The 72,089-nt window shown below is 43.2% G+C and overlaps 1 protein-coding gene across 4 annotated transcripts; it reads left to right on the forward strand.

Annotated features, from left to right (window-relative positions):
• The first annotated feature begins 1,325 nt into the window (after window positions 1–1,325).
• Window positions 1,326–39,065, forward strand: LOC121560549 (ankyrin repeat and SOCS box protein 2). 4 transcript variants are annotated; one of them, XM_041873488.2, is made up of 10 exons: window positions 1,326–1,443; window positions 8,145–8,447; window positions 21,365–21,534; window positions 22,363–22,518; window positions 24,610–24,855; window positions 25,013–25,184; window positions 28,674–28,721; window positions 36,599–37,172; window positions 37,530–37,683; window positions 37,908–39,065. In XM_041873488.2, the coding sequence occupies exons 2-10, from the start codon at window positions 8,152–8,154 to the stop codon at window positions 38,033–38,035; spliced, it is 1,944 nt and encodes a 647-aa protein (XP_041729422.1). In that variant the 5' UTR covers window positions 1,326–1,443; window positions 8,145–8,151; the 3' UTR covers window positions 38,036–39,065. The 4 variants fall into 4 exon arrangements, with proteins under 4 accessions (XP_041729422.1, XP_041729423.1, XP_041729425.1 ...); XM_041873489.2 differs by lacking the exon at window positions 28,674–28,721; XM_041873491.2 differs by lacking the exon at window positions 8,145–8,447.
• Window positions 39,066–72,089: the final 33,024 nt, after the last annotated feature.

A 72,089-nucleotide genomic window follows, 5' to 3' on the forward strand; every position in this document is an offset into this window, starting at 1 on the left:
TCTTGAATGGGATTTGTCCCACAAATGCTAAAACATTAGGCGAAGGAACCTCAGCCAAAGCATGGCTTGCTGTCATACCTTGTCCATAGACTGCTTACAGGGTAAGGAAACCAATATCATTTTGTAATGGTAACACTTATATTTCCACTTTGATACAGTAGGTAAAACTGGGCAACAGGTAGCCTAGTGGTTAAGAGCGTTGGGCCAGTAACTGAACAGATGCTGGTTCAAATCCCAGAACTGACTAGATGAAAAATCTGTCAATGTGCCTTTGAGAAAGGCACTAAACCCTAATTGCTCCTGTAAGTCGCTCTGGATAAGAGCATGTGCTAAATGAAAAAATTAATATAAATTGTGTTTCCTGTCAATGACAGGCTTCCTGCAACAGCCTTTAATTTCTTGTTCTGCACCACAACAAGCAAGTACTTTACTAACCCCTAACCCTAGTACTGAGGTTAGTACTGAACTAACCCCTAAGCTCTACACTCAACAGGGTATTAAAAGACTTACTATTGACACGACGGTAACTCTAGTGGCTGGTATTCTGGAATCCAGCCTGTGGAGTATCTGTGACCTTTCCCTCATACGAAAAGAAATGTAAAGTGTACTAGGTTCAGAATTAAACTAACACATGATGCAGATTGGCCTGCCAACACAACGGGAAGAAGGTTACCTTGTCAATAAACGTAACACTTTTTTCATGCATTTGATTGTCTAAAAATAAGTAACAGGCATCCACAATGAATTTGAACACCTCTTTGCATTGCATTGATTGTAACATAAGACAATACCAGACTACTCAACATAAGGAACAAGTCACACCAACTCGCCACAACAAAACCTGACCCAGACACAGCAGGTGATTGACCTAGCACAGGAGGACTACAAGCCCAAACTGTACTTGGGAATATTCACACCTGTTGGTTTCCATTGAACACAGACAATATCACTCAATTGTAATATGTACGAATTGGATTATTGTCACATTAGCTGACGAAGATACTCACATTATTATTATTATTATTAGACAAAAGATGGTGGCCGTTTTGCTAGCTCCTCAACTTTGCTATTTTGTGTGCGTAAGGATCTCCCTGGACCATTTACACTCGCTGTGTCCTGTGCACGTGACAAATACACTTTTAAAAAATGTATTACTCCAAGCGTTCCAGCTATTTGTTTTGTTGTACAGTGCCATCGGTCGCTCTTCCAAAAAAAACTGGGCCAGCTCCCCCTCAGGAGCATTCTGAGCTATGAAGGAGGTAGACGAAAAGTTGACCCCCCCCACCCCTCTCACCCTATCATATGAAGCCTCCAGAAATATCCCAGACTGCTGGATCAGAAGCCCAGTCTCAGAAACCTCCACTGACAGAGGAGTGGAGAAGTCTTAGTGGGGGAGACTAACCAAAGAGGAAAACCTGGACACTTTTTTTGGGGGGGAAAAAGGTAAGACATATTTTTATTTTTAATTGTTATTTGGCAACCTTGGTGCACTCTTTTTTTTTTTTTTTTATCTACATGGACCTGATGGTAATGAGCATTTTAGAATAATTATTATAAGTAGTACACTCCATGAGTTATTTCAGAAATCACTTAAATTATTTGAATTTAAGATGTAACACTTTTTCAAGGGGAGCATATCATCATTTCATTGTCCAATCCCAACATAATCCCAGCATTATCCAACCTAAATACAACCTTCAATTTTGTTCTTCAAATCTATCGATTTGCATGACATGCTTGTGTTCGCCTTAATTTACAAGCCCACTTGTACATATGTTCCTTTACTTTGCACTTGCAGTTTCTGCCTGCCTGCCACGGTTCAGCAGTGAGTACATTAATACACATGCACATGAGAGTCCTGTGCTATAGACCAATGGGAATTTGGTTTGCTGGTCTATTTATAAACTGTATCTACACTGCATGCAGGGCGATATGTGCTAATGGGATACTGTAGCTGTCTTATGACTTGAAAAACACGTCTTATATGGAGCAAATGATATGTTGCCCTTCAACTTGTATGTAGGGCAACTTTTTAGGCAGTAGGGTGTGTTGAAGACTATGCCTGATGATGTTTGTTATGAATGAGCAGTACGTGACAGGACAACTTATGGAACAGTCTTTTTTTTTTCATTTGTAAAAATATATTTTTCACTTCAAATGCTGAGTCGTGTGCATTTCCTAATTCCTTACTTGAGATAGTGGTGTCCGAAATGACTGACATCCTTGATAAAGATGAGCAATAATGACTGTATAAATAATTCAAATACTGAGCTACAGTATACTGTATGCAAAAAATATTGTTTGTTTAACAAGTAACACATTGATATTTGACCCTCTAACTTTCTTACTTATCATTATTCACGATTCATTCAGGATTATCCGTAATCACGGTAGTATCCACATTAATGGAGAAGTGTTTAGACACATTCTTATTGGTAATAAGTGACTTCAGAATGATACAATACATTATTTTCCATTCATTTCTATTGGGCACAAAATAATCTAAAATGAACGGCAAATCCATCCAACAAGTTTGTAGTGTCACAAGCTCTCATTGCGTGCTAGGAATATGGGACCAAATACTAAGCTTTTGACTACTTTTTAAAATAAGAATCTTTAGGGGTGTCAATTTTTACCCGTACCTTTTCGAGAAAAATGTTTTTAACACGTAATACAGTGGGGGAAAAAAGTATTTAGTCAGCCACCAATTGTGCAGGTTCTCCCACTTAAAAAGATGAGAGAGGCCTGTAATTTTCATCATAGGTACACGTCAACTATGACAGACAAAATGAGAATTTTCTTTCTCCAGAAAATCACATTGTAGGATTTTTAATGAATTTATTTGCAAATTATGGTGGAAAATAAGTATTTGGTCAACAAAAGTTTCTCAATACTTTGTTATATACCCTTTGTTGGCAATGACACAGGTCAAACGTTTTCTGTAAGTCTTCACAAGGTTTTCACACACTGTTGCTGGTATTTTGGCCCATTCCTCCATGCAGATCTCCTCTAGAGCAGTGATGTTTTGGGGCTGTCACTGGGCAACACGGACTTTCAACTCCCTCCAAAGATATTCTATGGGGTTGAGATCTGGAGACTGGCTAGGCCACTCCAGGACCTTGAAATGCTTCTTACGAAGCCACTCCTTCGTTGCCCGGGCGGTGTGTTTGGGATCATTGTCATGCTGAAAGACCCAGCCACGTTTCATCTTCAATGCCCTTGCTGATGGAAGGAGGTTTTCACTCAAAATCTCACGATACATGGCCCCATTCATTCTTTCCTTTCACGGATCAGTCGTCCTGGTCCCTTTGCAGAAAAACAGCCCCAAAGCATGATGTTTCCACCCCCATGCTTCACAGTAGGTATGGTGTTCTTTGGATGCAACTCAGCATTCTTTGTCCTCCAAACACGACGAGGTTGAGTTTTTACCAAAAAGTTCTATTTTGGTTTCATCTGACCATATGACATTCTCCCAATCCTCTTCTGGATCATCCAAATGCACTCTAGCAAACTTCAGACGGGCCTGGACATGTACTGGCTTAAGCAGGGGGACACGTCTTGCACTGCAGGATTTGAGTCCCTGGCGGCGTAGTGTGTTACTAATGGTAGGCTTTGTTACTTTGGTCCCAGCTCTCTGCAGGTCATTCACTAGGTCCCCCCGTGTGGTTCTGGGATTTTTACTCACCGTTCTTGTGATCATTTTGACCCCACGGGGTGAGATCTTGCGTGGAGCCCCAGATCGAGGGAGATTATCAGTGATCTTGTATGTCTTCCATTTCCTAATAATTGCTCCCACAGTTGATTTCTTCAAACCAAGCTGCTTACCTATTGCAGATTCAGTCTTCCCAGCCTGGTGCAGGTCTACAATTTTGTTTCTGGTGTCCTTTGACAGCTCTTTGGTCTTGGCCATAGTGGAGTTTGGAGTGTGACTGTTTGAGGTTGTGGACAGGTGTCTTTTATACTGATAACAAGTTCAAACAGGTGTCATTAATACAGGTAACGAGTGGAGGACAGAGGAGCCTCTTAAAGAAGAAGTTACAGGTCTGTGAGAGCCAGAAATCTTGCTTGTTTGTAGGTGACCAAATACTTATTTTCCACAATAATTTGCAAATAAATTCATTAAAGATCCTACAATGTGATTTTCTGGATTTTTTTTTCTCAATTTGTCTGTCATAGTTGACGTGTACCTATGATGAAAATTACAGGCCTCTCTCATCTTTTTAAGTGGGAGAACATGCACAATTGGTGGCTGACTAAATACTTTTTTTCCCCACTGTATAAATCGTTCTCTGAGCAACTGTAAAAGTGTAAAATCATATAATTTCCCAAATATTTTGGAGCATACAATATTTGCAAAGGACTGTAAAGGTTTGTTTGAATATGATGATATACAGTATATTTGGAATGTATTCATTTACATCATTTAGCAGACGCTCTTATCCAGACCCCTTCCCTTTTTCCCACATATTTTTACGTTAGTCTTATTCTAAAATTGATTAAATAAAAATGTTTCCTCATCAATCTACACACTACCCCATAATGACAAAGCAAAAACAGGTTTTTAGAAATAGTTGAAAATGTATTACAAATAAAAAACTCGAAATTGAGCTCAGGTGCATCTTGTTTCCATTGATCATCCTTGAGCTGTTTCTACAACTTGAGTAGAGTCCACCTGTGGTAAATTCAATTGATAGGACATGATTTGGAAAGGCACACCTGTCTATATGTGACTCGTTTCAGGAAACTAGGCATATGTCGCGCATCACTACTTCACAGGATAGCCATTTGAACGTAAACTTTTAAAATTTTTATCAAAATTTGTTTATTTGCAGAAATACCTTCTGGAACGTGAACTTTCATATGCCTTAATAACCACCTGTAAATACGAATAAAATTGTTAAATTACGAGCCTAGTTGGTTAAGCAACCTTCCCACTAGCCATGACTGGCTGAGATAATGAGTGGGCTGGACATGCCGAGAGAGGAGTTCGGATTGGTCTGCCATATAGCACGCTTCTGTCTATTTGAGCTGGTCAGTATGTGTAGGTAATCCTGTCTAACGCGGCTTTAAAAAAAAATGTATTGTAGTGGAGCTGCATAAGTGTTGCTCTCCACTTTCTGGAGGATCGAGTTTTGAAATCAGTGGCATTAGAGTATGATAGCTAAAGAGATGGAGAAAACACCTGTCTCCAGATTACATCTTCAAACTAAGGGCAACCATGGCATCCGTGACAGGGAGACGCATCCATCATGCATGATGTATACAAGTAAGATAGTCTAGCTAGCTACATTTTCAGATATTACACGTTTCTAATTTTGACAAAGTGGTTTCATTTCAAGTTAAAGTGTACTGTTCGCTAGCTAGCTAACATTAGCTGGCTAGCTAACATTACTTGTATGATCTTTTTATTCGTATCTCAGCGTCATTTGCTTGCTAACATTGCACCTGGTTGGTTAGCTACCTTCAGATTCATGCAGGGTAGTAAAGTCATTTGTTGGGATTATGGTTCATTGTGTACCTAGCTAGCTACATGTCTTAACAAAAGACTCCACTATGCAAGTAACCATTTCAGGTGTGTTAGTAAATTCAGTCTGAGTATGCCAGAGTGCAGAATAACTGATGAATTTACGAACGCACAACACCTGTTGAATATGGCCGGTGTCAGTAAACGTTGGCAAAAAAGTGTCATTAAATTGTTGCCAGCAGCACAGTTAGTCACCAACGCTCTGGATAACATGAAAACAGCCTAACCAGCTCTGCTAGGGTGAGTAAAATGGTCAGTGGGTTGTTCTCTCATTAATAAGCTGGTTAGGCTGTTTTCATGTTATCAAGAGCATTGGTGACTAACTGTGCTGCTGGCAAGAATTTGATTAAATGAGAGAACACCCCACTGACCATTTTACTCGCCCTAGCAGAGCTGGTTAGGCTGTTTTCATGTTATCCAGAGGTAAACATTTCTGCAGCATTGAAGGTCCCCAAGAACACAGTGGCCTCCATCATTCTTAAATGGAAGAAGTTTGGTACCACCAAGACTCTTCCTAAAGCTGGACACCTGGCCAAACTGAGCAATCGGGGGAGAAGGGCCTTGATCAGGGAGGTGGAGATGGTCACACTTCCAGAGTTCCTCTGTGGAGATGGGAGAACCTTCCAGAAGGACAACCATCTCTGCAGCACTCCACCAATCAGGCCTTTATGGTAGAGAGGCCAGATGGAAGCCACACCTCAGTAAAGGGCACATAACAGCCCGCTTGGAGTTTTCCAAAAGGCACCTAAAGGACTCAGACCATGAGAAACAAGAATCTCTGGTCTGACGAAACCAAGATTGAACTCTTTGGCCTGAATGCCAAGCGTCAAGTCTGGAAGAAACCTGGAACCATCCCTACGGTGAAGCATGGTGGTGGCAGCATCATGCTGGGGGGATGTTTTTCAGTGGCAGGGACTGGGAGACTAGTCAGGATCGAGGGAAAGATGAACGGAGCAAAGTACAGAGAGGTCTTTAATGAAAACCTGCTCCAGAGCACTCAGGACCTCAGACTGGGGCGAGGGTTCACCTTCCAGCAGGACAATGACCCTAAGCACACAGCCAATACAATGCAGGAGGGGCTTCGGGACAAGTCTCTCAACGTCCTTGAGTGACCCAGCCAGAACCCGATCTAACATCTCTGGAGAGACCTGCAAATAGCTGTGCAGCGACGCTCCCCATCCAACCTGACAGAGCTTGAGAGGATCTGCAGAGAAGAATGGGAGAAACTCCCAGAATACAGGTGTGCGAAGCTTGTAGCGTCATACCCAAGAAGAATCGAGGCTGTAATCGCTGCCAAAGGTGCTTCAACAAAGTACTGAGTAAAGGGTCTGAATACTTATGTAAATGTAATATTTCAGTTTCTTTATACATTTGCTAAAATTTCTAAAAAATAGTTTTTGCTTTGTCATTATGGGGTATTGTGTGTTGATTGAGGGGGGGGGGGAACAATTTAATTTTAGAATAAGGCTATAACGTAACAAAATGTGAAAAAAGTCAAGGGGTCTGAATACTTTCCGAATGCACTGTACAGTATTGTACAGAAACTCATAGAATTGCGTTGGTGTCACAAGCCTTGTGTCACAAGCAAAGTGCAGTCTATGCTGCAGGTGCTCAAGTAGTCATTAATTAAACCACCTCATCCTGCCAATGACATTGGTGTGCAGCTTTGCCTCCTTAAGCAACAGGGCCAATAAACATTGAGTCATGACCCACCTGTCTATGGTATCTAGACTTCATTCAGTCCAACAAGTTCTGACCTTAAAGTCCAAGTTTTAAGGTTAAAGGGTTGTGTTTTCTGCTTATACAGCACTGAATGTTTTCTAAAGGGGTAAACATCTGTTTTTGATGTACTCTAGTTACAGCAGTGCAATCAAGGTGTATGCTTACTGAGGTACATTAATACCTTCCATTGCAATGTTCAAGCAGTGACTTTACTCCCAGCACACACATGCGACTTATTCTTAAAACTGCATCTCCCTGTGAGGGGAGTCTACACGGTAGGAGTAAGTTTTTACAGTACTCAAAACCATTCTATAATTTGATGACCGTGGAGCTGCTGCGTAAATGCTGCATTGCAGTTTCAATTGAATCAATCCCATAGTCTCTGGCTACGTCCCATTTATTTGTCATTCCTCAAGTGTCCACTTGTTCACTTCCCTCTACTGATTTGAAAGGAAATGACTGGCGTAAAGAAATATGGTGGAAACTCCCTCTAGCCAATGCCTCCATCAATCCAATGCTTTTAAATGTGTGGGAAGTAGTGAACGAGTGTACACTTCAGGAGAAAGGAGATATTGGGACGCACCCCATGTAAAATGTGGCCATCCCAGGACAAAATTACATATTGATATCCCTACCCTGTAAGCAGGATGGACAGGTTAGCCAGCAATCCATGCTTTAGTTGTATTTACCTGGCCAAGTTTTTTTTGCAATATCCCATTTTCGCATGTCCAAGTCATCTTAAATTAATTAAACTACACAATCAAAACGAATGTCATTTTGTAATTTGGGTAAAATATCCTTTTGACTTGTGTAGGTGCTTAAGAATGGGTCTCTCAAGATCCAACATGGTGGACATAATACGTAACTGATACACTGCATGCCCTCTTTTTCTCTCCAGATCCAACATGGCAGTTGCCAGCATGGCCATGCCTGGCCCCACAGCGGGCCCCATGCTGGGTTTTGATGACTACAGTCTGTACAGCAACCTATCAGATGATGAGCTGATGCAGCTTGCTATCGAACGCAGCCTCTGTGAGACCCACAATGCCACTGCACCGGGTGAAGCCAGCAACATCCCCACAGCTCTAGGCAGAAGAACAGTCCAGTATATGGCAAATCCACCCCCAACCAGGCTGAACCCACCAAATCCACCAAGTCAGGAACCAAGCCATAGGCCGCCTACTGCCAACCCAACTGACGCGTATGTGCCAGCTGAAAAGCGCCTTCATTGTTTTTCATTATCCACTTTGGGTCATTGTGAAAGTATGAAAAAAGTGTATGCACTCACTAACTGTAAGTCGCTCTGGATAAGAGTGTCTGCTAAATGACTAAAATGTAAATTTGGACACCCTTTACATTAAGTTGTAGGCTACAGATAGTTACATGCACTTCTAATTTCTTGACATAATGACATGTTATTTGCAGATGTATGCATGAGTGACTGTTTTCTTAAATAAATGACTTAACGTGACTAAACTATTGACCTGCTAATACTGTTAGCCGGCAAACCAAGAGGCCCCTAGTATCGGTTGTTGACATACGACACCTCGTTAACATGCTGGCCTCATTGCTTCCCGCTGGGCCACGTGCAAAACACCTGTCCTATTGCATCTCATGGCACTGGCCTCTTACCCAACAGGCATTTTAGGAATAGATCCAAGTAGCACAGTCTGAAGTTCACATGCCACCATGGAGGAAAATAGCAACACTGACGAAAACAAATCTTTGTGCAGAGTTGGACGTACTGTTACAGGCTCTAAAAAGTGATCTATGTCACGTTACGGTCTTGGCAGGACAATTTCTGGATTGTGTGTGCAACTTGGCGTTCTAACATATCCTAGCGAAATTAAAAAATATATATAGTAATTGTGCCCTCCAATTGTACATGTTGTATATTAACATACTGTGCACGTCTAATGCCTACCCCTTAGAAAAGCATTCAGAGGAACACTTGAAGGGAGATATGAACTAGAATTGTGATATTGAACAGGTATTTTAGATGTAATACAGAGCAATGAGAATAGATTAAGGAATCAAACATTTCACTTTTGAAGAAACACACATTATCTATTGAGCTTAGGGTCCTCCATATTAGTTTAGTTAATTTAATGTACACATTTGCAGCAGTCAGCTGTATTACTGTCAACTGACTATACAGTGCCAATCATAAGTATTCACCCCCCTTGGATTTTTGCACATTTTGTTGCGTTACAAAGTAGGATTGAAATTGATTTAATTGTGATTTGTTTTGAGGGGGGGTTATTGATATACCCAATACTCATTTTTATATACACTGAACAAAAATATGAACGCAACATGTAAAGTGTTGGTCCCATGTTTCATGAGCTGAAATAAAAAAATACAGAAATGTTCCATACGCACAAAAAGCTTATTTCTCTAAAATGTTGTACACAAATTTGTTTACATCCCTGTTATTTCTCCTTTGCCAAGATAATCCATCCACCTGACAGGTGTGGCATATCAAGAAGCTAATTAAACAGCATGATCATTACACAGGCGGACCTTGTGCTGGGGACAATAAAAGGCCACTTTAAAATGTGCAGTTTTGTCACACAACACAATGTCACAGATGTCTCAAGTTTTGAGGGAGCGTGCAATTGGACTGCTGACTACAGGAATGTCCGCCAGGGCCTGGCTGGGTGGGCCTGGCTGCCAAGTGGGTGGGCCTATGGCCTCCCGGGCCTCCCCATTGCTGCACCCCTGCCCAGTCGTGATTAGGGCCTAATTTATTTATTTCAATTGACTGATTTCCTTATGAACTGTAACTCAGTAAAATATTAGAATTTGTTGCATATTTTTGTTCAGTATAGTTGTTGTATAAGTATTCACCCGCTTTGTTTTGGCAAGCCTAAATTAGTTTAGGAGTCAAATTTGGCTTAACAAATCACATGATAAGTTACATTTCACTCTGTGTGAAATAATAGGGGTTAACATGATTTTTGAATGACTACCCCTTCCTCTGTCCAGACTGTTCCCCATGCATACAACATCTGTACAGTCCCTCAGTCAAGTAGTGAATTTCAAGCACAAATTCAACGACAAAGACTAGAGAGCTTTTTGAAAGCTTCATAAAGAATGGCAGTGATTGGTAGATGGGTAACAATAACAAATCAGACACTGAATATATCTTTAACCAAGGTCAAGTTAGTAAGACTGTGGATGATGTATCAAACCACCCAGACACAACAAAAATACAGTTGTCCTTCTGAACTGAGCTGCAGGACAGGAAGGAAACTGCCCAGGGAGGTCACCATGAGGCCAATAGTGATTTTTAAACAGTTCAATGGCTATGATGGGAGAACTGAGGATGGATCAACAACAGTCTAATTGCTCCACAATAATGACCTAAATGACAGAGTGATTTAACTCATTGTTTTATTCAAATAAAAAAAATGCAATTTTCGGCCATTAATGGCCTTCATCAGAACAATGACACAAACGGAATGGACAAGAACATATACTGTAGGTCATGGGGAAGACTCTTACCTAGCTACTTTATAATGTCTTACCTATAATCTACAGGTAACTGCCAAAATAAAGGAAACACCAACATAAATTGTCTTAATAGGGCGTTGGGCCACCACGAGTCAGAACAGCTTCAATGCACCTTGGTATAGATTCTGTTGAAGGGATGTGACACCAATCTTCCACGAGAAATTCCATAATTTTGTGTTTTGTTGATGGTGGTGGAAAACGCAGTCTCAGTTGCCGCTCCAGAATCTCCCAGAAGTGTTCAATTCATCCTCAAAAGGTTCTACAGCTGCACCGTTGAAAGCATCTTGACTGGCTGCATCACCACTTGGTACTGCAACTGCAAGGCAGCCGACCAGAAGGCGCTAGCTACAGAGGGTGGTGAGTACGGCCCAGCACATCACTGGGGCCAAGCTCCCTGCCATCCAGGCCCCCAAAAATGTCCAAGACTCCAGCCACCCAAGCCAGAGTCTGTTCTCTCTGCTACCGCACGGCAAGCGGTACCAGTGCACTGGGTCTGGAACCAACAGGACCCTGAACAGCTTCTACCCCCAAGCCATAAGACTGCTAAATAGCTTATCAAATTGCTATATGGACTATATGCATTGACCCTTTTTTGCACAAACTCTCTTGCACTGACTCTATGCGCGCACACACACTGGACTCTACCCACACACTCACACATACTTACACTGACATCCCAACACACACATACACACTTACTACATATGCCCACACGCACACACATGCATCCCCCCCCACACACACACATTCACACTCACCACATATGCTGCTGCTACTGCCTTATCTATCCTGATACCTAGTCACTTTACCCTATATGTAGATAGCTACCACAATTACTTCATACCCCTGCACATCGACTCGGTACTGGTACTCCCTGTATACAGCACCTTCGGATAGTATTCAGACCCGTTGACTTTCACCACATTTTGTTACGTTACAGCCTTATTCTCAAATAGATTAAATTGATTTTTTCCTCATCAATCTTCACACAGTACCCCATAAGACAAAGCAAAAACAGGTATTTATATATTTTTGCAAATGTATAAAAAATAAAAAACCCAAAATATTACATTTACATCAGTACTTTGTTGAAACACCTTTGGCAGTGATTACAGCATCGAGTCTACTTTGGCATGATGCTACAAGCTTGGCACACCTGTATTTGGGGAGTTTCTCCCATTCTTCTCTGCAGATTCTCTCAAGCTCTGTCAGGTTGGATGGGGAGCGTTGCTGCACAGCTATTTTCAGGTCTCTCCAGAGATGTTTGATCGGTTTCAAGTCCAGATTCTAGCTGGGCCACTCAAGGACATTCAGAGACTTGTCCCGAAGCCACTCCTGGGTTGTCTTGGCTGTGTGCTTAGGGTCGTTGTCCTGTTGGAAGGTGAACCTTCACCCCAGTCTGAGGTCCTGAGCACTCTGGAGCAGGTTTTCATCAAGGATCTCTCTGTACTTTGCTCCATTCATCTTTGTGTGGATCCTGACTAATCTCCCAGTCCCTGCCGCTGAAAAACATCCCCCCAGCATGATGCTGCCACCACCATGCTTCACCGTAGGGATGGTGCCAGGTTTCCCCCAGACGTGTTGCTTGGCATTCAGACCAAAGAGTTCAATCTTGGTTTCATCAGACCAGTGTCACAGTTCCCTCAGCCAGAACCCAAAAGCAGACCAGGACAAGGAGAGTTGAACGAAAGTGAGGGTTTATTCGGATACAAACAAAAGGTGCAGAATATTCCAGGGACAGAGCGGGCGGCGTGGATGAGTAGTTGGGGGTGCAGTGCAAGGTCCAGTGATGGCTCGGCAGCCGCCGACCATCAGGCAGAGGTGGGGTGAAGGTTCCGGACGTGTGACTGCAGGTGAAACAAAAACGGAGGTAAGGACACAAAACTCAACAAAGTACAAAACAACAAAAACTCACGCTAGATACTCTAACTGATACGCAGATACACCTACTGTTCATGGCTAACGATCCGGCAGGAACTGGATGTTGGGCCAGAGCCAAGAAAGGTGCTGATTAGGCCCAGGTGTGCAGATTGCTAATGGGAAGCAGGTGCGGAAACCAGAGCGCTCCCGGAGCGTTCCCGAACCCTCGGGAAACTGGAGATTACGACCAGGACCCGACTCAGACAGCCGGGATCGTTACAGTACCCCCCTCCGACGAACGCCACCGGGCGGACTCCCCGGAGCGCCAGGATGGAGGCGGTAAAAGTCCCTGATGAGATCCGCATCTAGGACCTGTCGCCGCGGAATCCAACTCCTCTCTTCAGGACCATACCCCTCCCAGTCCACGAGATACTGGAAACCCCGGCCCCGCCGTCTGGAATCCATAATGCGACGCACCGTGTAGGCAGGACCACCTCCGATCATCCGAGGAGGAGGAGGAGGAGGCGGAGGAGGCAACAGAGGACTGAGGAAGACAGGCTTGAGGCAGGAGACATGAAAGGTGGGATGGACTCTGAGCGTCCTCGGTAGTTTGAGTCGCACTGCCACTGGATTGATCACCTTCTCCACCACAAACGGACCAATAAACTTCGGTAACAACTTCCTAGACTCAGTCCGTAACGGAAGATCCCGTGTGGCCAACCAAACCCTATCTCCGATGGTATAGGTGGGAGCGGGGGTCCGGCGACGATTCGCCTGGAGCTGATACCGGTCCGAACCTCTAAGGAGTGCCTTTCTGGCCCGATGCCAGATCCGGTGGCAACGATCGAATATGGGCCTGAACAGAAGGCACAGAGAGCTCCTTCTCCTGAGAAGGGAACAGGGGGAGGTTGGTAGCCATACAGGCACTGGAAGGGAGACATCCCAGTGGCAGATGTAGGGAGAGTATTGTGGGCATACTCAACCCAAGGCAACTGAGAGGCCCAGGAGGTGGGGTTGGAAGAGACCAGACAGCGTAGCGTGGATTCCATCTTCTGGTTGGCTCTCTCCGCCTGACCATTGGATTGGGGGTGAAAACCAGATGTGAGACTGACTGTAGCTCCAATGGCCAAACAGAAGGACTTCCAGACAGCAGAGGTAAACTGAGGACCACGGTCGGAAACGATATCACTGGGCAAACCGTGGACCCTGAAAACCTCCCCTGACCAGGATCTCGGACGTCTCCGAGGCAGAGGGAAGCTTGGCAATAGGCACAAAGTGGGCGAACTTGCTGAACCTGTCCACGATAGTCAGAACGACCGTGTTCCCCTCAGAAGCGGGCAACCCCGTGACGAAGTCCAGGGCCAGATGCGACCATGGACGCCGGGGAATAGGAAGGGGGTGAAGTAGTCCAGAGCTGGGCCGATTGGTACTCTTATTCTGCGCACACACTGGACAGGCAGCAACAAAACCCCGAGTATCCTCGGCCATGGCAGGCCACCAAAACGCGTCTGCGAAGAAACGCTATTGTCCGAGCCACGCCAGGGTGACAAGCCATCTTACTGGCGTGGGACCATTTGAGAACAGCAGGACGAACCGACTCAGGCACAAACAACCGACCGGGTGGACCGTTACCGGGACCGGGCTGAGTCCGAAGGGCCGCCAGCACCTCCTCCTCAATCCTCCACATAACTGCTCCCACGACGCAGTTCCGGGGGAGAATTGTCTCGGTCTTGGACCCACTCTCCTCCGTCTTGGAGAACATCCGGGACAAGGCGTCCGCCTTGCCGTTCTTAGATCCAGGTCGGAACGTCAGGACAAACTTGAATCGTCCGAAAAACAACGCCCACCTGGCCTGACGGGGAGTTGAGACGTTTAGCCCGATTGCACGTAAGCAAGATTCTTGTGGTCAGTCCAGACAATAAACGGTTGCTCCGCCCCCCCTCCAACCAGTGGCGCCACTCCTCCAAGGCAAGTTTCACCGCGAGAAGCTCCCGGTTACCCACATCGTAATTCCTCTCCGCAGGCGAAAGGCGACGAGAGTAGTAGGCGCAGGGATGGAGTTTACTGTCCGTGGAGCATCGCTGCGACAGGATGGCGCCAACTCCCACATCAGACGCGGCCCACTTCAACGACGAACTGACGGGCCGTGTCCGGTTGAGAGAGAATCGGTGCGTTGGTGAATCGCCTCTTCAAATCCAGAAACGCTCGATCCGCCTCCGGATTCCACTTGAAGGTCCTGATGCTGGAAGTCAAGGCAGTTAATGGAGCGGCCACACGGCTGTAATCCCGAATGAATCTGCGGTAGAAATTCGCAAACCCCAAAAATCTCTGGAGCTGCAATCTCGTACCGGGCTGGGCCCATTCCAGAACCGCTCTAACCTTCTCCTGGTCCATCCTAATCTCACCCCTGGAGATGATGTACCCGAGAAAGGATGTCGTGTGGGCGTGAAACTCGCACTTCTCGGCCTTCACGAACAGGCGATTCTCCAATAATCGCTGCAGAACCTGCCGGACATGCTGGACGTGGTCGGAAGGTTCCTTCGAGAAGATCAGAATGTCATCCAGGTAAACAAACACGAAGAGACCGATCATATCTCTCAGGACGTCGTTCACCATACTCTGGAATACCGCTGGAGCATTGGTCAGTCCAAACGGCATCACCTGATACTCGAAGTGCCCCATCGGTGTATTGAAACCCGTCAACCACTCGTCCCCCTCTCTGATCCGGACCAGGTGATACGCATTGCGTAGGTCTAACTTGGTGAACACCGTAGCTCCCTGTAAAGAGTCGAAGGCAGAACTCATCAAGGGCAGGGGATACTTGTTCTTGACCGTGATGTCATTCAACCCCCGATAATCAATACATGGTCGAAGAGAGCCATCCTTCTTACCCACAAAGAAGAATCCTGCCCCCCAGGGGTGATGACGAGGGACGAACGAGACCAGCAGCTAGGGACTCCTTGATGTAGGTCTCCAACGCCTCACGTTCAGGTCGGGAGATACTGTATAACCTTCCCTTGGGGTAGACAGCTCCAGGAACCAGGTTGATGGCACAATCATATGGTCGGTGGGGGGGGAGTGACAGAGCCTTCTGCTTACTGAAAACTTCCCCCAAATCGTGATATGTCTCGGGAACCAGGGACAAATCTGGAGGTTTAGCCTCAATCACCTGACTGGTAACCGAATGAGGGCAGGCAGTCTTGAGACAGTTAGCATGACAATCCAGGCTCCAACTCGTTACCTTGCCCGTCACCCAATCGAACGTGGGATTGTGTTCCTTCAGCCAGGGGTATCCAAGGACCAGAGGAACATGGGAAGACGGCAGAATGAAAAAATGAAATCATCTCAGAATGATTCCCTGACAACCGCATCTTAACCGGTTCAGTCCTCATCGTGATACGTGCCAGACTACTGCCGTTCAGAGTGGTCGCTTCAATGGCTTCCGGCAATTGCTCCTTGGAAAGCCCCAGCTGTTCCACCAACTCGGCATCAAGAAAGCTTCCATCGGCACCTGAATCGATAAGAGCGTTAAGCGCTAAGCTCTGATTCCGTTCACAAGGGTAGCCGGGAAGCGGGGTCTGACAGAGGTACTGAGAGGTTGAAACTGGCTCGCTAAAAGTCCTCCCAACTTTAGCGAGCCGGGCAGTTTGACGACCGCCGGGAGCAAGTGGAGATGTAATGTCCCGAGCGACCACAGTAGAGGCAGCAGTTGGTCCTACGTCTATGTTGACGCTCCTCCTTGGTTAACCCGTGCCGCCCCCACTTGCATGGGTTCAGAATCGGGAGAGAGGACCTCTCCACTAATCCTTTGTGGAGGAGAATGATCGACGTGTTCTGGACCACCACCCGACCCGACTGGGAACTGAGAAGCTGATCGATTGGATGGACCCCATTGCTTCTCCCTCCTTCGCTCACGGACTCGATTATCCACCCGAATAGACAAGGCTACCAAGCTGTCCAGGTCACTAGGCTCCGGATAGGAGATCAACTCATCCTTGAGCTGCTCCGACAGACCCTGGTAAAAGGCCGCTTGCAAAGACTCCTCGTTCCACCCACTCTCCACAGCCAACGTCTTGAACTCGATCACGAAGTCGGCCACGCTGCGAGTTCCTTGGTGAAGAGAAAACAGGCGCCTAGCTGCGTCCCTCCCTCGGACGGAATGGTCGAAGAGCTTCCTCATCTCGGCCGTGAACCCCTGGTATGAAGCCATGCAGGGATCCTGTCGTTCCCAAACGGCTGAAGCCCACTCTAGCGCTCGACCACGCAGCAACTCAATCACAAAGGCTATCCTAGCCTTGTCTGTGGCATAAGAGTAGGGCTGTAGATCGAACACTAATCCACACTGCATAAGGAAGGAACGGCATCCTCCCAGCTCCCCCTCATATTTATCCGGCGTCGGAACCTTGGGCTCACGGAGGGACACAACTTCAGAAGCGGCAGGCGAGATGGGTGAAACCGGTAGTGGATCCTCCACCGGACACTGGCGTTGGTTCTGGACCTCCATCAGGCCGGTAGAAAGGTTCCGAACTGACAACGCGATCTCCTGTAGTACCGTGCTATGATGGCCCAACATCTTCTCCTGCTGGGTAATGGCATGGCGAACGGAGTCCAGGTCCGCTGGGTTCATAATTGGCCGGATCGTTCTGTCACAGTTCCCTCAGCCAGAACCCAAAAGCAGACCAGGACAAGGAGAGTTGAACGAAAGTGAGGGTTTATTCGGATACAAACAAAAGGTGCAGAATATTCCAGGGACAGAGCGGGCGGCGTGGATGAGTAGTTGGGGGTGCAGTGCAAGGTCCAGTGATGGCTCGGCAGCCGCCGACCATCAGGCAGAGGTGGGGTGAAGGTTCCGGACGTGTGACTGCAGGTGAAACAAAAACGGAGGTAAGGACACAAAACTCAACAAAGTACAAAACAACAAAAACTCACGCTAGATACTCTAACTGATACGCAGATACACCTACTGTTCATGGCTAACGATCCGGCAGGAACTGGATGTTGGGCCAGAGCCTAAGAAAGGTGCTGATTAGGCCCAGGTGTGCAGATTGCTAATGGGAAGCAGGTGCGGAAACCAGAGCGCTCCCCGGAGCGTTCCCGAACCCTCGGGAAACTGGAGATTACGACCAGGACCCGACTCAGACAGCCGGGATCGTTACAACCAGAGAATCTTGTTTCTCGTGGTCTGAGTCCTTTAGGTGCCTTTTGGCAAACTCCAAGCGGGCTGTCGTGCCTTTTACTGAGGTGTGGCTTCCGTCTGGCCACTCTACCATAAAGGCCTGATTGGTGGAGTGCTGCAGATATGTTTGTCCTTCTGGAAGGTTCTCCATTCTCCACAGAGGAACTCTAGAGCTCTGTCAGTGTCCATCGGGTTCTTGTTTACCTCCCTGACCAAGGCCCTTCTCCCCTGATTGCTCAGTTTGGCCAGGCAGCCAGCTCTAGGAAGAGTCTTGGTGGTTCCAAACTTCTTCCATTTAGGAATGATGGAGGCCACTGTGTTCTTGGGGACCTTCAATGCTGCAGACATTTTTTGGGACCCTTTCCCAGATCTGTGCCTCGACACAATCCTTTCTCAGAGTTGTAAGGACAATTCCTTCGACCTCATGGTTTGGTTTACGCAAAAAAACAAATTTTGATAAAAATTAAAAAAGTTTACGTTCAAATGGCTATCCTGTGAAGTAGTGATGCGCGACATATGCCTAGTTTCCTGAAACGAGTCACATATAGACAGGTGTGCCTTTCCAAATCATGTCCAATCAATTGAATTTACCACAGGTGGACTCTAATCAAGTTGTAGAAACATCTCAAGGATGATCAATGGAAACAAGATGCAACTGAGCTCAATTTCGAGTCTCATAGCAAGGGGTCTGAATACTTATGTAAATAAGGTATTTCTGTTACATTTTTTAAAAATAGATTTGCAAACATTTCTAAAAACCTGTTTTCGCTTTGTCAATTTATTTATTTTTATTTAACCTTTATTTAACCAGGTAAGCCAGTTGAGAACAAGTTCTCATTTACAACTGCAACCTGGCCAAGATAAAGCAAAGCAGTGTGATAAAAACAACACAGAGTTACATATGGGGTAAAACGAAACAAAGTCAAAAAATACAACAGAAAATATATATACAGTGTGTGCAAATGTAGCAAGTTATGGAGGTAAGGCAATAAATAGGCTATAGTGCAAAATAATTACAATTAGTATTAACACTGGAATGATAGATGTGCAAGAGATGATGTGCAAATAGAGATACTGGGGTGCAAATGAGCAAAATAAATAACAATATAGGGATGAGGTAGTTGGGCGGGCTAATTTCAGATGGGCTGTGTACAGGTGCAGTGATCGGTAAGGTGCTCTGACAACTGATGCTTAAAGTTAGTGAGGGAGATAAGAGTCTCCAGCTTCAAAGATTTTTGCAATTCGTTCCAGTCATTGGCAGCAGAGAACTGGAAGGAATGGCGGCCAAAGGAGGTGTTGGCTTTGGGGATGACCAGTGAGATATACCTGCTGGAGCGCATACTACGGGTGGGTGTTGCTATGGTGACCAATGAGCTAAGATAAGGCGGGGATTTGCCTAGCAGTGATTTATAGATGGCCTGGAGCCAGTGGGTTTGACGACGAACATGTAATGAGGACCAGCCAACAAGAGCGTACAGGTCACAGTGGTGGGTAGTGTATGGGGCTTTGGAGACAAAACGGATGGCACTGTGATAGACTACATCCAATTTGCTGAGTAGAGTGTTGGAGGCTATTTTGTAAATGACATCACCGAAGTCAAGGATCGGTAGGATAGTCCGTTTTACGAGGGCATGTTTGGCAGCATGAGTGAAGGAGGCTTTGTTGTGAAATAGGAAGCCGATTCTGGATTTAACTTTGGATTGGAGATTCTTAATGTGAGTCTGGACGGAGAGTTTACAGTCTAACCAGACACCTAGGTATTTGTAGTTGTCCACATACTCTAGGTCAGACCCGTCGAGTAGTGATTCTAGTCGGTGGGCGGGTGCCAGCAGTGTTTGATTGAAGAGCATGCATTTAGTTTTACTAGTGTTTAAGACCAGTTGGAGGCTACTGAAGGAGTGTTGTATGGCATTGAAGCTCGTTTGGAGGTTTTTTAACACAGTGTCCAATGAAGGGCCAGATGTATACAAAATGGTGTCGTCTGCGTAGAGGTGGATCTGAGAGTCACCAGCAGCAAGAGCGACATCATTGAAATACACAGAGAAAAGAGTCGGCCCAAGAATTGAAGCCTGTGGCACCCCCATAGAGACTGCCATAGGTCCAGACAACAGGCCCTCCGATTTGACACATTGAACTCTATCTGAGAAGTAGTTGGTGAACCAGGCGAGGCAGTCATTTGAGAAACAATTTTGGCGGCTAGTTTTAGAAAGAAAGGGTCCAGATTGTCTAGCCCAGCTGATTTGTAGGGGTCCAGATTGTGCAGCTCTTTTAGAACATCAGCTGTCTGAATTTGTGTGAAGGAGAAGCGTGGTGGGTGGGGGGGGGGGGTAATTTGACATAATTTGAGTCAATTGGAGGTGTACCTGTGGATGCATTTCAAGTCCTACCTTCAAACTCAGTGCCTCTTTGCTTGACATCCATGGGAAAATCAAAATAAATCAGCCAAGACCTCAGAAACGTGCAACTGCATATAGGGACAAAGATCATACTTTTTGGAGAAATGTCCTCTGGTCTGATGAAACAAAAATATAATTGTTTGGCCATAATGACCATCGTTATGTTTGGAGGAAAAAGGGTGACGCTTGCAAGCCGAAGAACACCATCCCAACCGTGAAGCATGGGGGTGGCAGCATCATGCTGTGGGGGTGCTTTGCTGCAGGAGGGACTGGTGCACTTCACAAAATAGATGGAGTCATGAGGAAGGAAAATTATGTGGATATATTGAAGTAACATCTCAAGACATCAGTCAGGAAGTTAAAGCTTGGTCGCAAATGGGTCTTCCAAATGGACAATGACCCCAAGCATGCTTCCAAAGTTGTGGCAAAATGGCTTAAGGACAACAAAGTCAAGGTACTGGAGTGGCCATCACAAAGCCCTTATAGAAAATGTGTGTGCAGAACTGAAAAAGCATGTGCAAGCAAGGAGGCCTACAACCTGATTCATTTACACCAGCTCTGTCAGGAGGAATGGGCCAAAATTCACCCAACTTATTGTGGGAAGCTTGTGGAAGGCTACCCGACACGTTTGACCCAAGTTAAACAATTTAAAGGCAATGCTACCAAATACTAATTGAGTGTATGTAAACTTCTGACCCACTGGGAATGTGATGAAATAAATAAAAGCTGAAATAAATCATTCTCTCTACTATTATTCTGACATTTCACATTCTTAAAATAAAGTGATGCTCCTAACTGACCTGAAACAGGGCATTAAATGTCAGAAATTGTGAAAAACTGAGTTGAAATGTATTTGGCTAAGATGTAAACTTCCGACTTCAACTGTATATACACACAGTGTATATATAGTTTAGTCCCCCATATGTGGTGGATGGAGGTGGGTTCAAAATAATAACGATGATGTTGATGATGATAATTAATAAAGAACTGCACTATTTTTATCTCATTATTTTAACTACAACACTATTTTCACATACTGTATATAGACACTAGTATGGTGCTGGAGATAATGAATATGAGGTCAAGGGGTATGAATACTTTCTGAAGGCATTGTATGTGGACTAAGAGAAAAAGGGTAAGTGTATGATAGTGGTTATGTTTGCCTATTAGGGAGGAGGACACTATCGTGAAAGCCATCCTGAATGGTGATGTGACTACGGTACGAGCTATGGTTAAAGACACCGGGAATAACATACTGCGGCCTGACAAGTATGGATGGATTCCGCTGCACGAGGCTGCATATTATGGCCAAGACCAGTGTGTCAGGGTTCTTCTTGGGGGTAAGTGCAATTCAAAACTCCATAGATGTACACAGTGATGTAGTCATTGGATCATTGTTGTTGTCCTTTTTGGTGAGACTAGTATCACTTTATTTTACAGTCTCATTTCAGCTGGTACTTACCTGCTATTTAACAATGGACATTCTTCTGGGCTCACGTCAAATAATTGAACAGTTTAACACAATAGAAGTCCATACCAAATAGTACACCCATTTTAGCCCTAAAAGCGGCAACATATTTTTTTGCTTAAAAGCACCAAAAGGGGTCGTTTTGACCCCAAATTGGTATTAATTGCAAAGAAACACTGTCTGTCAAGCATTAACACTTGTCATTTATTAACCTGTTGTAACACAAGTAAATACCTATATATTTTCAGGGTACGGAGATCTACAACTGTGCCAAATGTTGTGCTTTTACAACAAATTTACTATTGAGCCCACATTTTCAGCTTAGCTGTGCACCATTAATAATACCAAACTAGCAACCTTTCGGTTACTGGCCCAACGCTCTAACCGCTACGCTACCTGCCGCCCCTCATCAGTATACAAAATAAATATACTTTTTAATTCCTCCATATTAACACAGAAATCATGAGAAATTATATTTTTTTGTCTGTAACTAGTTGGTTGGCAAAGTTCAATTTCAGTTATTCAATTTCAAGTTATTCTAATTTTACCCCTGTGGGCGCTTTTAGGGTTAACATTTAATTACCATGTATTTTACAGTTTTATCAAGTAAACTAAATAGCTGAGTTTAAAATACAGTATAAAATAAAGTAAAAACCTAGTCTCATGTTTGTCTCCCGTGTTCTTCTTTCCACTTTTCAAGCTCAACCTGGTATGATTAACAAGTGCGACCTGAAAGGCCAGACTGCTCTCATCTTGGCGGTGGGCAGGGAAAAGGTGGCCTGTGTAGAGGCACTTCTGGAGAAAGGGGCAGACACAGAACTCGCCACCAAGGAGAGAGAGACCCCCCTCTACAAAGGTAACAAATTTGCCTTAAAGACCTACTAAGACCTACAGTGAGGGAAAAAAGTATTTGATCCCCTGCTGATTTTGTACGTTTGCCCACTGACAAAGAAATTATCAGTCTATAATTTTAATGGTAGGTTTATTTGAACAGTGAGAGACAGAATAATAACAACAAAAATCCAGAAAAACGCATGTTATGTTATATTGATTTACATGTTAATGAGGGAAATAAGTATTTGACCCCCTCTCAATCGGAAAGATTTCTGGTTCCCAGGTGTCTTTTATACAGGTAACGAGCTGAGATTAGGAGCACACTCTTAAAGGGAGTGCTCCTAATCTCAGTTTGTTACCTGTATAAAAGACACCTGTCCACAGAAGTATTTAATCAATCAGATTCCAAACTCTCCACCATGGCCAAGACCAAAGAGCTCTCCAAGGATGTCAGGGACAAGATTGTAGACCTACACAAGGTTGGAATGGGCAACAAGACCATCGCCAAGCAGCTTGGTGAGAAGATGACAAGAGTTGGTGCGATTATTGGCAAATGGAAGAAACTCCCTCGGCCTGGGGCTCCATGCAAGATCTCACCTTGTGGAGTTGCATTGATCATGAGAACGGTGAGTAATCAGCCCAGAACTACACGGGAGGATCTTGTCAATGATCTCAAGGCAGCTGGGACCATAGTCACCAAGAAAACAATTGGTAACACACTACGCCGTGAAGGACTGAAATCCTGCAGCGCCCGCAAGGTCCCCCTGCTCAAGAAAGCACATATACAGGGCCATCTGAAGTTTGCCAATGAACATCTGAATGATTCAGAGGAGAACTGGGTGAAAGTGTTGTGGTCAGATGAGACCAAAATGGAGCTCTTTGGCATCAACTAAATTCGCTGTGTTTGGAGGAGGAGGAATGCTGCCTATGACCCCAAGAACACCATCCCCACTGTCAAACATGGAGGTGGAAACATTATGCTTTGGGGGTGTTTTTCTGCTAAGGGGACAGGACAACTTCACCGCATCAAAGGGACGATGGACGGGGCCATGTACCTTCAAATCTTGGGTGAGAACCTCCTTCCCTCAGCCAGGGCATTGAAAATGGGTCGTGGATGGGTATTCCAGCATGACAATGACCCAAAACACATGGCCAAGGCAACAAAGGAGTGGCTCAAGAAGAAGCACATTAAGGTCCTGGAGTGGCCTAGCCAGTCTCCAGACCTTAATCCCATAGAAAATCTGTGGAGGGAGCTGAAGGTTCGAGTTGCCAAACATCAGCCTCGAAACCTTAATGACTTGGAGAAGATCTGCAAAGAGGAGTGGGACAAAATCCCTCCTGAGATTTGTGCAAACCTGGTGGCCAACTACAAGAAACGTCTGACCTCTGTGATTGCCAACAAGGGTTTTGCCACCAAGTACTAAGTCATGTTTTGCAGAGGGGTCAAATACTTATTTCCCTCATTAAAATGCAAATCAATATATAACATTTTTGACATGCGTTTTTCTGGATTTCTGTGTTGTTATTCTGTCTCTCACTGTTCAGATAAACCTACCATTAAAATTATAGACTGATCATGTCTTTGTCAGTGGGCAAACGTACAAAATCAGCAGGGGATCAAATACTTTTTTCCCTCACTGTATATCTGCCAACGTCATTGTTATTATTCTTTTATTCTAAGCGTAGTAAGTCATAGACTACTTGACTGATAGTAAAATAACTTGTTGAGCAGCAACACCGTGAGAAAACCTTGGCTGAAAAACTTGCCGTTGGGCTTGCTGGGCTGCAAATCTGAAAGAAAATTACTGGTATAAGAAACATGGTGGTGGAAAATCCCTCCAGACCATGCCTACACCGATCTAATCTTTTTACATTTGTGGGGTTTACTAGTGAACAAGTGCACACTTCCCGAGAAAGGAGAGGTGATTGGGAGACATACAACTACACCCAAAATCTGCCATTACAGATTCACTCTCCCAGTACCTGCAAGCTGTCTTGAGTACCCTGGGAATAACCCCAAACCCTTGTTTAGGAAACACTGTCTACCATGACTAACAAAGGTTGGGAAATCTTCCATTTATCCCGTCTGTCAATCTTTGACCGTATTCCACAGCTTGTGAAAGGGAGAATGCTGAGATTGTGGCCATTCTTCTGAATCACGGTGCTGTGGTGAATAAACACTGCATCCAGGGCTGGACGGCTTTCCAGGAGGCTGTGAGCCGCAACAGCGTGGAGATCTGTGAGATGTTGGTCCAGGCTGGGGCTAAGCTCAGCCCAACCAACATGTACGGTATCACACCCCTGTTTACTGCAGCCCAGAGTGGATGCGTGGAAACACTTAAATTTCTCATTAAACACGGTACGATTTTATCTGGAAAAGCAGGTGAATTCTGTAGGCCAAATGGATTACACTTAATTGAGACAGTCCACAGACCACATAGAGCTGTTATGGAGCTCTAACCATGGATCTTTGGTTGACGTTTGTTACTGTATGTTACACTGAATATATGTTGTAGGTGCTGATATCAACAGCGAGGCAAGCGATGGGGCCACAGCTCTGTATGAGGCAGCTAAGAATGGCCATGAGGACATTGTGAAGCTTCTTCTTTCTCAGAATGCTGATGCCAACAAAGCGGGCAAGAAAGGACTTCTGCCACTACATATCGCTGCCCAACGAGGAACTGATGGGTAGGCGCAATTAGCTTAAATTACCTTAAAATATGGGAAGACATCACCGCACAGTACCCTTAAAGGGATAGTTCGCCCAAATTACAAAATTACATATTGGTTTCTTTACCGCGTGAGCAGTCTGTGTGACAAGGTATGACAGCAATCCATGCTTTGTTTACCTGGCCACTGTTTCAAAATGCTAACTTTTTTTGCATTTGTGGCACAAATCCAAGGCAAGGCAATGCTACTGATTATTAGCATTTTTCGCACTTCAAGTCCAAATCAGCTCAATGAAGTTACTTATAGATGATTTTTAAATGCTGTATGTCTCATTATATGAGATGCATAGTGCCTTCAGAAAGTATTCATACCCCTTGACTTATTCCACATTTTGTGTGTTAAAGCATGAATTAAAAATTGATTATATAAATATATATATATATATATATATATATATATATATATACAGTGGGGAAAAAAAGTATTTAGTCAGCCACCAATTGTGCATGTTCTCCCACTTAAAAAGATGAGAGAGGCCTGTAATTTTCATCATAGGTACACGTCAACTATGACAGACAAATTGAGAAAAAAAATCCTGAAAATCACATTGTAGGATTTTTAATGAATTTATTTGCAAATTATGGTGGAAAATAAGTATTTGGTCACCTACAAACAAGCAAGATTTCTGGCTCTCACAGACCTGTAACTTCTTCTTTAAGAGGCTCCTCTGTCCTCCACTCGTTACCTGTATTAATGGCACCTGTTTGAACTTGTTATCAGTATAAAAGACACCTGTCCACAACCTCAAACAGTCACACTCCAAACTCCACTATGGCCAAGACCAAATAGCTGTCAAAGGACACCAGAAACAAAATTGTAGACCTGCACCAGGCTGGGAAGACTGAATCTGCAATAGGTAAGCAGCTTGGTTTGAAGAAATCAACTGTGGGAGCAATTATTAGGAAATGGAAGACATACAAGACCACTGATAATCTCCCTTGATCTGGGGCTCCACACAAGATCTCACCCCCTGGGGTCAAAATGATCACAAGAACGGTGAGCAAAAATCCCAGAACCACACGGGGGGACCTAGTGAATGGCCTGCAGAGAGCTGGGACCAAAGTAACAAAGCCTACCATCAGTAACACACTACGCCGCCAGGGATTCAAATCCTGCAGTGCCAGACGTGTCCCCCTGCTTAAGCCAGTACATGTCCAGGCCCGTCTGAAGTTTGCTAAGAGTGCATTTGGATGATCCAGAAGAGGATTGGGAGAATGTCATATGGTCAGATGAAACCAAAATAGAACTTTTGGTAAAAACTCAACTCGTCGTGTTTGGAGGACAAAGAATGCTGAGTTGCATCCAAAGAACACCATACTTACTGTGAAGCATGGGGGGTGGAAACATCATGCTTTGGGGCTGTTTTTCTGCAAAGGGACCAGGACGACTGATCCGTGTAAAGGAAAGAATGAATGGGGCCATGTATCGTGAGATTTTGAGTGAAAACCTCCTTCCATCAGCAAGGGCATTGAAGATGAAACGTGGCTGGGTCTTTCAGCATGACAATGATCCCAAACACACCGCCCGGGCAACGAAGGAGTGGCTTCGTAAGAAGCATTTCAAGGTCCTGGAGTGGCCTAGCCAGTCTCCAGATCTCAACCCCATAGAAAATCTTTGGAGGGAGTTGAAAGTCTGTGTTGCCCAGCGACAGCCCCAAAACATCACTGCTCTAGAGGAGATCTGCATGGAGGAATGGGCCAAAATACCAGCAACAGTGTGTGAAAACCTTGTGAAGACTTACAGAAAACATTTGACCTGTGTCATTGCCAACAAAGGGTATATAACAAAGTATTGAGAAACTTTTGTTATTGACCAAATACTTATTTTCCACCATAATTTGCAAATAAATTCATTAAAAATCCTACAATGTGATTTTCTGGATTTTTTTTTCTCATTTTGTCTGTCATAGTTGACGTGTACCTATGATGAAATTTACAGGCCTCTCTCATCTTTTTAAGTGGGAGAACATGCACAATTGGTGGCTGACTAAATACTTTTTTTCCCCACTGTATATCTCACCCATCTACACGCAATACCCCATAATGAAAAAGTGAAAACATGTTTTTCGATTTTTTTGCAAATGTATTGAAAATGAAATACAAAAATATATAATTTACATAATTATTCACACCTCTGAGTCAATACTTTTTTTTCAATGGGATTCAAGTCTGGGCTTTGGTTGGGACACTCAAGGACTTTCACATTCTTGTTCTGAAGCCATTCCAGCGTTGCTTTGGCAGTATGCTTGGGGTCTTGTCCTGTTGGAACGTAAATCTTCGACCCAGTCGATGGTCATTTGCACTCTGAAACAGGTTCTCATCAAGGATTTTCCTGTATTTGGCTCCATTCATTGTTCCCTCTATCCTCAGTCTCCCAGTCCCTGCCACTGAAAAGCTTCCCCATAGCATGATGCTGACACCACCATGCTTCACGGTAGGGATGGTTTTAGATGGGTGATTAGCTGTGCCTGGTTTTCCCAAGACATAACGCTTTGCATTCAGGCCAAAGAGTTCAATTTTTGCCTTATGCTCTATCTTTCACGTGCCTTTTTGCAAATTCCAGGCTTGCTGTCATGTGCCTTTTTCTCAGAAGTGGCTTCCATCTGGCCACTCTCCCATAAAGTCCAGATTGGGGAAGTGCTGTAGAGACCGTTGTCCTTCTAGCAGGTTCTCCCATCTCAGCCAAGGAACTCTGTAGTTCTGTCAGAGTGGTCATTAGGTTCTCGTCACCTCCCTGACCAAGGTCCTTCTTGCCCGGTTGCTCAGTTTGGTCGGACGGCCAGCTCTAGGCAGAGTCTGGGTAGTTCCATATATTTTCAATATCTCAATGTTGGAGACCACTGTGCTCTTGGAAACTTTCAACACTCTAGAAATTGTTTAAACCCTTCCCCAGATACATGCCTCGTGACAATTCTATCTCGGAGATCTACAGACAGTTCCTTGGACTTGGTATAGTTTGTGCTCTGGCATGCACTGTCAACTGTGGGACCTTATATAGACATGTGTGTTTCTTTCTAAATCATGTCCAAACAATTGAATTGGCCACAGATGGACTCCTATCAAGTTGTAGTGAAATCTCAAGCATGATCAAAGGAAATTGGATGCCCCTGAGCTCAATTTGGAGTGTCATAGCAACGCGTGTGAATAGTTATGCAAATTAGATATTTATGTATTTTATTTTCAATACATTTCTAAAAACATCTTTTCACTTTGTCATTATTGGGTATTGGGTGTAGCTGGGTGAGAGGTAAAAAAAAACAATTTGATCCCTTTTGAATTCAGGGTTCAACAAAGGAATAAGTCAATGGGTATGTATACTTTTACAAATAGCCTACACCAGAGATAGCCAAATGATTATAATTATGTTGCTTACCCCTGGCCTACATATTATTATTATTATTATTATTATTATGTATATTATTATCATACATTGTTGTATTGTTTCCAGAAAAACCCTGCTGACCTATGACATCTACAATTATGACAAGTCAGTTAAGTAAGTGCCTATGTCTGACTGGAGTTGCCAATGAAGTTGTGGTAGATAAGCGCTCCTTTAACATGTGACTTTAACCCAAGCTTTGCTCAGTAGAAGACGTATTTGACAGTTATTAAAACGTTATCTCTGGAATGTTTTTTGGTCCTCTGTAATATTGTTGTATATTAATATTTTTATGTTTTCTGTAACCATTGCTTTGTTTATGCAGGTTTATTTTGTGTTTGCTTTTTAATGTGTTGTCATTGTCAGTAAATGTAATCATTCACACTCAATCCATTGAGTGGAATGCTATCCATGATGTTCATCCCCATGTGTTCAATGTGTGTGGTTAAACAACACAATTATCTAAGCTTTTAGCATTATAGCAAGCTGTCCGTTTACAGTATCAGAGGAAACCTGCTCACACAAGGTGAATTGGATGTCGGAAAACAGCTCCAAAGCTGATAAATCGATTCACCACCTGGTCCCAAAAATGTTTTGGGCCATGAATGGCTACCTCAACATGCAATCTTTCATGGGGGTCAAAGGTCATACATGTATGCATTTTGGGGTATATTGAGCCAAAATGGACAGTATTGGGATATGGTCTATTATCACATGGTACCCAGATGATAACTACACTAAATCTCACACAGAACAAGATTTTGTCTGCAATCAGACCCAGCAGCCTATTTTCAAGATGGCCACCATTAATTTCAATGGGGAGGAACTGCATTGATTTTGCATGGTCCTAACTGAATAAAAAAATTAGTGTAATAAGATCATAATGAGTGCACCAATCTTTACAGTGATACCTAGCTATTGTACACATTTTCCAATATGGCCACCAACCGGCTCCATTGGTTTTAATTGGATTGGTCTGACATTGACACAACTCTTTCAAAAATAGGTAGAATATGCCTAATGATATTTAAAGGTTTGCAAAATATATAATCTTTGTAAAATATTAGCAACATTTTTCAAAAAATGTGCCAGAAACACAATGTATAAATCATATAACTGTTTTTGGTCAGTATTTGAATCCCTAATTTCTGTATTTTATTTTCAAACAATTAAAAATGTGTCTATAATATTCCTAAAGGGATCTTTCACTGGTTTGTAGTGATTATGATATACAATATTATGCCATATTGTTAAATATAAAATCTATGTCTTGAATCCTGTCATAATCACTGCATTCCAACATAACATTCTAACAAACTGCCTGATGGGAATCAACTTACATAGCTGGTGAAATATTAAAGCCTTAGGTTTACAGCCTTCATAGATAGTGTCTAGTTACACTATTTATGAAAAAATAGTATATTGTAATATAGGGCCTACTGAAAAATGTATTGGTTAGTGGCTGCTGAGGGTTGTCGAGGGCATCAGCAATGGTCTAATTGCTAAAAGGCTGGATTTTTTTCGAATCACTAATTGCATTATTTCTATAAAACATGTCAACCAGCCACTGAACTAATGGCTACAAAATGATTAGGTAACATATTTCATAAAATAACTTGTAAGGTTAGAGAGCATACTTTTCAGATCATGATGGTCAGGCACAGAAACTATAATAATCACCAATGTTCCTTTTAGAGATAATGAGTTGTTTACCTAAATCTTTGTGTTAACTTGCTGGGACAACTCAACAAATGACTGAGCACACCTTTCATCTCAGCATGTTGAGTATTTCTATGCAACAGACTATTACAGGTGGCAACTATAAAACCAATACACTACCAGATTTGAATATCTTGGACTTGTATTATTTCCCAGTATGACCAATTTCCCTAAAACAAATATATAGTTCTGCTATTTGTAACATTGTTGTTTGAATGAGTCAGTCTAGTTTATTCATCTGGAAAATGTACCAAATCCCATGGTTTTTCAGATGAGATCCACCCAATTGAATGTTCCATTGTTGTTTGATAGTCATTTTCAATGAGCATGTGAACATTCCAACTGGTCTCAACATTCCTTTGTCAGCCTGTGAACATTATATTGCATAGACTCCCTACAACAAGATATATAAAGGTGTGGAAAACATAGAAAGCAACATTTTTGGAGAGGGTATCAGATATCAATTTGATCAGGGGCTTGTGGGGAACAATTTACCATCAAACCTTTGCCTCACTAAAGTGGACACATTTTTCCACTGACACATGGACTATAACTTCCAAACCAGCAAAATGGAAAGATGTTACATTCCAAATATTTAGCAAAATATAATGTTTTAAAAGTGCAAACAACTCGAGTTTTTTGCTATGCAAGATGCGATCTTGCCCATAGAAATATAATTAATCATTCTATGATCTTGCCACAGATAACCATTCTGAATGGTTACTGATGATGCAATTCAAGTTCTGGAGGATACGTTCAGCTAACCTCGGTCCAACGCTGTGATTTCACTGCTGGTGTCCATTCTTTCTTTTGAATAGACTTCAAGTGCAAAAATGCATGAAAATGCAAAACCTTTGTCAAATACATTGGGCAGAAGTGAATGAATCTATAAATATGAATATATACTGAACAAAAATATAAATGCAACATGCAACAATTTCAAAGATTTTACTGAGTTACAGTTCATATGAGGAAATCAGTCAATTTAAATAAATTCATTAGGCCTTAATCTATGGATTTCACATGACTGGGAAAGCACCCCCACAGCATGATATTGCCACCCCCGTGCTTCATGGTTGGGATGGTGTTCTTCGGCTTCCAAGAAACCACCTTTTTCCTCCAAACATAACGATGGTCATTATGGCCAAACTGTTCTATTTTTGTTTCATCAGACCAGAGGACATTTCTCCAAAAAGTATGATCTTTGTCCCTATGTGCAGTTGCAAACCGTAGTCTGGCTTTTTTTATGGCGGTTTTGGAGCAGTGGCTTCTTCCTTGCTGAGCGGCCTTTCAGTTTATATTAGGACTCGTTTTACTGTGGATATAGATACTTTTGTACCTATTTCCTCCAGCATCTTCACAGGGTCCTTTGCTATTGTTCTGGGATTGATTTTCACTTTTTGCACCAAAGTACGTTCATCTCTAGGAGACAGAACGCATCTCCTTCCTGAGCGGTATGACGGCTGTGTGGTCCCATGGTGTTTATACTTGCGTACTATTGTTTGTACAGATGAACGTGGTACCTTCAGGCATTTGGAAATTGCTCCCAAGGATGAACCAGACTTGTGGAGGTCTACAATTTTTTTCTGGCGTCTTGGCTGATTTCTTTTGATTTTCCCATTATGTCAAGCAAAGAGGCACTGAGATTGAAGGTAGGCCTTGAAATACATCCACAGGTACACCTCCAATTGACTCAAATGATGTCAATTAGCCTATCAGAAGCTTCTAAAGCCATGACATCATTTTCTGGAATTTTCCAAGCTGTTTAAAGGCACAGTCAATTTAGTGTATGTAAACTTCTGACCCACTGGAATTGTGATACAGTGAATTATAAGTGAAATAATCTGTCTGTAAACAATTGTTGGAAAAATGACTTGTGTCAAACATAAAGTAGATGTCCTAACCGACTTGCCAAAACTATAGTTTGTTAACAAGAAATTTGTGGAGTGGTTGAAAAACAAGTTTTAATGACTCCAACCTAATTGTATGTAAACTTCAGACTTCAACTGTAATATAATAAATAGTCTTAAGGGCTGATAATGTTACAGCTGCTCTTGTGGTGATACTGATGATTTGTTGACTCCATTCGTGGGAACCGCTCATGTCATGGCCATCTATGTAATCATGGGCTTGAACAAGGTGAGCAAATTGCTTATATGGCTTACACTACCGTTCAAAAGTTAGAAATGTCCTTGTTTTCGAAAGAAAATCAATTTATTTGTCCATTAAAATAAAATCACATTGATCAAAAATACAGTGCAGACATTGTTAATGTTGTATATGGCTATTGTAGCTGGAAACGGCTGATTTTTTTAATGGAATATCTACATAGGCGTACAGAGGCCCATTATCAGCAACCATCAGTCCTGTGTTCCAATGGCACGTTGTGTTTGTCATTAGAAACCCCTTTTGCAATTATGTTAGCACAGCTGATACCTGTTGTGCTGATTTAAAGAAGCAATAAAACTGGCCTTCTTGAGACTAGTTGATTATCTGGAGCATCATCAATTGTGGATTCGATTACAGAATCAAAATGGCCAGAAACAAAAAACTTTCTTCTGAAACTCATCAGTCTATTCTTGTTTTGAGAAATGAAGGCTATTCCATGCGAGAAATGGCCAAGAAACTGAAGATCTCGTACAACGCTGTGTGCTACTCCCTTCACAGAACAGCGCAAATTGGCTCTAACCAGAATAGAAAGAGGAGTGGGAGGCCCTGGTGCACAACTGAGCAAGAGGACAAATACATTAGTGTCTAGTTTGAGAAACAGACACCTCACAGGTCCTCAACTGGCAGCTTCATTAAATAGTACCTGCAAAACACCAGTCTCAACATCAACAGTGAAGAGGCTACTCCGGGATGCTGACATTCTAGGAAGAGTTGCAAAGAAAAAGCCATATCTCATCCTGCCTATCATAATCTTTTCTTTTTATTGGCCTGTCTGAGATATAGCTCACCCATATCATCTATACAGTGGGGGAAAAAAGTATTTAGTCAGCCACCAATTGTGCATGTTCTCCCACTTAAAAAGATGAGAGAGGCCTGTAATTTTCATCATAGGTACACGTCAACTATGACAGACAAAATGAGAAAAAAAAATCCAGAAAATCACATTGTCTGATTTTGTATGAATTTATTTGCAAATTATGGTGGAAAATAAGTATTTGGTCAATAACAAAAGTTTCTCAATACTTTGTTATATACCCTTTGTTGGCAATGACACAGGTCAAACGTTTTCTGTAAGTCTTCACAAGGTTTTCACACACTGTTGCTGGTATTTTGGCCCATTCCTCCATGCAGATCTCCTCTAGAGCAGTGATGTTTTGGGGCTGTTGCTGGGCAACACGGACTTTCAACTCCCTCCAAAGATTTTCTATGGGGTTGAGATCTGGAGACTGGCTAGGCCACTCCAGGACCTTGAAATGCTTCTACGAAGCCACTCCTTCGTTGCCCGGGCGGTGTGTTTGGGATCATTGTCATGCTGAAAGACCCAGCCACGTTTCATCTTCAATGCCCTTGCTGATGGAAGGAGGTTTTCACTCAAAATCTCACGATACATGGCCCCATTCATTCTTTCCTTTACACGGATCAGTCGTCCTGGTCCCTTTGCAGAAAAACAGCCCCAAAGCATGATGTTTCCACCCCCATGCTTCACAGTAGGTATGGTGTTCTTCGGATGCAACTCAGCATTCTTTGTCCTCCAAACATGACGAGTTGAGTTTTTACCAAAAAGTTATATTTTGGTTTCATCTGACCATATGACATTCTCCCAATCCTCTTCTGGATCATCCAAATGCACTCTAGCAAACTTCAGACGGGCCTGGACATGTACTGGCTTAAGCATGGGGACACGTCTGGCACTGCAGGATTTGAGTCCCTGGCGACGTAGTGTGTTACTGATGGTAGGCTTTGTTACTTTGGTCCCAGCTCTCTGCAGGTCATTCACTAGGTCCCCCCGTGTGGTTTTGGGGTTTTTGCTCACCGTTCTTGTGATCATTTTGTCCCCACGGGGTGAGATCTTGCGTGGAGCCCCAGATCGAGGGAGATTATCAGTGGTCTTGTATGTCTTCCATTTCCTAATAATTGCTCCCACAGTTGATTTCTTCAAACCAAGCTGCTTACCTATTGCAGATTCAGTCTTCCCAGCCTGGTGCAGGTCTACAATTTTGTTTCTGGTGTCCTTTGACAGCTCTTTGGTCTTGGCCATAGTGGAGTTTGGAGTGTGACTGTTTGAGGTTGTGGACAGGTGTCTTTTATACTGATAACAAGTTCAAACAGGTGCCATTAATACAGGTAACGAGTGGAGGACAGAGGAGCCTCTTAAAGAAGAAGTTACAGGTCTGTGTGAGCCAGAAATCTTGCTTGTTTGTAGGTGACCAAATACTAATTTTCCACCATAATTTGCAAATAAATTCATAAAAAATCCTACAATGTGATTTTCTGGATATATTTTCCTCAATTTGTCTGTCATAGTTGACGTGTACCTATGATGAAAATTACAGGCCTCTCTCATCTTTTTAAGTGGGAGAACTTGCACAATTGGTGGCTGACTAAATACTTTTGTGACTTTGTTAAGCATCACAATCAATTTGAGATACTTTTAGATAATTTGTACATGATGCGTGAAAAATCATAATATCGGTCCCATGACTTCAATGGGATTTGTGCCACAAATGCTAAAACCTGTCATAGCTTGTCCATAGACTGCTTACAGAGTAAGGAAACCAATATGTAATTTTTATCCCTTTAAAGCAGTAATGTGTGAGTTATAGATCTGTCATTCTCATTGAAAGCAAGTCTATGAAGCGGTAGATATGTACTATTTGTGCTATTTCTATGCTTCCCCTTATTATGTTTAATTTTTGTACACCAGCTTCAAACAGCTGGAAATTATTATTTTTTGGTTATGGAGAATATATTCCACAGCGGTTTAGATGCTACAACGATTCTCTACACTACACTTGCTTTATTTCTCACATGTGTTAGAATTTTAGCAACCAGGAAATGTTGGAGGGATTTCTGCATAGTGCATCTTTAATTGTTGACCATGTAACGCTAGTGCTTAAAATAATCTTAACAAATCTTATTGTGGACTAAAAGTCAGAATCACTCCAAATATGGTCTTTGGAATCATCACAATACTCCCTAAAGAGTTTCAGAACATAACATTGATGCATTCAAAGATGGCCACACTATACCGGTAGATGCACTTACATTAATATGCTACAATATGCTAAAAACACTTCATTCTTATTGCCATGAACAATAGGACCAAATGACACCATTTGGAATGTAGGCCCATGGTACATTTCTTAACTTAGTTTGAAAAAAGCTAAGGGATTGGTAAAAAGATGGCTGAGTTATTGACAAATAAAAAATCAGATTTTACGTGTCAATTTAAACCCCTGTAAAACACAGTGGCTTATCAACTTGAAACTTGTCATCGCTATCATGCATGTCCCTAAGATTAACCACACAATTTGGTATTGATATCTTAAAAACCAGAAAACTATTAACAACTCATTTGCATATGTAACACTAATGCTCAAAATCATCTGCATTCATCTTCTCCTCATGAACCATACTTCAGATTCACTCCAGATATTGTATTTAGACTCATTACATCAGTCTTTAATGGTTTTGAGAAAAAATTGTTGCTGCATTCAAATATGGCCACATTGTACCTATAGACTCAGTGAAGTAGCCTCTAATGAATTTGAGAAAGGTAACCAACCTACAGCACTTGACTAAACTTAACTTGCGTCATCCTTGTGGTATTGCAAGATAAACATGGTAATGCTTTCACTGATTGCACATAAAGGAAGATTGTTTCTACTTGATAGTGCTTGCTTTGTTTTCCAACTGATCTTGTGTCCTTTCTGTCATCCTGTGAGGATTGTGCTCTCCCCCCTTCCCTCTATCCTTTACACTACCCTACCTGCTAGTTTCTGTTTCCGACTCCACCGACTTCCCTCTCACTTGCACCTTCCACCAGGAGTCCGCACCTCAACTGGAAGAAACAGAAGTTAGAAAGGGATTCTCAACCAATGATAATGCTGAAGTAATCATTCAGTTTGTAGAGCACACAATGCAAAATTCCGGTTGGAGGATTCCCGCAATCAGGAGGATAATAACCAGGGAGGGAATTCTCCATCTGGGAATACTCCAACTGGGATTTCTGAAAAACGTGGACGTTTTGGGGGAATTTTTCAACCCTACCCCCTGATCCTCAACTCTGGGCACCAATTAATTTCCCATGTGGTTTTCTATTTCAGTATCGTGTTGTTGCTGATCAAAGCCACCAGTAAGTCCAGAGTGAATCGCAGTGGCATCAGTCCCCTCCACCTGGCCGCCGAGTGCAACAGGGACGAAGTCCTGGAGGTCCTAATCGAGGCCGGCTACGATGTCGACGCCATACTGTCGGAGGACCACTCCAAGATGTACGAGGATCATCGCAGCACAACACTATACTTTGCCGTCGCCAACGGCAACGTGGAAGCGACCACTATGCTTCTAGAAGCTGGCGCCAACCCCAACCTAGACACCTTCAACACGCTACTGGTGGCTGTGAGGCAGGGTAGTATCGAATTGGTCACTTTGCTGGTGGAGCACGGGGCCAACGTTAACGCATACGTCCCCACTCACCCCACCTCATTCCCGGCCACTGTCATGTTCAGTATGAAGTACCTGTCCATGCTGAAGTATTTGATGGACAATGGCTGTGATGCCCACTCCTGTTTTAGTTGCACTTACGGCAGTGGTCCACATCCACCCATTAAGGAGACCTCTGAGAGGGATTACTTGCGCTACAATAACGATACACGAAGGAATACCAGGGAACCTGTTCAGGTAAACAAAACAAGAGTTAAATATTTAGTATGTGCATGAGTAATATATTCAGATACACTGTAAATATAATGGTGAATCCTATATATTGAGTTCCCACTTTACAAAAAGTGTTAAATTATAAATGTACATGGGAGTTAAATAGGCTGGTATAGTTATTATACTACATAGTAGTTCTAATTCTACCACAGTCAGGTATAACAGCTGTAAGTACTATGTAACAATGTTTACCTACACTGTAATCTCCTATGTAACTGTCATGCTGTCATGTTATCACAGGTATTTGGGACACTTTCTTGTGGGGACTTAAAAATACAATATACCATAGCCTACCATTGCTTAATGTGTTTCCATCATTAGTTCTGTGAGATAATCTCAACTCAGGCAATAAACCGCTGGGCAGGACCCATCATAGACGTACTCCTGGATTATGTTGGCCATGTGAAACTCTGCTCTAGACTTACTGAACACCTAGATAGCTTCGAGGACTGGGAAGTCATCAAGGAGAAAGCAAGTGAGTGTCCCCGGACTTGCAAACAAACACACACACACATACCCATACTGTACACACACACAGACATACCTACACATACACTCTTAGAATTTTTTTTAGAACCTTTAAGAGTTTTTCGGCTGTAGGAGAACCCTTAGAATAACCATTTTTGGTTCCAGGTAGAACCCTTTTGGGTTCCATGTAGAGCGTCACATATTACCGTATCTGTTACCATTGTCTTCCAGCGCCACCGCGTCCACTGATGCAGCTGTGTAGGCTGAAGATCCGGCAGCAGGTTGGAATCCACAGACTGAGGTGCATCAACAAACTGCCCCTCCCTCCACGAGTAATCAAGTACCTTAACCACGAATAGCGCAACCAAGACGAGTTTTGTGCATACTAGAGAGTCATAACAAGAGCCGACAGAGGGAATGCCGCACAAAATCGATTGACATAATCTGTATTTATCGTGTGAATATGTTACTGATATTTGAGCAGTAATGTAGAGTACAGTTACATTTCACAATTAAACTTTAAGACCAGACTTATATAGTAATTTAATAAGCTCACTCGACTTAGGTAGACTTACCAAAGTTGGTAGCATTTTATTTGACTGTTGTAGACATTACTAGGTATTTTCTAGTAATGACTTTTATTTAAATTACTAGGTATTCGCAAGTACATGGTAAAATGGTAATTACAGTAATAACCTATGAATTACTTGTTTGTTTCAGTGAGACCAATTTAAGCTAAATTATTAAACAAATATTGAAATGGGTTTTTGTCAAGTTTAGAAAATCTACCTGTTTGAGTGTACTATAATTTTGGGGCAATATAGGACCCTGTAAGGCAGGCTTTTATCAATTGGTGAAAAATTATTGAATATGTTCAACCTTAGTTGAGACTTTATAATCTTGTTATTGAGAATGGTCTATTCAATTTCTCAATGGAAGATAAATATGAAATAAATACACAAATGGCTTGTTGTCAAGGTTTGGAAAGCTGCCTATTTGATTGTACAGTGTTTTTGGGGCATCATTTGACCCTTTTAGGCTGCCTTATATGTGTATATATACGTTGTGTTTTTGTAAATATTTGATTTTTACAGTTTGACTTATGTCAAAGGTAGGAGTTGAACATTAAGGTTTACAGCATTTACTGTGAGTAAATTTCACAGAAGAGATTGAGAATATGAGAGCAAAACACTATTTAATTTGATATGTGTAAATAGATTCCAATTTATGTATTTGCAGTATTCTGTATGACCTCGAGGTAAGGGTCACCTTTTTCTAATATTTGGGTATATTTCTCTTAAAGGTGACCTCCATGTACTTGTATTTCCGATCATGGAAACAATTCAATCTTGTGCCTAAGGAAAAAAATTAACATAATTTGAAAATCAATTTTCTATGGGTTGGTCATCAGTCATCAAATTGTCCATTAGTCCAGTAATTAGCAGTTCAAAAAAATTACTCAGCGATTGTATTAACTGCGATATGCAATAATTACATAGTTGGTGTTTCCAGTTTTAGGGTCCAGCATTCCTGGATAAATAATGATTGTTGATTTAGAATTGTGTGTGCGTGTACTTGCACTTTCACTTCAGACAAACTCCTCATGATGGAGCCAAATTACTTCACAGAGGACTGCTCTATGGATAAAGTTTGGTTTATACCTCCATCCCTCTTGCCCTCTAGCGTTGGACAGAACTACTACTGTAGTTCACAGGAGGTTGGCGGCACCTTAATTAGAGAGGACGGGCTCATGGTAATGGTTGGAGTTCAATTAGTGGAATGGTATCAAATACACTACATGAACAAAAGTATATGGACACCTGGTCGTCGAACATCTCATTCCAAAATCATGGGCATTAATATGGAGTTGGTCACCCCTTTGCTGCTATAACAACCTCCAGTCTTCCACTAGATGTTAGAACATTGTTGTGGGGACTTGCTTCCATTCAGCCATAAGAGCATTAGTAAGGTCAGGCACTGATGTTGGGCGATTAGGCATGGCTAGCAGTCAGTGTTCCAATTCATCCCAAAGGTGTTCAATGGGGTTGAGGTCAGGGCTCTGTGCAGGCCAGTCAAGTTCTTCCACACCGATCTTGACAAACCATTTCTGTATGGACGTCGCTTTGTGCATGGAGGCATTGTCATGCTGAAACAGGAAAGGGCCTTCCCCAAACTGTTGCCACAAAGTTGGAAGCACAGAATCTTCTAGAATGTTATTGTATGCTGTAGCATTAAGATTTCCCTTCAATAGAACTAAGGGGCCTGGCCTGAATCATGAAAAACAGCCCTATTATTCCTCCTCCACCAAACATTACAGTTGGCACAATGCATTGGGGCAGGTAGCGTTCTCCTGGCATCCGCCAAACCCAGATTCATCCGTCGGACTGCCAGATGGAGAAGCGTGATTCATCACTTCAGAGAACACGTTTCCACTGCTCCAGAGTCCAATGGCGACAAGCTTTACACCACTCCAGCCGACGCTTGGCATTGCGCATGGTGATCTTAGGCTTGTGTGCGGTAGTGGATTGTGGAACTCGGTAGTGAGTGTTGCAACCGAGGACAGACGATTTTTACGCGCTATGCGCTTCAGCACTTCACGGTCCCGTTCTGTGAGCTTGTGTGGCCTACCATTTGCGGCTGAGCCGTTGTTGCTCCTAGACATTTCCACTTCACAATAACAGCACTTACAGTTGACCGGGGCAGCTCTAGCAGGGCAGACATTTGACGAACTGACTTGTTGGAAAGGTGGCATCCTATGACAGTGCCACGTTGAAAGTCTCTGAGCTCTTTAAGTTTGCAGACGACACAACAGTGGTAGGCCTGATCACCGACAACGATATGATATAATAATATGCCATTTAGCAGACGCTTTTATCCAAAGCGACTTACAGTCATGCGTGCATACATTTTTTGTGTATGGGTGGTCCCGGGGATCGAACCCACTACCTTGGCGTTACAAGCGCCGTGCTCTACCAGCTGAGCTACAGAGGACCACACGATGAGACAGCCTATAGGGAGGAGGTCAGAGACCTGGCCGTGTGGTGCCAGGACAACAACCTCTCCCTCAACGTGACCAAGACAAAGGAGATGATTGTGGACTACAGGAAAAAAAAGAGGACTGAGCACGCCCCCATTCTCATCGACGGGGCTGTAGTGGAACAGGTTGAGAGCTTCAAGTTCCTTGGTGTCCACATCACCAATGAACTATCATGGTCCAAACACACCAAGACAGTCGTGAAGAGGGCACGACAAAGCCTATTCCCCCTCAGGAGACTGAAAAGATTTGGCATGGGTCCTCAGATCCTCAAAAAATTATACAGCTGCACCATCGAGAGCATCCTGACTGGTTGCATCACCGCCTGGTATGGCAACTGCTTGGCCTCCGACCACAAGGCACTACAGAGGGTAGTGCGTACGGCCCAGTACATCACTGGGGCCAAGCTTCCTGCCATCCAGGACCTCTATACCAGGCGGTGTCAGAGGAAGGCCCTCAAAATTGTCAAAGACTCCAGCCACCCTAGTCATAGACTGTTCTCCCTGCTACCGCACGGCAAGCGGTACCGGAGTGCCAAGTCTAGGTCCAAAAGACTTCTCAACAGCTTTTACCCCCAAGCCATAAGACTCCTGAACAGCTAATCATGGCTACCCGGACTATTTGCACTGCCCCCCCACCCCATCCTTTTTACGCTGCTGCTACTCTGTTAATTATTTATGCATAATCACTTTAACTCTACCCACATGTACATATTACTTCAATTATCTCAACTAGCCGGTGCCCCCGCACATTGACTCTGCACCGGTACCCCCCTGTATATATAGCCTCCCTACTATTTTAATTTACTTCTGCTCTTTTTTTCTCAACACTTTTTTTGTTGTTGTTTTATTTTTACTTTTTTTGTTAAAATAAATGCACTGTTAAGGGCTGTAAGTAAGCATTTCACTGTAATGTCTGCACCTTTTGTATTCGGCGCATGTGACCAATAAAATTTGATTTGATTTGATTTAGATACAGGACAGAGAGTTCAAAACCTTGTTCCTTATGATAGATTTTTGTATAGTTTTTTTGCCATTTATGAATGTGTTATTCAATGCTTTTCTATGGGCTATAGTAGTAAAGGCCAATGTAATATTTTATTAAATAACTGTTATATATATATTTTTTATACCTAAAGTGGTCCTAAAATTCAACATCAAATAGCTAAATGATCCATGGTATGACCCTCCCGCCAATGGCTTAGACTTAAGAATAAAGCCTTACCGCCCCCCACCCATCTCTTTCGGAATTCACATGTAAACACGAGTCAGCATGGCATTGTCCTCCAGAAAGTAGTCTCTCACAACTTTTTTCCACTGTGCTTTGTCGATAGTGTCGTAGTAAATATATAATGTTATAGCTTGGTCTGACTAAAATCTTGTGCATGACCCATTTTGTGTTGGGCCTTTGTATTCAATACAATGGACAAAAGAGTCCTATCTTGTCAGCCTTGTCAGCAGGTGGCTAAGGACAACACCCACGCCATAGGTCTCTCAGTTCTTCCAACTCACGAGTTCTTGCTCTGAGGACACACACACACACACCCACACACACACACACACACACACACACACACACACATCATCACTGATAAACACACACACACACACATCATCACTGATAACACACACACACACACACACACACACACACACACACACACACACACACACACACATCATCACTGTTAAACACACACACACACACACACACACAAAAATCCCCTTCTCTTAGGCTGAACATTTGAAGACAGAGAACCCGACTCAGAGCCAATGCAACAGTGGAGGGGACCTCGCCCAACTCATCAGGACCAATCAGAAGATCAGAACTACTAGATTCAACCTACTTCATTTTATTGTATAAAATGTCAGCACACAATGTTTCGGGGCTCTCTCAGATATCTCCCTACGAGATTGACGAACGGGTCCGTGCACGCGATTCCAGATATCTTTACCTCTGAATAAACTGCCTTTATTATACCATTATCCACCTTGTCCAAAAGTCTCTACTTGGTCTCAGTTCTCCAGTAAACTTGTTTTATCAACAAAATTGGTAGCAGAGGATGGTTTTCTTCTCTGAATTCGGTCCATAGAAAGTTGATAGAGAAAGGAGACAAGTAAGAGACGGATCAGAAAGGACGGGTGACCTGTTCGCAGGAGCAGCCGGGAATCCAGCTCGCCTCAGGAAACTGATCTAGACGGCCGTCAATACAAAGGTAAGCAGAACCTGTTAAAACAAAATCTGCATATTGTATTATAGGATAAACCAAAATTAAGATCAGTAGTACTGAGCGTGAGTATGGATTACTGTTAAATTTATAACATATCTATTATGACTCAAAAGGCATATATGTAAAGATATCTGAATTCTTTAGGTTTTTACTGTTGAATTGTGACTCTCTAGAGAGGAGTCTAGTTACAGTGGTTCACAAGAGAAGGACCGACTTTTATTTTTACTGTTGAAATGTGACTCTCTAGGTGAGGAGTCTAGTTACAGAGGTTGTGGTTCACTAGAGAAGGACCCTTTTATTTTTACTGTTGATATCTGAAATCTTAGGTTTTTACTGTTGAAATGTGACTCTAAGAGAAGAAGTCTAGTTACAGTGGTTCACAAGAGAAGGACCGACTTTTATTTTCTGTTGAATTGTGGCTTTCTAGTGAGGAGCCTATTTACAGAGGTTTTGGTTCACAAGAGATGGACCCTTTTATTTGATCCACAAGAGAAGGATCTGGTGACTTGATAAAAAGATTCAGATAGTCGGGTTGAGTTAATTCCGTGAGAATCCAAGTCCAGAAAAGGTTCTCCCGACTAGACGCCAGTTGAATGGTTTAAACGACTGGGAGTCTTGGTTGTGGAGAATCATTAAAATAAAATAAAAATACAAGTTCAGATAGTCGGGCAATGGTTGACTTGGCACTCAACTAGATGTACTGTGAGGAACTCAAACTGAATTCATGTGTTGATGTTGATATGTAAATGCAAAATGTAAAAGTTGAAATGTTAACCTGAATGTTGTGTAAGATTGGCCGTTTCATGAGACTAACTAGTTGATAACTTTTAAGAGGACCACCGAGTCTTATTTGGCCTGTTCTGCAGCCGCTGCGCTGAAAGTTCACTTGTACTTTTTCCCTCTTGTGGTGTTGGTATTTCCTTAGTTCCTAAAAATAAATTGATAATTATTTTGGAAGCGCTCGAGTTTGTTAATATATTGTTCCAAAAGGGCGATTTTGATACCTTTTGGGAAAATATATAATAACTCGAATACCTGAAAAACAATAATAACTTTTGCAAAATAATTCCTAGGATTAAATTGATAATTATTTTAGGAGCGCTCGAGTTTGTTAATATATTGTTCCAAAAGGGCGATTCTGATACCTTTTGGGAAAATATATAATAACTCGAATAACTGAAAAACAATAATACCTTTTGCAAAATAATTCCTAATAATAAATTATTGAAAATTCTTTGTGTACGAGGGTGGGGCACCTGAGATAAGTCGGTGTTGGCACCAAGAATACATTGCTGGCCTCGGCCAGTGACGGGCTAAGTACACTAAGATAGTCGGACCTTACCCGAAATTCTATATACATATATATATATATATACTGAAATAGCCATGGCCGTCACTACTATCCCTGATAGGTTGTTTCCACATTTAAAAGGTCCTATTTTAGATAGGTTGTGTGGTAGGTGTGTTTTGACGTATGAGTGGATAAGATTTGACCCATCATTAGGTGGGGGAGAATCACCGAAATTGACCAGAGGTACTAAATTCTCGGAGATGCCAGCTATCTCTGTAATTTCACATTTAAAACGTTCCATTTAAATGGTTGTGTGAAAGGTGCAGTTAACCTGAGACAAAAATCTCTAAGGGATCCAGTTGCTTCTGTGACTTCACATAATGAAGTGCCTAAATAAGGCTGTGTGAAGGGTGGCAGTCGAACTGAGAATGTGTTCTAGGACGCTTTGATAGCCTGAATACATTAAGCATTGTAATTCCAATTGGCTTTTTGGGTTGTGTGTTTTTATGTATTATAACGCGTTAATGGGTGATGGGAAGTTATAGTGAAACTTATGAAACTGAATACCAATCTGTAGAATTGAGGGAATTGACGGAATTTTCTGCAGCACTCTCTTCTCAGGTGCAGAAGGCCCAAGAGGGGGAGCTGTCGGGAAACACGCCACCACTGAAGGTAAAAGTGGGAGACTGGGTGAGGGTGAAAGTCCACAAAAGAAAGTGGCTGGAACCCAGGTGGACTGGACCGTACGAAGTGAAGGAGGTTACTTCACACTCAGTCCAGGTCAGAGGTAAATCAGGAGCACCCTGGCACCATCTAACACATTGCACTCCAGCCCCCACTCCTTCCAGACTATTGTCTGAAGTAAGAGCTGATTTGAGCAGCGAGAACCAATCCTGACAACACAATGAAGAAACCCTTATGGGAACAACAATCTCACCCAGGGTGAAGAAGAACTTTTTCCCCCTGGGAGAGATTGGGAGTGTCTGAATGTTCGTATGTATGTTTTCTGATAGGAATTGGACTCCTGCTGGGCACTCCTTATGAGGGGTTGTTGTGTGAAGCTATTTTGAATTACTTTAAATGTACTTGTAATATAGAAGAGGTGGCTAAGGGATTTTTAACAGTACCAACCATGGGGGGGGGGCAAATCCTCACAAGAGGTCCCAGAATTTACTGGGGACGAGAAATGCTTGATGTAATTAAAATGGAATCCAGGGATAGCTTCAAATCTCCATTATATAACCAGGTGGAGGGAGAGGTATGGTTTTGAGGGACGTCTGGACGCAGATAAACTCGAATCCATGCTTAAACAGATACATAAGGTGTGTAAAGGAGAAATAAGCAGTGAGAGAGAGAGAGAGTAGGAGGGGGCCAGTACCCACTGATAGCCTTACCTAATCTATTGGCGGGGAATGAAAGGGGCCCCAGCAACCTTAGATGTATACAGTAATAATAATAATATGCCATTTAGCAGACAGGCCATGAACACAGAGGACGTGGCCAGAGCGGTAGAAAGAATGTAAGCATTCTTGTAAGAATGTAAGCATTTCACTGTAATGTCTGCACCTGTTGTATTCGGCGCATGTGACCAATACAATTTTATTTGATTTGATTTGAGAATGACCCACCCCATGACAGGAATAGTAAGGTTTGGGCTGCCGTTAGAGGGCAGTGGGTTTCAGGGGATGCCCAGAGGACACTTTTGCCATGGGCCGATTACGGAGAGTATGTTGGGAAAATAACTGAATTGTGTAATAGCCTCAGAGAGACATGCAATCCATCAGACAGGAGAGAGGAGAGAGAAGTCCATCCCCCAGCTTTGAGCGTGAGAAAGAGGAAGATAAGGCGTGACTAGTCCTTGAGGGAGAAATAGTAGACTCTACTGGGGGGAAGACTAAGGAACCCTTTTGATCCAAATTGTGAGGTGTTTGAATTGGCTACTATTGACTCAGCACTTCAACAGGAACAGAGAAACCTAATTTGGCATTGACAGTAATGGGTATGAAAATTAATTGGATGATGGGGTTTTGTGTTGAATTAGAGACAGTGAGACTATTAGTCAATACCTAGGAGAGAAGAGAGGTTACGGTAGCAAAGACAGACAAGAAGGAAATAGTAATAGTGGAGACAGGAGTGAGTGGAAGTGTTACAATTGTGACAAAACGGGACATTTTGCTAGAGAATGTGAGGAACCGTGTAGTTACTGTGCAAGGAAAGGGCACCAGTTAAGAAACTGTAGGCAGAAGGGGAAGAGAGAAATCAGGAGTCCTCATGACCTGGCTGTTTGGTTGTTGTTTTTTAATTAGGGTTATCAAATAGAAAACAACACACCTAGTATGATGTTTATAAAGCCTTGTTGTTTCAATTTTGGAGGGTTTTCAGCAGGTCAAGGGTGATAGGTCTTAGAGAAGCACACAGTGAATTTTATGGAGTTTTTTAGGTTTTGGCTGAGTTTGGGGTATATATGATTTCTTATGAGAATGAATGTCATGAGGACTTAATGAACACTTGGGATAACTAACATTTATGAAATATTTAGAATAATGGTAATGTTTAGTATACTATGGGATTAAACAGTTCGATAAATGATTTCAATGGCCTCTGAACTCTGTTTCAACATTCTGGTGTTATTTTAATCATCCACACTAGTAAATTCTAAAGGCATGAGAGGAGGACTTTAAGATAGTTTATTTTACTAAGTTGAGGGTAAAATAGGTAGGTGGTAATATTGACACATGGCCAAATCATGTGTCAAAAAGGGGGATGGTTGGATTAAATATTAAATATATACGAAGGAGAGGACAAAATACTTAAAAAAAAACAAAAAAAAACTTGTATGATAGTTTATTAACCACACCTGTATGTCAGAGGTTTTGTGCCCCACAGGTGAACTAAAGGAGAAGGTGACCCACTCTATCTAACCAGGAGACTGAATCAGGCCTGGCGGGAAGGGCCCTACCAAGTACTGCCTTTGCCAGCAGAATAGCTGAGAGATCCATCTGGGTCCATGTCACACACTGTAAAAAGGCAAAACCAGCTACACCTGACGAACAAACACAGAGTTAGGAGAAAGATCCGATTACCACTAGGGCTCGGGGGTTGGCTCTTAACGAAGATTCCCTTACCCTGTCTGATCATCCCTGTGTGAGTTCGATAGAAGGTAAAGCAATGGGTTGGCCTCTGGCATCTGACATGTTCTCAGGGCAAGGGTGGGGATTCACAGGTCTCCCGACGGTAGGTAGCTGTCTGATTGTGGGGGCCATATTCCTAGCACACACGGACCCTCCTGTTTCAGCCAGAAGTGGTAGTTAACCTAACACAAGTTGAAAAGGCATAGGAGACAGCTAGACGTAGGGAAAGGGGAAATTCTAGAGTAAACCTCTCTGAGGGAGGTAGTGAGACCGGGGCTGTGATAAAGATAGTGCAAAACTATAGACCTGGAGGAAGTAGTACAGGTGGAAACGGGGTATAGAAATCTTAACCTGTGGTTGGAATGGATTCAGTATATGGCAAAAACGATGTCTAAAGAGGACTGTTTTGCCTGTGGGACAGCCAAACCAGGGTTAACAACTACTCCGTTCCCCTTGACAGGCTTTAACTCTCTGTCAGGTTTTTCCTCCATGCAAGCCACCTGGGAATGTGGTGAAAGAGTCTTATGGTAACTTGCACTATCTGTTTCCCCGATAACAAAGTCATCCCGACCTGGGTTGCCTCAGTTTGAAGTCACAGGGGATTCTAATTGTTTTTCTAGGACTAGTAAGGATAGGATACAGGGTAGGGCCTTTTAGCTCCTGCTCCCACACAGAGAATGTCACACCTAAAGAGACCATGACTAATCTCTCCCTCTTTGTTGCAGCCAGAGGATTTTAGGAGCCAAAAACCAGACCTGTGCTGACATCTGATGGATGTGTGGTGATAACTGATTGTGAACTCACCTACATACGCAAACAATCAAACGTGTCAGAGACTGGTGAGTTGTCACATAGAAAGTAGGACCTCCTCCCGGGATCCTTTGATGAAAGGATATATATTGATGGGATCCACAATCAGATCGCAGCTGGGTTTGAATCAAGTATTTTCTGGTGGTCAACAATTAATAAAAATGTAGATTGGATAAATTATATTTAATATAACCAGCAAAATATTTATAAACCACACTCGTGATGCAATAAAGGGATCAGCTGAGCAGACAGCGGCAACTAGCTTAATGACATGGCAGAATAGAATAGCTTTAGATATGCTTTTGGCTGAGCGGGACGGGGTTTGTGTTCTGTTTGGATATTGTGATGTCACGAGAGGCTGTGTCCTGGAGGGACGTTACATCCCCCTGAGATGGCTGCAAACCCAGACAGCTATGGCTCCATCTGCTGGTATGGTCGGGAACTCCAACCCTCTATGGCCAATCTTCCCACGCAGCTGAAACCAATCAGGAGCTGATGAGCTGAAGGTTTGTTGAAGGGAAGAGACACAGTCTCCAACCTGGGCTCTCTGGAGGACAAGAGTGCTGCACGTCCACTTCCATGAGGAATATAAGGATTTGGAGATACTTACCTTTGGGAAATACTCACCTTTGGATACATGCACCTGTGGAAATACGTGAGAGACATTTGGAAGGACTTTTTGCTGGGTTGGCCACTAGCTGCAACGTGGACTACAGTAAGGCTGGGGAAAAGTTATCTGAGCGAGTGAGAATGATGACTTTGGATGTGGAAGAGACATCCCTGAACTGTTAACCCTTAAAGAGCCACAAGAGAACAGAATTTTGTTATATTTTCGTTAATTTCCCAAGACCTATAATAAAATCCTTGTTTTGTTTGAACCTTGTCTCCTTGCACTACTTGAGCAATCCTGCTGAAAGCTGTGTAGCCTCTCGTGACGTCACAGATGGTGGAGAATACGGGCACGCTCAAGCGTTAATAGTGCATGTCAGAGGAGGATACCGAAGGTTTGATCACCCAGTTTTCCAAGTTGGCCGTAGGCTCCCCGCCCGACTGAAATGGAGGACATATTGAAAGCCCTTGTTGCTGGCCAGCAAGCCCAGATGCAAGCAAACGTGGCTCTCTTGGAGGAGCAAAAGAAAGCCAACCTTCTGAAGGCAGAGGAATTGCAGTTGCAGAGACAGAGGGTGGTCCAAAATACCCGCCCAATAAAGGCAAGTGACTTTATATCTAAGATGGGAGCTACCGATGACATTGAGGCATACCTGCATGCATTTGAGGCCACGGCCACTAGGGAAGCCTGGCCCAAGCAACAGTGGGTTGGTCTGTTAGCCCCCCTTTCTAACCGGGGAATCGCTGAATGCTGTCCGGGACCTGGGCCCTGACCAGGTTACTGACTATGATGCCCTGAAGTCTGAGATCCTCAGCAGATATGGACTCACAAAGTTTGGTATGGCCCAGCGCTTTCACAGCTGGACCTTCCAACCAGACCAACCTCCTCGGGCGCAGATGCATGAACTTGTCCGAATCGCAAGGAAATGGCTGGATCCGCAGAGGAATACAGCAGCGGCGGTAGTGGAGGCCGTTGTGGTGGATCGTTACCTACGCGCCCTGCCTTATGAGGCAAAACGGTTCATCAGTCAACAGGCCTTGACCACGGCTGATCTGACCGTGGAAGCTGTGGAAAAGTACCAGGCCACAGCGGAGATGCTGAATGCTTCCCGAAAAGACCCCAGGAGTGCGGCCCCACCACAAATGGGAAGAACCCGTCCAAAGGACCCCAAGGTCTCGAACCCAGCCACGTCAGGACTTATCCCGGCTCCAGGGGGAGCCAGAAACCAGGCGGGTCCAAGAAGAGTACACCAGGAGGGGGGAAACTCGACAGTGTTACCGGGGTGGGGAGATGGGACATATCTCCTGGCAGTGTGGGAAACCAGCCGATGAACCTATGCCCACTGCGGAGTCCTCCAGCTCAGCACCCACACACCGTTTTGCCTCGCTCTTGGGAGTCGTAGATGGCGGCCCAGATCGACCCCCCCACCTGCCCGGTAACTGTGAATCACCATGATGTGGAGGCCTTACTGGATTCTGGTAGCCGGGCCACCCTGGTGCGTAAGGATTTGGTGGGCCCCACGTGTCTGACCCCGGGGAAAGTCCTCCCAGTTTCCTGTGTCCATGGGGACACCAGAGAATACCCCATTACTGAACTTACAATGACCAGCACACGGGGAACCATACACACGACGGCGGGGGTGGTTGATTCCCTCCCCGTCCCTGTCCTAATTGGACGAGACTGCCCCGCCTTTTACCCACTCTGGAGAGAGTCTCAGGAGAGGATAACCCGAGTACCTCGGAAACGGAGAGGCAAGACTCATCCTGGGAAGGCTCCGGTGCAATCCTCCGAGTTACTCACTCCCGCCCGGGCTCTGATAGGGATGGCAGGTGCCCAGACCGACACCGAGACTGGTCCGGATACGGGAGAAGAGAACGCAGCCCAGGAAAGTGCTCCGTTCTCCAGTGAAGAAGACGTCCCAGGCACCCAAGAGCTTCCCCCTCTCACAGGCCAGTATGGTACGGCTCAATTACAAGATCCTACTCTTGCAAATGCCTTAAGAAATGTGCAGGTATTAGAAGGTGTAGTGGTAGGTGATAAGACAACCCCTACTTACCCCCATTTCGCAGTAAACCGGGGGTTAGTATATCAGATAGTCAAGAAAAATGAGGAAGTGCATGAACAGCTCCTCGTGCCACAGCCCTATCGGGCCACAGTACTCAACCTAGCCCACACACACCCGCTAGGGGCCCACTTGGGGGTAGAGAAGACTAAGGAAAGAATCATGCAACGTTTCTTTTGGCCAGGAGTACACAAAGAGATAGAGAACTACTGCCGTAGTTGCCCTGAGTGTCAGCAGGTTGCGCCAAAGCCCACATATAGAAACCCGCTCATTCCCTTGCCCATTATCGAAACTCCTTTTGAGAGGATTGGATTAGACATAGTCGGGCCCTTACCGAAAAGTGCCAGGGGACATCAATACATTCTGGTCATTCTGGACTATGCGTCCCGGTACCCGGAGGCCATTCCGCTGAGGAAGGCTACATCCAGACAAATCGCCAAGGAGCTGTTCCGTCTCTCAACTAGTCTGGGAATCCCAAAAGAGATATTGACGGACCAAGGGACTCCATTCATGTCCAGGGTGATGAAAGAACTCTGTGCTTTACTGAAAATCAAACAGCTGAGAACCTCGGTCTACCACCCCCAGACAGATGGCCTAGTCGAACGCTTTTAACAAAACACTAAAATCCATGCTGCGGAAAGCGGTAGGGGAAGATGGGCGCAACTGGGATCAGCTGTTACCATACATATTATTTGCGGTGAGAGAGGTACCTCAGTCTTCTACTGGTTTTTCACCCTTTGAGCTCTTGCTTTCCTACAGACCCAGAGGACTGCTCGACATCGCCAAGGAGGCCTGGGAGGAGCAGCCATGCCAACAGCGGACACTGATCGACCATGTAGGGGCTATGAGGGAGAGAATGAAGGCCATCTATCCCATGATGCGGGAACACCTGGAGGCCAGTCAGCGGCAACAGCAAGCCTCCTACAACAGATCGGCTCAACCCAGGGAGTTTAAGCCGGGGGACAGAGTGCTGGTCCTGGTGCCAACCGTTGAGTGCAAATTCCTGGCAACCTGGCAAGGACCATATGAGGTCATTGAACGCATGGGAGAAGTAAACTACAAGGTGAGGCAACCAGATAAAAGGAAAACTGAGCAGATTTATCATGTTAACCTTTTAAAGAAGTGGCACGCCAGAGAGGCGCTGTTCAGCTCTCTACCCCCCACAGAGACCCAGGAACCGGCGCGAGAAGAGGTTCAGCTGGGTCCAAATCTGTCCCCACATCAACGACAGATGGCCCTGGAACTCGTGGAGCAGAACCAGGATGTCTTCTCCTCCCTTCCCGGTCACACAGAGGTGGTCCAACATGAGATCCGCACCATGCCTGGCCGAACGGTAAACCAGCGCCCCGTACCGCGTGCCAGAGGCTCGTAAAGTGGTTATACAGAAGGAGGTAAGGAAGATGCGGGAGTTGGGAGTAATCGAAGAGTCCCACAGTGCCTGGGCAAGTCCCATCGTACTAGTTCCCAAGCCAGACGGTTCAGTACGATTTTGTAATGACTATCGAAAGTTGAATGAAGTGTCTGAATTTGATGCATACCCAATGCCTCGTGTCGATGATTTAATAGACTCCTTGGGGCATGCTCGTTTCCTAACCACTCTTGATCTCACAAAAGGCTACTGGCAGGTGCCCTTGACCCCGGCGTCTAAGGAGAAGACAGCCTTTGCCACCCCGGGAGGGGCTCTACCAGTATACCCGACTTCCGTTTGGTCTCCACGGGGCACCTGCCACGTTCCAACGCCTGATGGATCGAGTCCTTGCGCCCCACAAGAGGTACGCAGCGGCTTATTTGGATGATGTTGTTATACAAAGTCAGGATTGGGCCAGCCACCTACCCCGGGTACAAGCGGTGCTGGATTCGCTCAGGGAAGCAGGGCTCACGGCAAACCCGAAGAAGTGCAAGGTGGCCTTCAGTGAGACAAACTACCTGGGGTACACCATTGGGCGGGGGTTGGTCAAACCACAGGAAGCCAAACTGCGGGCCATACAGGACTGGCCGCAGCCCATCAACAAGAAGCAAGTAAGGTCATTTTTGGGCCTCGCTGGCTACTATAGACGCTTTATTGCAGATTTTGCTACCATAGCTGCACCGTTGACGGAGCTGACGACCAAACGCCACTCACGAATGGTGAAGTGGAACCCTGCGGCGGAGGCGGCTTTCCTCAACCTGAAGCGAGCACTCTGCTCCAGTCCGATCCTGGTGGCACCAGACTTCAAGAAGGAATTCATTGTCCAAGCGGATGCTTCGGAGGTGGGTCTGGGTGCTGTCCTCACCCAGGCACATGACGGTGAAGAACATCCCATTCTCTACCTAAGCAGAAAGTTACTTCCAAGAGAGAAGAACTATTCAACGGTGGAGAAAGAATGTCTGGCTGTAGTCTGGGCCCTGGAGTCCCTTCGGTTCTATCTCCTGGGCCGACGTTTCATGGTGGTATCTGATCACGCCCCTCTGCAGTGGATGGCCAAGAACAAGGAATCAAACAGTAGAGTAACCAGATGGTTTTTGAGCTTGCAACCGTTTAACTTTTCTGTTGTCCACAGGGCTGGCAAGCACCACGGCAATGCGGACGCCCTCTCCCGGCGTGATGCCTTCTTCGCTGCCTTTACCCCGACGAGGACGTCGGTCCCGAGGAGGGGGATGTGTGATGTCACGAGAGGCTGTGTCCTGGAGGGACGTTACATCCCCCTGAGATGGCTGCAAACCCAGACAGCTATGGCTCCATCTGCTGGTATGGTCGGGAACTCCAACCCTCTATGGCCAATCTTCCCACGCAGCTGAAACCAATCAGGAGCTGATGAGCTGAAGGTTTGTTGAAGGGAAGAGACACAGTCTCCAACCTGGGCTCTCTGGAGGACAAGAGTGCTGCACGTCCACTTCCATGAGGAATATAAGGATTTGGAGATACTTACCTTTGGGAAATACTCACCTTTGGATACATGCACCTGTGGAAATACGTGAGAGACATTTGGAAGGACTTTTTGCTGGGTTGGCCACTAGCTGCAACGTGGACTACAGTAAGGCTGGGGAAAAGTTATCTGAGCGAGTGAGAATGATGACTTTGGATGTGGAAGAGACATCCCTGAACTGTTAACCCTTAAAGAGCCACAAGAGAACAGAATTTTGTTATATTTTCGTTAATTTCCCAAGACCTATAATAAAATCCTTGTTTTGTTTGAACCTTGTCTCCTTGCACTACTTGAGCAATCCTGCTGAAAGCTGTGTAGCCTCTCGTGACGTCACAATATATGTGCTGTACTTTCATCTCCAACAATATAGCACCGGACGGGCCCGTGACCAAAGCGCTTGAGTGACCATCACCACGCTGGCGAACGAACTGGTTGAGAACTCTGGTATTGATAGCTCCATAAACGGTTGGTTTGATAACATATTTGGTAAATGGAAAACTATTGTTGTGACTATTCTGGGTGAAGTTATGGCCTCTATGGGTATACTTGTTCTTTGTGGATGTTGCCTTATTTCCTGGCTGAGTGACTGGTTTGGTGAGTACTCTTCTATGGTGGTTACTGGATTTCTGACCCTAGTAATTGTGTTTTTGCTGTTAATGTGTTGTGCTGCTTGCATCGTCCCCTGTCTCAGGAGGTCAGTGGTAGGAGTGGTGCAGGCGTCAGGTATGATGCTGTTGTTACCGCCCAGGATGATGCAGGTGACTCTGCTACTGACTCTGAGACCAAGCTGGATGATCCATGTTTTGCCTAGTAAAATACATACACGCATTTATTTTCAGTTCTTGCTCATTTATTACCTTATGTTTTTACTAACCACTGTGATTGTTTATTCTTCCTGATGTGAAGGTAAAGGATTCCTGGGTGGCTGGTAGCCAACTCAGTACATGTTAGGTGTAGGGGAGGAATAGAGGGTTAAAATTATTATTTTTATTTTTTATTAACATTAAATGTTGTGATTTAATTTCCATATCCTGTTATTCTTAAGGGTGATTATACTCTGTTTAGAGTGACACCATAAAATTGTTGCCTTTTATTTTTAATTGGATCTGTATGTGATGAATAGCTTGGAAGGAATGCATTAAGGAGGAGCACTGTACTGATATGGATTGTTTCACATAACAGGCTGATAAGAACACTCTCTCTTTGTTGTCTGTGAAACTGTCCTTGAACATGGGTACATTTTGGGTGCTGACTGTTGTACCATTAATAAAAACGTCGATAGAATTAACTACATACATTAATGTCCAGAAATTAGAAAACTGGACTCAACAAGGTTTTGAGGCTGTTCATGGACAACTAGCTGCAACTTCATTAATGGCTTTTCAGAATAGAATTGCTGTTGATATGTTACTTGCTGAAAGAGGGGGTGTGTGTGCTATGTTCAGGGAACAATGTTGTACTTTTATTCCTAATAATACTGCTGCAGATGGAAGCTTGACAATTGCTCTAGAAGGTTTGAGGACTCTTAATGGCAAAATGAAGAGCCACTCAGGGGTGGATACTTCAATGTGGGACTCTTGGATGGATGCGTTTGGTAAATATAAAATGCTTGTTTCTTCTATACTTGTATCCATCTCTGTTTTTGCTGCAATTCTAGTGCTTTGTGGATGCTGTTGCATTCCATGCATACGGACGCTGACAACCAGGATTATAACCACCGCTATTGATCCAAATCCTGCAGATAACGGTCAGATGTTTCCTTTGCTTGCTATTGACGATGCTGACCAAGGATATCTGGATGATGAATAGCATTTAAGCTTTTGTCACGTCTCTTGTGAGACGTGAAGAGGGGAATGTAAAACTTTATCTTCTGATAAAGTTTTCCCTATTTTGCCAATTGCAGCATTTAAGCTTTTGTCACGTCTCTTGTGAGACGTGAAGAGGGGGAATGTAAAACTTTATCTTCTGATAAAGTTTTCCCTATTTTGCCAATTGCACTATTAGCTTTTGTCACGTCTCTTGTGAGACGTGAAGAGGGGGAATGTAAAACTTTATCTTCTGATAAAGTTTTCCCTATTTTGCCAATTGCACTATTAGCTTGTGTCACGTCTCTTGTGAGACGTGAAGAGGGGGAATTAAAACTTTATCTTCTGATAAAGTTTTCCCTATTTTGCCAAATTGCAGCATTTAAGCTTTTTGTCACGTCTCTTGTGAGACGTGAAGAGGGGGGAATCAAAACTTTATCTTCTGATAAAGTTTTCCCTATTTTGCCAATTACACTGTTAGCTTGTGTCACGTCCTAAGTTTTCCTTCTTTACTGTTACTTGGTCACGTCTCTGGGGAGACGTGAAGAGAGGGATTTGTCGTAGTAAATATATAATGTTATAGCTTGGTCTGACTAAAATCTTGTGCATGACCCATTTTGTGTTGGGCCTTTGTATTCAATACAATGGACAAAAGAGTCCTATCTTGTCAGCCTTGTCAGCAGGTGGCTAAGGACAACACCCACGCCATAGGTCTCTCAGTTCTTCCAACTCACGAGTTCTTGCTCTGAGGACACACACACACACACCCACACACACACACACACACACACACACACACACACACATCATCACTGATAAACACACACACACACACACACACACATCATCACTGATAACACACACACACACACACACACACACACACACACACATCATCACTGTTAAACACACACACACACACACACACACACACAAAAATCCCCTTCTCTTAGGCTGAACATTTGAAGACAGAGAACCCGACTCAGAGCCAATGCAACAGTGGAGGGGACCTCGCCCAACTCATCAGGACCAATCAGAAGATCAGAACTACTAGATTCAACCTACTTCATTTTATTGTATAAAATGTCAGCACACAATGTTTCGGGGCTCTCTCAGATATCTCCCTACGAGATTGACGAACGGGTCCGTGCACGCGATTCCAGATATCTTTACCTCTGAATAAACTGCCTTTATTATACCATTATCCACCTTGTCCAAAAGTCTCTACTTGGTCTCAGTTCTCCAGTAAACTTGTTTTATCAACAATAGCACAAACAAAGTTGGGCAGCAATGTTGTTGAGAGCTGTAGCAACACTTTTGCAGTTGTCCATAACTATATCTTTCAAAAAAATCCATGGTAGCAAAGATGATCTATGTATTGACCAGTGGCGATTTTAGCATGTAAATCTTGGTGGGGCAAACAAAACAAAAGATTGGGGGGGGATGCATGCCAGCAAAGCCACTACACAACACAACACTAAACAATACATTAATTGCACTATAACGGTGACAAACGGTGCCCACAAACTGTTAGGGCCTACATGAAGCTGTCCCAACCGCAGAGTCCCAACAGCAGTCCCAACACCTTACCACTGCTACACCTGGCTATCAGTGGAGCCTTGTCTGGCAGAGAAACAGTTCATTCAGCCTCATTTACTGCCTTTAAAAAAAACATAGCTGATATGGCTGACTTGCTTAAACAAATGTGGTTTCTACTGACAATTGAGATGTACAAACTATGGCATAAGGGGACAACGAGCGGATAAGAGGCAATCCGTAATTTCGATTAAGACATTAATGAGCGTGCTAGGACGGACGTAGTCAATATAACTATTTGTTCAGCACTTTTGAAATGTACAGCGAAATAATTCAGAACATGGTATTCAGAACATGGTACAGTATTCTCCCTGTACACCAAGTCAGAACCGTAGGATAAATAAAGGGGGCATATAAGCAGACAATGAAAGCTCTTACAACATTCTATGATTACATTTCTCTAAAACAGGTTATAGGCTACATTTGCACCACCAAGACAGAACAGTAGGCGAAATTAAGAGGGTAAAATATACCAAATTATTAGGGTGAGGCACAGGGTCTACTAACAGCTTACTACACAACATACACTTAGTATTACTTTCTTAGCTACAGTATACATATCTCACTGGCATATTACATCATTTATGCAGCAGCATACAATATATTTCTGGACTCACCTTGTTGTGCTGTGCTCACTTGAACAGGAAGGTGGTGCGGCGGTCCTTCGTGGGCACATTTTGTCATCAAACTTTGTCATCAAAGTCTGGCATTCTCTGGATTTATGGTGCTTTCAAGACAACTGGGAACTCAGAAAAAACAAGGTTGAATCATGATGACGTCAGTGATTTTCAGATCGTAGCTTTAGAAAGAAGCCCGAATTCCCAACGTACAATTCCGAGTCTGAGCTCGTTTTTTTCCAAGAGTTCCCAGTTGTCTTGAACTCACTGAAGTCATATTTCCCAGTTCCGAGTTAATAGTTGTTTTGAGTGCGGCAGAAATCATGGTGGGTTGACAGCATGGCCAATGTTGAATGTTTATAATTTTAAGCTTGGAAAAGAGACCCTTAAACCCAGAATTGAGACCACACACCCACTCCACTGAATAGCAGGCTAGTGATTGCTTTGCAATGCTTGCAGTTAGCCACTGATTCCTTCCAAACCACTCATTGTTGAATTTGTGATTTCCAACTTCTTGTGTAATGTTTGTCCAATTGCCGATGAGCACCGATACGTTTTATCTATAATTTCTCTTCATTATTTCTCTTCATATGACAAGGATTAAAAAGGATTTGCCAGTAGATTGTCGACTTGATTCATGATGATGACTGCTAGCTAAGATTTTGAAAGTATGACGTTGACATGATCAGTCCAATCAATGCTATTGTAGATATAACGTGATTTGACGTCATTTTATCTGTGGCCAATGACCTTGAGCCTTCTTGGATGGGCACTTCTAATGTAATCTATGGCAGCACCAAAAGGGCTTGAATTTTCAAGCTCTACACTTAGATTTGGCAGTGACGTAGTGTCCACATGAGTGACAGAACACTGACCCAATCACGGCGCAAAAAATGTCCTCAGCAATCCACACACAATGCCCTATAATGACAAAGAGAACACAGGTTTTTAGAAATTTTTACATAAGTATTACACCCTTTGCTATGAGACTCGAAATTTAGCTCAGGTGCATCCTGTTTCCATTGATCATCCTTGAGATGTTTCTACAACTTGATTGGAGTCCACCTGTGGTAAATTCAATTGATTGGACATGATTTGGAAAGACACACACCTGTCTATATAAGGTCCCACAGTTGACAGTGCGTGTCAGAGCAAAAACCAAGCCATGAGGTCGAAGGAATTGTCTGTAGAGCTCCGAGATGGTATGTGTCGAGGCACAGATCTGGGGAAGGGTACCAAAAAATGTCTGCAGCATTGAAGGTCCCCAAGAACACAGTGGCCTCCATCATTCTTAAATGGAAGAAGTTTCGTACCACCAAGACTATTCCTAGAGATGGCCGGCCGGCCAAACTGAGTAATCGGGGGAGAAGGGCCTTGGTCAGGGAGGTGACCAAGAACCCGATGGTCACTCTGACAGAGCTCTAGAGTTACTCTGTGGAGATGGGAGAACCTTCCAGAAGGACAACCATCTTTGCAGCACTCCACCAATCAGACCTTTATGGTAGAATGGCCAGACGGAAGCCACTCCTCAGTAAAAGGCACATGACAGCCCGCTTGGAGTTTGCCAAAACGCACCTGAAGACTCTCAGACCATGAGAAACAAGATTCTCTGGTCTGATGAAACCAAGATTGAACTTTTTGGCCTGAATGGTAGCATTATGCTGTGGGGATGTTTTTCAGCGGCAAGGACTGGGAGACTGGTCAGGATCGAGGCAAACATGAACGGAGCAAAGTACAGAGAGATCCTTGATGAAAACCTGCTCCAGAGCGCTCATGACCTCAGACTGGGGCGACGGTTCACCTTCCAACAGGACAACGACCCTAAGCACACATCTCTGAAGAGACTTGAAAATAGCTGTGCACTAATGCTCCCCATCTAACCTGACAGAGCTTGAGAGGATCTGCAGAGAAGAATGGGAGAAACTCCCCAAATACAGGTGTAATAATGTGAAGGGGTTTGAATACTTTCCGAATGCAATGTACTTTCTTACTGACTGACTGATAAAATTTACCTTTGCCAATAACTGCCAATCTTCTAATGCCCTCCCATTACTAATGGGGACTGAATAACCTAGACCTGAGCTCAAGGTCAATCATAGGAAAAACAGTTTTAGAAACCACAAAAGTAGGCTATAACATGATTACCTGATTACCACACTCAATAAAAATGTAATACACAATAGGCTTTTAATGGGGTATTAATACCACCTGCTTCTCCTTTGAGCCAAGTTTTATTAACTTACAACAACAGTTGTGTTAAGAATTAGCATATCTGTCTAGTACAATTTTGAAATGAAGAATTATTACGCACACCCAGATGGGGCAACATACATCGCTGAATTATAACACAGAAGATGTTTTACTGTGCCTTTACAAAACATGCCTGTGTTATATCTTTACTATACATGCCTCCTGGGATTTGGTTTATACACAAAGTTGATGATGAGTGTGCTTTCAGGATACTTGAGGTGGTTGTTGACCTTCTGTCTTGTCGCAGTGTTATGATGGCGTGCTGTCATTTGCTTTGTGAATGCCTATCACCCCTAAACAAGTTTTTTATTATTGGTTTTCATTTCGATAGGAAAGAATGAAACTCAATCCTCCACAGAACGGGCCTTCGAGAGAAAGTAGTATACGCCACCTTTCATAACCTAATTGATGGGTGATTGATGTGGTTTTATGTGTGCTCTTGGTGTGCACTTCGTGACCTCTTAATAAAGTTAGTGAACTGTTGAGAGTGCTATCCTCTCAGGATCATTAGTGAATCATTAATGAACTGGTAGTGAACTTGTTAAACTGCTGAGTGAACTTAGGGGCCGATTCAGACGTAGGAAATGTACACCTTTCCTAAGCACGCCATTCCTACACACTTCTCAGTAGTCGATATTCAGACTTACCTTATAGACAGGTAAGCTGACAACGTCACGAAAACAAGGCACATCTCAATAGGTGGTCCAGGTAAGTCATGGCATAGCACAAGTGGGAGGGGGGTGGGAGCTTTCCTCTTTTGTTCTCTATTGTTCTCTATTCTCTATTGTTCCTAAAGCAAGGGGGAGGCTGATGACGTCATGCATTCCCATTAGACCAACTCCTTGAATGCACTACTCCTTGAAGTTGGCAGTCTAAAAAAATATTATTTTGCTCAAAACCCTCCTCTGTATATTCTGCTCATTGATTGAGTTAGGGTGAACCGTCAGTCCAAAACTAGTGGACCAATAGAGACGCATTATCTATGCCTACCTCTAAACCCCGCCTAACTGAAAGCCATGCCCCCACTAAGCCACTCCCCCAATATTATTTCCCAGTGTGCCTTTGAGTGAATTGTAGCGTTACCACCCATGACTGTGTTTGTTTGTGACAGACATTTGTTGAATTCAACATATTATTGATTATATTTTAAAGGAAATGTGAAATTAATTTAGGAGAATATAACAAATTAGATCTGGTAAAAGATAATACAAACAAAAAAACACACGTTTTCAAAAAAAAATTGTTCCATCATCTTTGAAATGCAAGAAAAAGGCCACAATATAATATTGCAGTTTAGGCGCAATTTAGAATTTGGCCACTAGATGGCAGCAGTGTGTGTGCAAAGTTTCAGATTGATCCAGTGAAGCATTTCAATACTGGACTATTTTGTATCAAGTCTGCCCAAATGTGCCGAATTGGTCAATTGATACATTTTCAAGGACATAACTATAGAGAATATACAAAAATGATATGGTAATACAAAATGTAAGTTTACACACTCCCAGGAATGTCATACATGATGGATCATTAGCTTATACACTAACTTTCACACATCTAGATGGCCGGGCCAGGCGGGGTGGGTGTGAAGCCAGAGACAGCAGGGGTTCAAACTGTAGAACCCAGTTCCTACATTTGAATATAAAAATTGATTTTATCAAACCAAACGATGCTACATTTTATCTCTGCAGCACAACAAACGATTAAGCAAGTACTTTACTAACCACTAACCTTAGTACTGAGTTAACCCCTAAGCTCTACACTCAACAGGGTATTAAAAGACTCACTGATGACACGACTGTAACTATAATGGCTGGTATTCTGTAATCCAGCCCGTGGGGTATCTGTGACCTTGCCCACATACGAAAATAAATGTAAAGTATGCTAGGTTCAGAATTAAACTAACACATGATGCAGATTGGCCTGCCAACACAACATGGAGAAGGTTACCTTGTCAATAAACTTGACCCTTTTCCCATGCATTTGTTTGTCTAAAAATAAGGACCAGGCATCCGCAATAAACACCTCTTTGCATTGCTGTGATTGAAACCCAACACAATACCAGACCACTCAACATAAGGAACAATTCACACCAACTCGCCACAACAAACCCGGATCCAGACGCAGAAAGAGTCTGACCTAGCACAGGAGGACTACAAGCTTGAACTGTACTTGGGACTACTCACAGTTTACATTGAACAGTTAGTCAACATCACTAAAGTAATATGTACAAATTGTATTATTGACACATTTCCTGATTAATAAGATACTGTACTCACGCGTTTTGGGATAACTCGCTATTACTCCTAAGAGTTCCAGCTATATATTTAGTTGTTCAGTGCTATCTGTCCCTCTTCAAAAAACTAGGCCAGCTCCCCCTCAGGAGCAATCTGAGCTACGAGGGGGGAAGATAAAAAGTTGGCCCACCACCCTGTGGATATCATGTGAAGCCTCCAGAAATATCCGAGACGGCTGGAGCAGAAGCACAGGCTCCGAAACCTCCACTGACAGAGGAGGGGAGAAGACTTAGTGGAGGAGAGCGAGACTAACCAGAGAGGAAACTTTTTAAAGCTTTTTTTGCCTTTGGAAAACTAAGAGCTAGGGGGAAAGGTAAGACATATTTTCATTTACATTGTTATTTGGCAATAGCATGAGGAATAATGAGTGAATGTGTCCTTTTAAAGTAAGCTGCACAATCCAAAAATGACTTTTTGTAATTTGGGTGAACTACCGCTTTAATCATGGTCTGTAGACAAAAGATATTGTGGCACCCGCCAGGACCAGGCTTGGCCACCCCTGGTGTAGGTGCTTAGGAATGGATCTCTCAAGATCCAACATGGTGGACATAATGCATAAAACATACTGCGTAACTGATGCACTGTATGCTCTCTTTTTCTCTCCAGATCCAACATGGCAGTTGCCAGCATGTCCATGCCTGGCTCCACAACCAACCTGGACTCAGATGTAACATAGTAAATGTAAATCTGTCTCTCTCCATTTAGTATGATATGTTATGTTTCATATGGTATATAGCATTGGTTAATTCACAGATAAACAGAACGTACAAAAAACATGAATAGATAGCATACGATCATAGATACAACTTGGCTACATAGGCCCACAAACATTTACAATGAATAGCAAAATCACAATAATCACAAGAATGGCTTCAAATCAAAGTCTACGTTGAGACCGAAGGGAGCAAGGGTCTTTAAATTAAAGATCCAGGCAGCCTCTCGTTTTAACAATAAGTTGTCGAGGTCACCCCCTCTCCTAGGGAGGGTGACATGTTCGATGCCGATATAACGTAGGGACAAAATCGAACCTAATGGTGCTACGATGCTCCGAGATTCGTACTTTTAATTTGCGCTTTTTTTTACCCACATAATTTTTACGACAAGGACAAGTTATAAGATAAATAACTGCCTTAGTGGAGCACGTAATAACACCTTTGATTGGGATCTGTTTCCCTGTTTGGGGGTGTTTGAAGGATCTACATTTGTAAGTGCCATCGCATTGAGCGTGGCCATTACACTTGTAGTTTCCATCCGGTAGAGGCGCAAATAGACGTTGTGCAGGGATATTTAAGGGAGGTAAATCAGAGTTTACCAATTGATCTCTGAGATTTCTGCCCTGCGAGAATACAACCAAGGGAGGGTCTGAAAACACATTACCAATACTGTCATCGGAATTTAGAATGTGCCAATGTTTGTGAACGATTCCCTTAATTTGTTCAGAGCACTTTGAATAGCGTGTAGTTAGAACGCAATAATGCTTCTTTTTGCGAGACTGTCCTTGAAAGAGATCAGGTCTCGATTTGTTTTGAATTTTCTCAAAGGCAGTATTAATCTGACCATTTTTGTACCCCCTCTCCTTGCATTTTCTTTGCGTCTTAGCCATATTTCTGTCGAAATCTAATTGTTTTTTGCAAATTATTTTGATTCGACAGAATTGGCTGTAGGGCAAACTGTTTTTCAAGGGAAGCGGGTGACAACTATCAGCCCTCAACAAACTGTTACGATCAGTAGGTTTCCTGTAAAGATCAGTGTATAGAACATTATCCTCACACAAAATCAGAAGATCAAGGAAACTGATTTGACGTGTGTCAGATTGCATAGTAAATCTCATGTGCTCAGGACAAGAGTTAAGAAAAGCATGGAATGCCTGGAGCTGTTTTGAATCACCCCTCCATAGAACGAAAATATCATCAATGTACCGTTTCCAAATAATAATGTTAGGCAAGAAAACATTTAACCATGTAACCCACATACAAATTAGCATAGTTAGGAGCCATAGGGGATCCCATAGCAGTACCCTTCTTCTGAATAAAGAAATAATTTAGAAACATGAAATAGTTGTGTGTGAGTACTATTTCAGCCAATGTTATAATGCATGCACTGGAAGGTAGTTCATTTGGGTCACGTTGCAGAAGAAAATGTTCCATGGCTTCAATACCACCCTCGTGTAATGTGTAATGGCTGCGCTCAACGCAATGGCACTTACAAATGTAGATCCTTCAAACACCCCCAAACAGGGAAACAGATCCCAATCAAAGGTGTTATTACGTGCTCCACTAAGGCAGTTATTTATCTTATAACTTGTCCTTGTTGTAAAAATTATGTGGGTAAAACAAAGCGCAAATTAAAAGTACGAATCTCGGAGCATCGTAGCACCATTAGGTTCGATTTTGTTATATCGGCATCGAACATGTCACCCTCCCTAGGAGAGGGGGTGACCTCGACAACTTATTGTTAAAACGAGAGGCTGCCTGGATCTTTAATTTAAAGACCTTTGCTCCCTTCGGTCTCAACGTAGACTTTGATTTGAAGCCATTCTTGTGATTATTGTGATTTTGCTATTCATTGTAAATGTTTGTAGGCCTATGTAGCCAAGTTGTATCTATGATCGTATGCTATCTATTCATGTTTTTTGTATGTTCTGTTTATCTGTGAATTAACCAATGATATCAGACCACACCCGGCCATGATTACAGACACCTGTGTGTGTCCTTTGACACTATATAAACTAGTGACCCGCAGTGTTTGTCATTATACCATGATGAAGACAGCTTGTCTGTCGAAACGTTGGTTATTAGGATATTAAATTATTGCATCTGAGCTCCTAGAGTGGGCGGCTCTCCTTTTCTTTTTCAATTGTACTGTTTTACACCTGATGTATCCAGTGCATGTAACAATACAACTTTGAAACATGAATGACTCATGTCTCATGTGCAAACTAATGACTTTACTTGTGCAGAGTTTATGCCTGCTTAGCTAACGTGAGTAAACAATATGAGTATTTACCCACTAATACTGCTAGCCGGCAAACCGAGATGCCCCGAGTATTGGTTTTGATATACAACACCTGTTTAACAGGCTGGCTCTGACTGCGTCCCAGTGACCACGTGTGAAACACCTGTCCCATCGCATCTCATGGCACTGGCCTCTTACCCAACAGGCATTTTGGGAATAGATCCAAGTAGCACGGTCTGAAGTTCACATACCGAAAGGAGGAAAATAACATCACTGATGAAAACAAGTCTCCGTGCTGAGTTGGATGTGTGGTTGCAGGCTCAAAATAGTTAGCTAGGTCAGGTTGCAGTATTGGCAGAACAATTGCTACAAGTGTGCAACACAGCGCTCTAGCATCTCCTAGCGATAGTTTATCACAAAAACCTGTACCGTGGTAACAGGGTTTTAAAAAAAACTCTCTCTTTAGTGCCCTGCAACTGTACATGTTGGATATGAACCCTGCAAAAAAATTTGCTGTTAGGACGTCGTCCATGTAACGTCACAAAATGGTCCCCAGGAGGTTTTTTGTCTAGTTCCCGGTTTTTTAGGGGGACGTCGCCAAGGGCATTTATAGGACATTCTTTCAACGTTCTGTGCTGATCCCCTGGAGGTTTTTGTCTAGTTCTCGGCTTTGAGGACCTGGTCAGGAGATTTTTAGGACATTGTCAGGACATTCAGTGTATCAGTTATCAGGACGTCGCCTTATGGTCAAAGAGAAACGATCTCCCCCACCCCAAAAAATGTTTTATACCCACCTACCTGGGCATGCTCACCCTTGTTTCATCACCCCTTGTTTCTGTTTCAGAGCCCATCAAGGGCCTGATTGGTGAACCACTGATCCATTCACAGCTTTGGCTGTTGACAATATACAGTGTTTTCAACTTACATATTTTAAAGTCCACTGGTCCTGGGTCAAGGGCATCATGAACTTTATCCAGTACCAGGACATCTTAGCCCAAATCCTGGTTGCCTCTGTCAGGAGGCTGAAACTTGGCGCAAGTAGATATTCCACAAAGTCAATAACCCCAAGCATGTATACAAATCCAAATAAATTGTTAATTGACCACAAAATCAACATTTTGCATTGGCCATCTCAGTCTCTGGACTTGAACCCCATTGAAAACTCTGCCTAGAAGGTCAGCATCCTGGAGTCGCCTCTTCACTGTTGACGTTGAGACTGGTGTTTTGCGGGAACTATTTAATCAAGCTGCCAGTTGAGGACCTGTGAGGCTTCTGTTTCTCAAACTAGACACTCTAATGTATTTGTCCTCTTGCTCAGTTGTGCACCGGGGCCTCCCACTCCTCTTTCTATTCTGGTTAGAGCCAGTTTGCGCTGTTCTGTGAAGGGAGTAGTACACAGCATTGTACGAGATCTTCAGTTTCTTGACAATTTCTCGCATGGAATAGCCTTCATTTCTCAGAACAAGAATAGACTGACGAGTTTCAGAAGAAAGTTATTTGTTTCTGGACATTTTGAGCCTGTAATCGAACCCACAATTGCTGATGCTCCAGATACTCAACTAGTCTCAAGAAGGCCAGTTTTACTGCTTCTTTAATCAGCACAACAGTTTTCAGCTGTGCTAACATAATTGCAAAAGGGTTTTCTAATTATCAATTAGCCTTTTAAAATGATAAACTTGGATTAGCAAACACAACGTGCCAATGGAACACAGGACTGATGGTTGCTGATAATGGGCCTCTGTATGCCGTTTCCAGCTACAATAGCCATTTACAACATTAACAATGTCTACACTGTATTTCTGATCAATTTGATGTTATTTTAACGGACAAAAAATTGTCACCCCATACTTTTGAAAGGTAGTGTATATATATGTATGTGTATTTATATGTATGTGTATTTATATGTATGTATGTATGTATGTAAATGTATGTGTGTATATATGTATGTATATTTATATATATGTGGGTATGTATGTATGTCTGTATGTATGTATGTGTATGTATACTCTACCAGTCAAAAGTGTGGAAACACCTACTCATTCAAGGGTTTTTCTTTATTTTTACTATTTTTTTACATTGTAGAATAATAGTGAAGACATCAAAACTATGAAATAACACATATCGAATCATGTAGTAACCAAAAAAGTATTTATATATATTTTATATTTGAGATTCTTCAAACAGCCACCCTTTGCCTTGATGACAGCTTTGCACACTCTTGGCATTCTCTCAACCAGCTTCATGAAGTAGTCACCTGGAATGCATTTCAATTAACAGGTGTGCCTTCTTAAAAGTTAATTTGTGGAATGTCTTTCCTTCTTGATGCGTTTGAGCCAATCAATTTTGTTGTGACAAGGTAGGGAGGGGTATACAGAAGATAGCCCTATTTCGTAAAACACCAAGTCCATATTATGGCAAGAACAGATCAAATAAGCAAAGAGAAACGACAGTCCATCATTACTTTAAGACATGAAGGTCAGTCAATACGGAACATTTCAAGAACTTTTAAAGTTTCTTAAAGTGCTGTCGCAAAAACCCACTACCTTGGCGTTACAAGCGCCGTGCTCTACCAGCTGAGCTACAGAGGACCACTAGAGAAATTCATTAGAGTTACCAGCCTCAGAAATTGCAGCCAAAATAAATGCTTCACAGAGTTCAAGTAACAGACACATCTCAACATCTACTGTACAGAGGAGACTGTGTGAATCAGGCCTTCATGGTCGAATTGCTGCAAAGAAAAGACTACTAAAGGACACCAATAATAATAAGGGAATTGCTTGGGCCAAGAAACACGAGCAATGGACATTAGACCGGTGGAAATTTGTCCTTTGGCCTGGAGTCCAAATTGGAGATTTTTGGTTCCAACCCCTGTGTCTTTGTGAGATGCGGTGTGGGTGAACGGATGATCACCGCATGTATATTTCCCACCGTAAAGCATGGAGGAGGAGGTGTTATGGTGTGGGGGTGCTTTGCTGGTGACACTGTATGTGAACTATTTAGAATTCAAGGCACACTTAACCAGCATGGCTACCACAGCATTCTGCAGCGATACGCCTTCCCATCTGGTTTGGGCTAAGTGGGACTATCATTTGTTTTTCAACAGGACAATGACCCAACACACCTCCAGGCTGTGTAAGGGTTATTTTTATCAAGAAGGAGAGTGATGGAGTGCTGCATCAGATGACCTGGCCTCCACAATCCCCCGACCTCAAGCCAATTGAGATGGTTTGGGATGAGTCGGACAGCAGAGTGAAGGAAAAGCAGCCAACAAGTGCTCAGCATATGTGGGAATCCTTCAAGACTGTTGGAAAAGCATTCCAGGTGAAGCTGGTTGAGAGAATGCCAAGAGTGTGCAAAGCTGTCATCAAGGCAAAGGGTGGCTATTTGAAGAATCTCAAATATAAAATATATTTTGATTTGTTTAACACTTTCTTGGTTACTACATGATTCCATTTGTGTTATTTCATTGTTTTGATGTCTTCACTATTATTCTACAATGTAGAAAAAAATTTGGCTGGTTCTGAATGCAAAGTGCATTCGGGAAAAGTATTCATACCCCTTGACTTCTTGCACGTTTTGTTACATTACAGCCTTATTCTAAAAAGATGTTCGATCAGGTTCAAGTCCGGGCTCTGGCTGGGCCTCTCAAGGACATTCAGAGACTTGTCCCGAAGCCACTCCTGCGTTGTCTTGGCTGTGTGCTTAGGGTCATTGTCCTGTTGGAAGGTGAACCTTCGCCCCAGTCAGAGATCCCGAGCGCTCTGGAGCAGGTTTTCATCAAGGATCCCTCTTTACTTTGCTCCGTTCATCTTTCCCTCGATTCTGACTAGTTTCCCAGTCACTGCTGCTGAAAAACATCCCCACAGCATGATGCTGCCACCACCAATCTTCACTGTAGGAATGTTGCCAGGTTTCCTCCAGATATGATTCTTGGCATTCAGGCCAAATAGTTCAATCTTGGTTTCATTAGACCAGTGAATCTTGTTTCTCATGATCTGAGAGTCCTTTAGGTGCCTTTTGGCAAACTCCAAGTGGGCTGTCATGTGCCTTTTACTGAGGAGTGGCTTCTGTCTGGCCACTCTACCATAAAGGCCTAATTGGTGGAGTGCTGCAGAGATGGTTGTCCATCTGGAAGGTTCTCCCATCTCCACAGAGGAACTCTGGAGCTCTGTCAGAGGGACCATCGGGTTCTTGGGTCACCTCCCTGACCAAGTCCCTTCTCCCCCGATTGCTCAGTTTGGCCGGGCGGCCAGCTCTAGGAAGAGTCTTGGTGGTTCCAAACTTCTTCCATTTAAGAATGATGGAGGCCACTTCTTGGGGACCTTCAATGCTGCAGAAATTTTTTGGTACCCTTCCCCAGATCTGTGCCTCGACACAATCCTGTCTTGGAGCTCTATGGACAATTCCTTCAACCTCATGGCTTGGTTTTTGCTCTGACACGCACTGTCAACTGTGGGACCTTATATAGACAGGTGTGTGCCGTTCCAAATCATGTCCAATCAATTGGATTTACCACAGGTGGACTCCAATCAAGTTGTAGAAACATCTCAAGGATGATAAATGGAAACAGGATGCACCTAAGCTCAATTTTGAGTCTCATAGCAAAGGTTCTAAATACTTATGTAAATAAGGTATTTCCGTATTTTTTATTTTTATACATTTTTAAAAAAAAATCACTTTGTCATTATGGGGTTTTGTGTGTAGATTGCTGAGGACTTTTTTATGTTTTTTAAATCCATTTTAGAATAAGGCTGTAACGTAACGAAATGTGGAAAAGTTCAAGCGGTCTGAATACTTTCCGAAGGCACTGTATATGCACAATTTATAGACTATAATGATTTAATACAACAAAATATTGTTTGAATGCTGAATGTTTTATGTCCCTACCAGCTTATTGTGTCGCACTCGCAAATGCTTCACAATGTATTTCTTTGTAGGCTATAGCCTTGAAATAATATAGCCTAAATAATTAATATACGTCCCTTCTTAGGCTCCCTGTGTGGCTCCTGACCTATTTAGAGTGTTTATATTCTGTTTAATATGACATGTAGACAATTGAAATTATGTTTGCTTCTTACATTCACCTTTTCATGTTTATTCAAATACTTTTATTCAAATCCATATGATTTGGTTTTCAATACTTAAAAACCAATTGGTGGTCCAGGTAGTCACAAAAAAAGATGGGTGTTGTAATTTTAATGAATGGAGCGAATTTGGAGAGGCTGTTTTTTTTTCCTGTGAGCACAGAACAGTGGTAGGAAAAGACATGGAGCGGCGCTCCATGAGCGATGAGCGGGATTTCCAACTGCTCAACCCCGCTCACATGCTCCGACTCCAGTGTAGATTTGGTCTTGTTTAGGTTATTGTCCTGCTAAAAGGAGATTTTGTCTCCCAGTGTCTGTTGGAAAGCAGACTGAACCACGTTTTCCTGTAGGATTTTGGCTGTGCTAATAGCTGTTTTATGTTTATTTTGATCATAACAAACTCCCTAGTTCTTCCCGATGAAAAGCATACCCATAACATGAATCAGCCACCACCGTGCTTGAAAATATGAAGAATGGTACCTAGTGATGTGTTGGATTTGCGCCAAACACAATGCTTTGTCTTCAGGACAAAAAGTTAATTTCTTTGCCACATTTTTTGCAGTATTACTTAAGTGCCTTGTTGCAAACAAGATGCATGTTTTGGAATATTTTTATTCTGTAGAGCCTTCCTTCTTTTAACTTTTAGGTTAGTATTCTGGAGTAACTACAATGTTGTTGATCCATCCTCAGTTTTTATATCATAACCATTAAACTCTGTAACTGTTTTAAACTCACCATGGGCCTCATGGTGAAATTCCCGAGCAGTTTCCTTCCTCTCTGGCAACTGAGTTAGGAAGGACGCCTTTATCTTTGTAGTGACTGGGTGTATTGATAATTAATCATTAATAACTTCACCATGCTCAAAGGGATATTCAGCGACTGCTCTTTTTATTTTTACACATCTACCAATCTGTGCCCTTCTTTGAGAGGCATTGAAAAACCTCCCTGGTCTTTATGGTTGAATCTGTGCTTGAAATTCACTACTCTATGGAGGGAACTTACAGATAATTGTATGTGTGTTAACCACTATTATTGAACATGGAATGAGTCCATGTAATTTATTATGTGATTTGTTAAGCAAAAAAAAGTTTTACTCCTGAACTTATTTAGGCCTGTCATACCAAAGGGGTTGAATACTTATTGATTCAAGACATTTCAGCTTTACATGTTTTATTAATTTCAAAAATGTTCTACAAACAAAATTCTACTTTGACACTATGGGGAATTGTGTGTAGATCAGTGACACAAAATCTCAATGTAATCAATTTTAAATTCAGGTTGTAAAACAACAAAATCTGGAAAACAATTCTGAAGGCACTGTATGAACGGACGGAGACAGTTCCATAGTCCCTTCAGTGGCGTTTAAGCTGAGGGAGGATGATAAATATTTTAATAAGCATAGCCTTATTTTTATTACAACATATTGGATGACTGTCATTCATATTCCATTCACCCGACTCAATGTAACATTGATAGGTTTAGGCTACTTCGTGATACTCCAATTTTCCCTATACCCATCATGAAGTTCCTATGAATGAAAGTTTATAACATACACTAGGTGCAAAGGTCGAGAGAAATTGGAGTAATCAAGGTGACAGACATTGACACATTCAGTGCTACCTTGCACACTCTTGCCTGCATCTAGCTGATCTAGGGTGGAATCATTAGTCCAACAGTTGCAAACTAGAGTTTCTATTGGACAAATTCAGGTATGTTTATCCCCGTTTCAGTCCGTTTG

The sequence above is a fragment of the Coregonus clupeaformis genome, chromosome 36 (assembly GCF_020615455.1).
Source record: "Coregonus clupeaformis isolate EN_2021a chromosome 36, ASM2061545v1, whole genome shotgun sequence".
Taxonomy (NCBI): Eukaryota; Metazoa; Chordata; class Actinopteri; order Salmoniformes; family Salmonidae; genus Coregonus; species Coregonus clupeaformis.

Excerpts from the sequence above, each read along its gene's own strand:
- LOC121560549 (XM_041873488.2), top strand. The coding sequence starts at position 8,152 with ATGGCAGTTGCCAGCATGGCCATGCCTGGCCCCACAGCGGGCCCCATG. Across the intron at positions 22,519-24,609 it reads AGAGACCCCCCTCTACAAAG|CTTGTGAAAGGGAGAATGCT; the intron begins GTAACAAATTTG and ends CGTATTCCACAG. Across the intron at positions 37,173-37,529 it reads ATACCAGGGAACCTGTTCAG|TTCTGTGAGATAATCTCAAC; the intron begins GTAAACAAAACA and ends TTCCATCATTAG.